We start from the raw sequence: 53,952 nt of genomic DNA on the forward strand, positions 1-53,952 counted from the left end.
CTAAAAAAGGTAAATCCTAGCACTTTGCCTTGCCATGGTAAGTGTGGCATGAAGACTATTATGGATGAGATATGGGAAGTGAGACGGGAGACGGCACAAGGATGGCCAGTTCTCTAGCAAGCATAAACTGCATGACTATAACTGTCATTATTTAAATGCAGCCGCTAGGAAATAGGTTTGGATATAACTACCATCAGTTTGAGGTACATTTGCGGACAATGAAGAATGGTAAGCGGGCAATTATAAATTGGTCTTTTCTATAGGAGGGAACTGAAACCCAAAGAAAGGAATTAGAGAAACAGGAGACTGGTTAGGTGCCGACAGCAAAGCATCATTTGAAAAGATGAAGACGCGAGAGTTGATAAATGAAGCTTTTTGGGGAAATGAGATTGGGAAGGATCACAAGTGACCAGATTGTTTCTAATGAGAAATCAAGAGCCCTTAGGGCTGGAACAAATGGAGGCATTTTTCTTTTTTTGGCCTCAGTCAACAATGCCAAAAGGTAGAAAGGGGAAAAGACGGCTCATTTCATCTGCGACCATTTCTAGGGCTAATCGAAGTCCTAGGAGAGTCATAGCTAATAGCAAAAACCCACGTTGATGGTGGAGAGTGCTTAAAGTTTGAAAGATCCTGAAAGGGCCAAAGTCCAAAAGAAAATGCAAACCGGAGAAGAGAAATTTTAAAAAATTAGCCTCAGCTCCGAAAGCCCCGCGGGCGGATCTGCGGAGGCAGCCTCGGCCCTTCTTGGGGCGTCGGAGGTTGGCGGTTGGGGAGGTTGGGGCCTGGGGGGGGCGCATGCGCGCGCCCTCTAGCGCTCGCTCCCTCCCGCCCTCCAGCGCGTGCTCAGTCGCTCCCCCGACCCTCGGGCCAGGCCCCGCCACCTGCCGCCCAATCAGTTCCGACTCCCTCCGGCCCCGTCCTTCAGATTTCGGAGTGCTCGCTCGAGCGTCCTAAAGCTTTCGGAGGAGCGCGCGGAGCTCCCGCGGGCCGCACGGTAGGAAGGAGGTCGGGCGGGGGGTTCAAAGCAACGGGGCGGCGGGGTGGTCACCTGGGCGCTGACGTCAGCGCGGGGCTGGGTACCGCCGAGGTTTCAACCTTCGGCCCGGGCTGCGCGCACGCGCTCCAGGGAAGAAGGCCTGGCACGCTTCAGCCAATGAGAGCGCGGTCTGCGGCCCGTCCCTCGCGGCGTCTCACCTCCTGGGGCCCGCCGCGCCAGGCGCCCGATGGCCGAAGCGAGCAGAGCGCTCCCCGCTGAGACTCTAGGGGCGGGGGCTCGGAGCGTGCTGCGGGTAGGAGCCTGTCAGAGCTGTGGTCTAGTGGGGCGGGGGCACGCGGGAGCACCGGGCCCTGCGGCGCGCGCTCGTGGGCCGGGCCGGAGCCCCGGTGCGCATGCGCCCGGGCCCAGCCGCGCGCGCGCCCCCGCACTGCCCACTGGTGCGAGGTGGGAGGTGAAACAGGTCGAAGATGGAACAGGTTGGAGGGAGCCCCCCGGGCGGACACTTGCCGGCACTGTAAGGAGCAGGAGGGGAGGGGCCCCGAGTGTGCCTTTTGGCTGCTCGGGGCAGAAAAGGGGGGTCGCGGTGGGCAGCGCGCAGTCACCTTAGCTCGACGCGCCAACTTTGGAACTGAGTGCCCGCATCGCATCTGTTTTACCTTGTCTTTTGCAATGAGAAACCAAAGACGATTTATTTAAGACTTCATTATTTTCGACTACACTATTTCTCCAGTCTTTGACTTATCATAGGAAATTGTGATGATTCAAAGCTCATAGCAAAAGATTTAGAAAAGGAAGCTAAAGACTCTAGATACTTTGCTACAATTGATTCATTTATCTAATAGGACTTACTGCTTTTACTTTGCTTTTTTTTTCCCCCTTCCCTGAGAAACGTTCAACTGAAAAGCAATGAAAAATTGCCCGCTATTATCCCTCCTTGATGGAACAAACTGCTTCTAAAAACCGAGCAAGGTAATTGCCAAAGGAAGTCACAGTTTAACTGAAAGCAGCCTGAGGAAAAATAACTTACTGTCAAATAAAAAGTTTGCCAAATGGACAAAGAACAATCTTAGGATCTCAATTTGGCAAGCGCGATACTGTTTCTCTCTCTCCCTCTCCCTCTCTCCCTTCCTCCCCCAAATCAATAAAAACAGACCCTCCAGTGAGGATTAAAAGTAATTTAAGCAAAATGAAACAGTTTTTTTTTTAAAAAAAAAACTACCCAAATTAAACCTTTCCACAAACTTAGGTATCTCTACCAAATTTGATTTCAAACTGAACAAAATATTTAATGCCTCACTTCACAGCACAGAATTTAGGTTAAAATCAGAAATGTTCATGTTATGAAATAGAAGCTAATATTAGTATTAAGTGAATTATAGCAGACATTTACGTTGTTTTCTAAATGACTTGTGTCCTTCCCCACCCTCCACCCTCCATCCAGAGAGGGTACCATCTCCTTGGAAAAGACCTTCCACAGCCCCCATTCCAAGTGTAGCCCTTGAGAGTTTCCCATAATACTCTGTGCATGGCTGTTATTTCATTTACTGCATTGCTTTATAATCATCTGCGTGTGTCTGTGTCCACACCCTCCCTCTCCTGGGGCTGTAAGTTGTCGGAGAGGCGGCATTGTCTTAATGTTTTTCTATTCCCAATACTTTGCACAGAACCTAGCACCTAAGGGTTTGGTAAATGCCTGTTGATGAATTGGTCGAATTAAGGTACCCAGAGCACCTTCCAAGTCTGATAAGATAGTGTAACCTCAGTTACTTTGTAGCATGCTTGAGGCTTTTCCCAGTGGGAGGATAGTGGGCCCCATGGAATACATACAGGAACCATCCATGTAATAATTTGTCTGAAGACAAGAACCCTGGGTGCCCTAGGGCCTAGGCTTTCAGACTATTTCTCACTAGCAAATGAGAGCTCCCAGCTTTACTCTGAAGCAGTGTATATTCAGTCTCCCAAGAGTAATTTTATTTTCTGTGTGGCTAATCCTTTAAGGGAGGAAAAAAAATCACAGATCTGAATCTTTTAGTCTTCTTAGCAATTCTATTTCTCATAGTAAATTAAAAAGTTGCCATTGTAGTTATCAGTCAGGTCCCTTATGGTTTTATTTTCCCAGGACCTGTTTATTTCTGGTGGAAGTGATAAAATTGGCTTCTTGGTCTTGCCAAGTCGAGGACTGACCCAAGATCTGTGCCACATGAAAAGACAGGCGGACAGGAAAGGAGAGAGGGAGAGAAACATTTATGTGAATCAAGCCCTCAACCTGGGCATGTGCCCTGATCCAGCAACAGAGCCTAAAACCTTTCAGTGCAGGGACGATATCCAACCAACTGAGCCACACCAGCCAGGGGCCGGTCTTAAATACTAAATGAATAATGCTCATTTTTGCTATATTCATTTTCTTCATTTAATTTATATGCTAAAGCATTTTTTTAACTTAAGAACATGTCACATGTTCTTTGTTAATAAACTAGGAAATAAAGAAAAAAATTAAAGCACTTAATATCCTACCACTAGCTAACTAGAGATAGCTAGCTATAGATTGCATATGTATATCCTTCTAGTCTCTTCTTTGCAAGCTTTGGGCTGTCTTAAATTAGTCTGGATTTGCATCTTTGAAGATTTTTTTGTCTATTTTGGGTAACGGTCCTTTTTCAGATCTGTATGTCTTTTACAAGTATTTTCTCCCAATCTGTGGCTTTTTTCCTCATCCTCTCTACATTGTCATTCAGAGAGCACACATTTTTAGTTTTAATGAAGTTCAGTGTATCAGTTCTTTCACCAGTATCATGCTGTCTTGACTCCTGTAGCTTTATAGTAAGTCTTGATGTTGGGTAATGTCAGTCCCCCAACTTTGTTCTTCTTTAGTATTGAGTTGGCTATTCTGTGTTGTTTGCCTTTCCATATAAACTTCAGTATGAGTTCGTCAATACCTGTAAAATAAGTTGCTGGGATTTTTATTGGAATTGCATTGAATCTATAGATCAAGTTGGGAAGAACTGACATCTTGACAACATTGACTCCTCCTATCCATGAACAAGGAATATCTTTCCATTTAGTTCTTTTTTTTTTTTTTTTTATGAGAACATTTATTTGGAAAATCACAGAGGTAGAAGAAAGAATTTGTAGAAGAAATGGGCTTAAGAAACAAGTTATAGAGGCAAAGAAAGGGCCCTTCCTACACACCTGAGACACGTGCCTGCTCCCTGGAAGAGCACCTGGTTCTTTTTTTACTTCTTTCATCGGAGTTTTATTTTCCTCATATACATCTTGTACATATTTTGTTAGCTTTATAGCTAAGTATTTCATTTTGGTGAGTGCTAATGTAAATGGTAATGTTTGTAACTTGTGTATTACTGGTATTAGGGGCAAAAATTGAATATTGGGGACTAGCTATAGTTATAAGAAATATTAATCATGCTTTGTTAACTGTGTTTGCCTTATTCTGATTAAAGAAAGGACTTTCTAACCTGGCTGGGAGTTGTATGCCAGCCCTCCCACCCCCATCCTGCCCCCAGGACCTGACAGTCAACCTTGGACCTGGGGATCAGGTCCATTCTCATTCAAGAACTGCCTATTAACAACCTTGGAAACATTAACAACCTTGTTGCCCAAACAATGGAGTCCCGCCCCAGCCCACCTTGCCTACTTCCCTACTTCCCTCTGTAATCTTTGTCCTATCCTATAGACGCAGCTGGTTTATGGGGGTGGCAGGAGAGGTTTTGGTGGATGACCTGCTGTCCTCCCATACTGCCAGCAGTATTGGAATAAACGCTCAGACTTGATTCAACTCTGTCTCTGCTTAATTGGCTCAAGTAGTGACAGGCAGTGCAGCCCTTGCTTGTCAGGTTACATATTCTGGCAACTCTGATAGGACACAAGCAGGAGAGTCCTCTTGGGTGAGTACCGGGGATCCTGCTTGCTGCCTGGACTGGGGGTTCCCAGGGCTGAGACCTGGACTCTTATTTTTATTTGCAGCGCTGCCAGGAATTTTCCTGATTTGAGTTCCAGCTGCAGCTTCAGCAGTTCCCATCTCTCTCTCTCTCTCTCTCTCTCTCTCTCTCTCTCTCACTCTCTCTCTCTCACACACACACACACACACACACACACACACACACACACACACACGAGTCGAGTGAGCCCGGCCAGCTCCTGGTTGCCTCAAGGTTCTTGCCTGGTCATTCTATCTGGCTGTGCGCTGTAAACTACAAACAGTTGTCTGTCTATTGTGTGCACTTATAAATATTGTATATTGGGCTGGTTTTATCTGGTGTAACTTTGCCTGTAATCTTGCTTAAATTGTTCAAGGATGGGTGCTGGTGGCTCTATTCCAAAAGTTACTCCATTGGGATGGATCTTGGGGGGTTGGGCTACTTACACTTACCCACCAGTGAACAAAAGGAAAAGAGTGTTTTACTGCAATACTGCTTGGTCTATGTATGCTCTAGATTCTGGGGAAAGGTGGCCATTAAATGAGTCTCTAAACTATTCTACTGTATTACAGTTAGAATTGTTTTATCTGAGGTTGGGGAAATGTTCGAGGCTTTATGTTTTTGCATAATTCTGACTCAAAAGAAAATCAGGAAGGGGATAAATGAATGGTTCAGAGAAAAGATGTGGCACCTGTAATGCAAAAAGGTAAAGAACAGGAGGAGAAGAGGGAGGAGAGGCTGCCTTGGGGGTCCATAGTTAGGAGACCTCTACCAAGTGCTCCAGGAGCTGGGAGCTCCCTCCTTTATCTGGACTGCTGGGCGCTGAAGATGAGCTTGAGACATCACCCCCATTCCCTCTACACTAGAATGAGGCAGGGAACTGAATTTGGAGGAATAGAGCTACTTCCCCATGGGGGCAATTCCCTGTCTGCCATATACCAGTGGGAGCCACTGAGAATGGGCACCCAGCAGGATATTATTGGGCCCATACTTGATTCTCCACCTCGGATTTGCTAAATTGGAAACATTCCCTCCTACCAGGATGAACCTGCTAAGATCACGGATTTGATTATTTCCATATTCGCCACTCATAACCCCAACTGGGCCAATATGGAGGCACTCTTAATCTTTTAATTGGGGGTGAGAGGTTAGTGTTTGGGAAAGCAGGGTGTGAAGCTCTTGTCTGGGTTGTGTGGGCCTGTAACTATTGTATAGAAGAGTCTGTTGATTATTGTTTTGTGTCTTTTGTTGTTTCATTTAATTTGTTTAAAGTTGGGGCATATCCCACTTTGCTGGGGGCCCCCAGCTGTTTGTGGCAGGCTGAACCCATGGCTGGGATTTCAGGGACTTTCCAGCAGCTAACAAGATTTCTTAATCTTGGGGACCCTCCCAGCTCTCCCTCTCAAGACATCTGCCACCCAAAATGCTTAGCTAGTGAGAGTTCTTGTCTGTCTGTGTGTAACTTTGGTTATTGATTGTCTTTGCTTGCTTTCTTCTGGGGACTTCTTTTACTCTTCACCTTATATAAACACAGGGAATCCTCTGTCTCTGCTATTTGGGCTTTGCCCTACTCAGAACCGAAGGTCCTTTGCTCTGCTGGGTTAGTGTGAGATAAGACTAACGTTCCCAGTCCATCCTTTTGAGTACTCATTTATTTACTTTGGGGTTTGTTTTTTGTTTCCGTTTTTAAGATCTCTTCTTATATGCAAGATTTCTTGTTGTTACACAGCCTCCTCAGAAAGAAAAATATGAGAAATAAACCTTCTAAACCCCTCTCCTCCTCCTCCCCTCCTCGCGCCCCCCCCCCCCGATTTTCTCCTAGGAGGGCCGGAGCTGCAGAAGAGGCCTCAAGGCAGGGGCCACTCCCGCTTTGTAGAAAAAAAAAAAATAGTGCCCAGCTAGTCTGGCTCAGTGGTTGAGTGTCATCCTGTGAAACAGGAGGTCTCCGTTCGCTTCCCGGTCAGGGCATAATGCCTGGTCTTCGGGCTCAATCTCCAGTTGTGGGCGTGCAGGAGGCAGCCAATCTATGATTCTCTCTCATCATCAATGTTTCTATCTCTCCCTCTCCCTTACTCTCTGAAATCAATAAAAAAAATATTTTTAAAAAAATAGTAAAGTCTTTGGTAACTTAAACTTAGGAATTCTACTGGGTTAAATAGTAAAAATTATTAAATATCTAGGTATTTTAAGAGAAATGTTGAAAGGAAGTTCTGTAAATGACACATGCCCGTAAGCCAGCACTAGTGGAATAGGGAAACGGAGAGTTAAACAGCAGTTTGGAGCCATCTGTAAATCCTATCTTCCCTAACCAAGGACACTTAGGAGTAAATGATTTGCAGTTTTCCTTTCTAGCCAGAGGGTAAATACCTTATGTCAATCTACTCAGGGAGACAAGATAGCAGAAATCCAATTAGTATTGTTTCTTGACATACCCAAGGGCAAAAAAAAAAAAGGTTAAGGGAATAAAAACCTCATTTTGGTATCAGCATAAAGCTGATGAATCTGTTGATCTTCACAAAATGGAAGGCCCAGCATGAGTTCTCCTGATTAATAAATTTAACTAAGTAAATAAATTTAATTAGATAAATGAATCTAAAGTAAGCTAATGCAGAATTTGTTAAGTCCTTTCCTAGTCTGTTAAAAGGAAAAAGTCTTTGCTGTTTTTGCCCAGGAAACAAAAGTTCTATAAATTATTGAAATGGTTATATATTTTGTTATTAATCAGGTACTTGATTATTTTTCAAAAAGCCATCTTAATCATGAGAACTGAAGTTTTGCTAGTCTATGCTTGTGTTTAATACCCTTTTGTCACTTTTTAGCAGTTAATGGATGCCTGGAAGTTGACATACATATATATTCAGAAATGTTATATTGCTTCTCGGCCTTTTGGCTAAGATCAAGCACAGACATGTTTTGCTTCCTAAGACCTGTGAGGAGGTAAGCTACATGGTCCAATCTATAATTAGTATGAGGGTGCTGTTATTTTTCAAATTCTAATGTTATTTTATATTATGGTGGAGGGCAAGAGCAAAAAAAAGAAAATGAAAATTCATATGAACAGCCAGGTCCTGCAAGAACCCATTCAGAGCAGGAGGTAAAAAGAATACCATCTTCCAGAATAGTTCAATGTGAAAAGCTTAAGAGGAAAAAAGATAAAGTTTGTCCTTAGCACAAACTTTATCTTTTTTATGATGTTGCCCTCAATTCTATTGTTGTCTTATGGAAAACCACTCTTGGCATTAAAATTGTGTACTACGGTCATGTGACTGCTATATTTGCTGTTTATGTGTGTATACCATAAATCCTAAGTAGAATCATTCCAACAAGACACAGGATTCCTCCTCTGGGTGACTTTGGTTCAAGGACTCCCCCTTGGCATGACTGAGCCCTTCTTGGAGCTGTGCTGCAGCCCCAGACTTCCTACTCAACACTCCTTTCCTCCTCCTCCTCCTCCACCCCTCCTCCTCCTCCTCCTCTTCCTCTCCCTCCCTCTCTCCCCCCCACCCCAGGTGTCAGACCTGAATCGTGGTCTGAAAGCTCTCCCTATCTTCTCCTTCCTTTCCCAGTAATTATCTTGCTCATCTAATCCTGTCTTGAACTCTGCTTTCAGCAGACCCAAACTAACACAGCAAACAACATATACATAAAACATATTTACTGCCTTCAAGAATACAGTGATAGTTGAGGGTGGGTAGGTGGAAGGAAAGAAGAACAAATGAAAATATGTCATTTATACATTATGGTATTATGTTCCAAATAGGTTGTGTGTGTGTGTGTGTGTGTGTGTGTGTGTGTGTGTGTGTGTTTTGAATTTACAAAAGGGAATGACTGTTTATAATGATTCAAAAGGGAAGGTTCTGAGGGAAATGGTACGGTGCCTCCTGGAATATAGTAGGTATGCAGAGTAGGTAATTGTTTAGTGAGTACAATTAAATAGATGGAAATGAGAGACAGGGAGGATGTTTTAGAGTTTAGACTTCCTGGAGAAGAGGATGATAAATGGACTCTGGGTCTGAGGGTCTCTGTAAGGAGTGGCTGGAGATCGAGTTTGAAAGATAGATTGGAAATTATTATAGAGAAATTTATATACTAGACTAAGGAGTGGATTTTATTCTGCAGGAGTTGAAAGACCATAAGAGGTGTTTTACTAGGGAATACAGTGATAGTGGGACTTTAGGAAAATTAACCTATATACAGTATGGTTAGGGAAAAGTAGACTGATTATGAGGCTCTGCAATTTTGTGGTGATAATTGGTAGCAGGAAAACGGAAGAATGGATGATTTCAAAGGGTATTATGAAAGGGAGAAGAAACAAGACTAACTTAAAATGGGGTGGTATGGTAAGCTAGTTTGGGCAGAAGTGAATCTGAGGTTTTGTGGTTTGGCAGCACTGAGAAATAATCCTGGATTGAACTAACTGCTGCCTTACCTTCTGTTTCCAGGCTGAGTGTAGAAGGACAATAATGACCTCTACTCCTTTTTTTAGACTTGTAAAACTTGAGTGGCTGGCAGGAGAGCTAAGAGTGTCAGACATTTGGAAATAAGAGCCAACATTCAGATGGAAAATGGAGTTGTCACTCACATTTACTTATGCTGCCTCGTATCGAGGACTTTCACACCTACCTCACTATTTCCTTCACTGTTCAAACTTCCGTTATATCCCTAATACGCAGCTTATATATTGAATTTATAAAAGGTTAGACTACATGCAAAAAACACAAACGGTAATCTGAAAATATGTTGGTGGTCTCTAGACTGTTAAAGATAATCTGCAGAAATGACTCTATAATCCTACCATTTTAAAACTAGAAAACTTTTCAAAAGACTCAATATACATAATGTATGAGACAAAAATGTGCCCAATATTTAGAGACTTATTTATATAAATGGAAAAGGTAAATTACAACATGCAAAAATAGTTGTCAGAGAAGTACTTCCCCAAAATTGCAAATAATTTCATTTAGAGTTAAAACTGTACATTAAAAAAACACTCTCAAAATAATATTACACTCTAGCAATGAGGAAATGAACGAAGAGACGTCTGAATCTTCTTTTTAAGCATTATAATTCTCAGAATATTTTTCAGTATAAAAAGATGACATTTGATACAAAAAATCGTCATTTGCAGTGAAGCCAGTTAACATTTCCAAGTGGGTTTTTTGAGAGGAAGTTGTATCATTAGTATTTAATATTATTTTTCATATTGTATCAGTAGAACTTATGTCATGTGGTTTTATAAATTATGATACTCACTGCTTGTTAAAACTTGCTAGATTTCTGAAAAACCACAAAATTTTGTATTTTGGTTTCTTGTCCTATGGCATATTCCATACATATTAATTTTTTTCATACATAGTAATTTTAATGTTGCCATTACTTTATACACTGGGGATTTGTGTGGACATCAGGGCCTCAACAAATAATAAATTCACATCTTGTTAAAAGGTTATGTCTGGGGAAGGTGTCTCCACGCTGGTTTTTCTGCTCAAGAGCATTCTCGGGGGCTGAAGCAGTCAATGCCTTGAGGCCGTTCTATTTTGCGGTGCATCCAGATTTCTTTGGACAGCACCCCAGAGAAAGGGTAAATGTTTATTATTTTTTAAATCTTAATCTATGTTCCTGTTTAGTTTATTTGCCGTAGTTACAGGATAATACAGAGTTCTCTGCATTCATATTGTTCTGTCATTGAACATATAATCAATGCTTTGAACTAATTTGAAATATAGATACTGCGATTGGAAAATATGTTGTTTTTTATGAAATCTGACATTTTTTATGCAGGCAATAAAGCTAGCATGTAGACTCTTTAGAGTATTAGTAATGGTGTTTTATGTGCCCTTTTTTGTGTGTTGTTTTTTGTGGGATTTTTTTTGTAATTAATAAATTGAATCAACAGAAAAATTTTACTTAGAAAAGACCTATTGATTATTGGGATGTAATTAAATATTTAATTTAATAATTTGAAGTTTTAAAATCTAACATGCATGGAAAATTAAGCCTATTAGTAGATAAATGTTTTCCCTCCTCTACCAATGTGATGAAATGCCAACATTTTTTAATAATGTAGTATTTAATACCCTCAAATGTGTTAAAAAAGGTGATGATATAATTTCTGTTATTTCCTTTTTCTAATTTGTGTGTAAATGCCACTTAATATTTTTTCCAGGAAGTCAATGAAAATTCTCTTCAGAGATTAAGTGTCTATTTAGAAAACCTTCAAAAACCAGGCTCCAAGTCTTTGAAACCAACTCAGCTCACCTTTTATGTAAGAGAAACAGACCAGAATTCCTCTGATGGCCAGGAACCCTTTAGTACTTTAGGTACGTTTTCTTATTTCTAGTTGGTCTTTTTGCAAGCTTCATGTTAAATAGGTTCATTCAGTCTGGCATTGCCAGAATACCTTTGGATTGAGTCTTTGAAAGGAGAGATAATGGCACGGTTGGTGGGAGTGTTGGTTGGAAAGTTATGTAGTTTAAGAACCACCCAGTAAAGGGGCTAAAAAAACAAACAGTGGATTTTCTGTTGATGACTTAACAAGTTAGATTACAAACCTTAGCCCAATAACTACCCAGTATCAAAATGAGATTGTCAAGCATAATTAAGCAGTTAGAAATTTTAAATCACTTCTGAAAATACTGAGTTACTAGCTAGTTGGGCAACTATGAGGACAGGACAGTCTCTTTCAATCACAGAGAAAATTCTAGATGAGTTTCTGTCACCACTGAGACTAGATTGTCTGGCTCCTCTTCTGACCCACTGTCACAGGGCAGCCCCCTCATATCTCCCCCGTCATCTTCGAAACCACCTTTGGTGGACACTTGCTTATAGGAGAGCTTTACCATCTCTTAGACCGTAGAGACCAGATTTATGGGCAGCATTGAAAATATTCTGAGCCCTAGCCAGTTTGGCTCAGTGGATAGAGGGTTGGTCTGCTGACTGAAGAGTCCCGGGTTTGATACCTCAGTTGCAGGCTTAATTCCTGGCCCTGGTCAGGGCCCATGTGGGAGGCAACCAATCCATGTGTCTCTCTCACATCGATGTTTCTTTCTGTGTGTCTCTCCTCCTCCCTTCCACTCTCTCTAAAAATCAGTGGGAAAATACCTCTGGTGAGGATTAACCAAAAAATAAAAAATATTCTGAGTCCCCTTCTTGGGCTGGGTGGGTTTGGTCACTGGTGCCAAACTAGAAAAGGAACTGACAATTAGAGGAATTCTTGACGGTAGACAGTATTGGTATAGATTTGGAGAAAGGCAGCAGTGTGCCATTGAGAGATGATTTGCCAGTAGGGTGAATTTTAATCGGTAATGGGCTCTTTTAAAAGATTTTTATTTTATAAATTCTGTATGACAAAATTTTAAATGAAGCAAATAATCACCTGTCTTTATTGTTTGGGGGAATTATATTCTCTAGGATTTCGAGCAGTCAAATTTACTTTGCACACCAGAGATCTGCTAAGCACAGTATTATATATTCTCAACTCCTGCAGTTTATCAGTTGAACATGTCCAAAGCTTGAACAGCAATGTGCGTCCCCAGCCTCCCAAAGAGGCGAAGAGGATGCCTGACAGGCCCATCAAATGGGACAAGTCTTACTACTCCTTTACTGGATTCAAAGACCCAGATGAAGACCTCGAGCATGTCTCGAAAATGGAAACAACCCTAACGTACGTAAAAGTTTCTATTTAACTAAACCTTTTTGTAGTTTGCCTTTAAAATTAAAGTCTAATTTTCTAGGAAAAGAAATCCTATCAGTACAGTTAACTCAATAACCATTATGAAAAAAATATTTCATGTTTCTTAGTTGCCAGAATACTTCCAACTGTATTAGATTTTTTTATCTTTTCATCCCAGACACATACAGGAAGTTATTTAAGTTTTTAAAACTCTCTTCAAGTTACCCCTTATCTGAAGAAAGGATATAACTAAATCTTTTTTTTTTTTAATATGCTTCGTGTGTATTTTCAGTTTCTCTGGAGAGATCAGTAGTAAGTCCTTTAATGTAATGACCCATACATAATAAGAATACTTGGAGACAATGTTTAAAAATGTCATGAGGACTGGCTAGTGTGGCTCAGTGGTTGAATGTCAACCTGTGAACCAGGAGGTCACAGTTTGATTCTCGGTCAGGGCACATGCCTGGATTGCAGGCTCAGTCCCCAGTAGGGGACATGCAGGAGGCAGCCACACAATGAATCATCATGGATTTCTCCCTCTCCCTCTCCTTCTCCCTCTCCCTTCCTCTTTGAAATCAATAAAAATATTTTTTAAGCCCTGGCTGGTTTGCTCAGTGGCTCGTGCAGGAGGCAACCAGTTGATGTGTATCTATCACACCGATGTTTCTCTCTGTCTTTCCCTCTCTCTTCTAATCTCTAAAAATCAATGGAAAAATATCCTTGGGTGAGGATTAAAAATAATAATATTTTTTAAAATAAATAAATTTCATTCACCCGATCAGAATTTGTTCTTGAAGAGCATGTTAAGATATTTCTAATATTTCAGGGCATAACAAGAGAAAATATAACAACAGTATTATTTAGTATAGACTTTTAATTTTGAAAATAATTTTGTTTTTATTGAGAAGTACAGGCTGAAATAGTTTCTTACTGTTGTGAAATAAAACACAAAAAATTTGAAAATCAGTTGGGTTTTATCAAACACAAAATAGAAGAGCTAACGGGTCATAAAGCTCCATTTAATCTATCTTCCTATTATATCTAGTAATTAGATTCCGATCTACATTTTTGGACATACTGTGTAATGTTTAATGTTCCGGCGCTCCTTTCCAGTCCCATTGCTTCCCGCCCACCAAGTGCCCTGTTGAAGTCTCATCTCAACTACTTCAGTCTACACTCACCTCCCCTCCTTTATTTTTTTATAATTTGGTCAAGGTTTAATTGGAGTTTTTAACATTGGCACTACTATAAAGCAATGCATATGTGTTTTAATAATAGGCATGTTTGTGTTGTAGTTAAAATGTGTATGTCTTTTTCTTTCTAGATCCTGGTTAGATAACAATGGGAAACGTGCTATTAAAAAGCTGGAGAATAGTTTGCCACTTAGAAAAGAACTAGATCGTTTAAAAGATGAACTGTCTCATCAGTTGCAGCTCTCAGATATCAGGTAATAGAGAGAACTAATCTGGAGATTGGAATAAACATGGATTCCCAATTGGTGAAGTTTTCCAGCAGTGAAATATTTGCATCTTTTACTTTAATTATTTGGATAACTAAATATTCTTCAATTATCTTTTTATGAAAGTAATCAAATGTTCATTTGCTTAAGAAAACTATAATTTCTTGTTTAAAATAATGAAATAAGGCCCTAACCAAGTAGCTCAGTTGTTTGGAGCATCATCCTGTACACCAAATGGTGGCAGGTTCGATTCCGGGTCAGGGCACATACTTGGTTGTGTGTTGCAGGAGGCAAACTATGGATGTTCCTCTCTCTAAATCATTCATACATAGTGAAATAAGGTTTACATAGTGATATATTTGTAGCTAGTTGAACTTTTTTACATAGTGAGTTTATAAGAAAAATATCCTTTTCATATACACATAACATATAAAAAATAATCATTCCTTCATATAAGGTTGGTATTCGAGTTTAAAAAGAGGAAAAGAGAAAATGGGTGTTGTCTTGGTTCTATGTACATGAAAATAACTTTTTCTAGTATAAGCTTTAAAAGATCTGTCAAAGCAGACTGGCATTAGTAAAAAAGGAAATAAGCTTGATTTTACAGTATTGTGGAGAAATCCCTCAGCTTTAATTCTTACTACCGTAAATATCAATAGGTGTAACCCATATAAACAAAGGCTCTCTGGGGCCCTCAGTGTTTGAGAGTGCAACAGGGTTCAGGTGGCATGGACATGACTGCTTTCAACAAATGGAAACATTGTGACTAATGACATTGTGACTGATTCTAAACAGCCTATAAAAGACTATCCTATATAATAAAAGGGTAATATGCAAATTGACCCTAACGGCCAAACGACCGGGAACGACCTATCGCTATGACACACACTGACCACTAGGGGGCAGGCACTCAATGCAGGAGCTGCCCCCTGGTGGTCAGTGCACTCCCATAGGGGGAGCTCCACTCAGCCAGAAGCCAGGCTGATGGCTTCGAGCACAACGGCGGTGGTGGGAGGGCTCACAGGCTGCCAGAGGGATGTCTGACTGACAGCTTAGGCCTGGTCCCCCAGGGAGCGGGCCTAAGCCAGAAGGTGGACATCCCCTGAGGGGTCCTGGACTGCGAGAGGGTGCAGGCCAGGCTGAGGGAGCCCCCGCCCCCTCCCCCCTCAGTTCACTAATTTTCGTGCACCGGGCCTCTAGTTTATTAATAAAGAACAGCATTTAGTAGCTTGATCACAGTTAATTCTTTAAAATTGTATCTCAGTTTTTCAATTGTGGATTAAAGGGAACAGTTTTTAAGCCAATTTCATTTTATCAGAAATGGCATTCATCAGAATCAGTGTTCAGATAGATGAGGAAGAACCTAAGGTTTCCCATAGCTTTTCATATACTCTCCTTTGATTTAGACTGCCAGGCAGTAGGAAAGGTCCGCACTCTGCATGTGTGAAAGAGAAACCTTAGAAAGGCCAGAAGCAGCTTGTTCAGGGTCACAGAGGTAGTAAATCCCAGAATTAGAATTCAGAGGTGGGTTATTTCATCCTCTAATTTTAAAATAGAAATAACATAACATAGTGTCTTTGCTAGTTTTAAATCTTTGGATACCTGAACATTAGTAGTAATGTTTTTACCCTCTGGTCAACAATTCATTTTCCATTTGGTTGCTTCTTGAAAAATGAGCTAGTTTAGAAACATGTTGGGTGCGTACTTGAGCCCTGGGGTGAATGCATGCTCCTCCCCCAGGGGAGCCGGTGTTAATGTGCCTGTGCTCTCTGTTGGACCAGGTGGCAGCGGAGCTGGGGCCTCGCCCATCGCTGCAGCCAGCTGCATAGCTTAGGCCGCTTAGCGCAGCAGAACTTGGAAACACTTAAAAATGCAAAAGGTAAATAATTTCCATGTTCTTTAAAATACTACTTACTGCTATCCACATCTGTAAAGTGTAGAAGAAAAGAGTTAAAAGTCCTTGCAGATGTGATTTTATCATAGCTGAATTTTCAAATCTGTTCTTTTGAGTAAATCAGAGACATAAAATTAGCCTTTACACTTCTGCATTTAATCCTGAATTTATACACTAAATGTAAGTAATTATTTGCACAGTGCTGAAAGGATGAAGCATCTCTGTACAGTGACCAGAGGGTTTGTTTTGTCATCAGGATGTACAGTAATATTTACAGACCGTTCCGGGATCAGTGCAGTGGGCCACGTGATGCTGGGAACAATGGATGTCCATCATCACTGGACGAAGGTAAGAAAAAGCTGAAATGCAAAAAAATCTCTGATTTGTCATCAACATAATTTTGTTTCAAACTATGCTATTATGTCAATAAACTTTAAAAAATTTAATTGTAGCTACAGCTCTTTTCAGATCAGATGTTTAACGTCATGTAGTTTAAAATATTTAGAAGACTGATTTTTAATTCAGATTTTATTTGGAAATTTTAGTCTTTTCTGAAGTATTGCCTAAAGGCTTGTATTCTGTTGTTTTGTTTTAACTTTAACAGATTTACTGGCATAATTGACATAAAACAAACTGTATTTTTAGTGTGTATAATCTGATGAGAATTGATATATGTGAATACCCGTGAAACCATTACCACATTCAAGATAGTGAACATAGTTGCCACCCACAAAAGTATGTCCCTTTGTCAACCCTCTCCTCATCCCAGCACCCCCTCCCAGCCAGTCATTGGTGTAGATTAGCTTATATTTCTAGAGTTTTATAAATTGGAATCACAGAGTACATACTTTTGGGCGTGGGAGGGGTATCTGATTTCTTTCACTTAACTATTTTGAGATTCATCCATGCTGTTGTATGTATCAAGGAAATTATTCCTTTTTATTGCCATTATTCCTATTTCATCCTATGGGTATACCACAGCTCTTTTATTGACGGACATTGTGTTATCAGTTTTTGGCTATTAGAAATGAAGCTTATAAACATTATCTACAAATGTTTTTATGGACACATATTTCCTTTTCTCTTAGTAAAATACCTAAAAGTGGATAGCTGAATATGTTAGGGCATTTATTTTAAGACTTGCTGTGGTTTTCTAATAAGTGTGCAGTACTAGCTTGTAGTAGGTTTAATTTGCATTTCGCATCTTTTTCATGTGTTTATTTGCTATCCACATATCTTCATTGGTGACGTATTGGTTCAGGTCAATATTTGGTAGAAAATATTTGCAAACCACATATCTAACAGTCTTTATGTCTAAATATATAAAGAACTCTCAAACCTAACAGTAAAAAATACAAATAATCCAACTAGATAATGGGCAAAAGACATGAACAGACATGTCACAAGCACATATACAGATGACAAATAACCACATACAAAGATGTTCCACGTGACTAGCCCTAGCAAAACTCAAATTAAAACTACAATGAGATATCACTACATACCTATCAGAATGGATATCCAGTTTGTTTATGTCAAAGAACTCAAGCCAGTGCTGACGCTGGACGAGTACTGCTCTCTTCTCGATGTGAAAAATAATGGCACCATCAAGTGCTGGCGAAGATGCAGATCACTCATTCTTTGCTGTAAAATGGCGCAGGCCTGGAAAAGAGTAGGGAAGTTCCTTATAGCATTCAGCATGTGGTCCAGCAGTGGCACTCTTGGGCATTTATGCTAGAGAAAGGAAAAAGTATGTTGCCATAGAAATCTGTACACAAATGTTCATAGAAGCCCAAAACGAGAAAAACCCTAATGCCCTTCAGTGTCTGAGTGGTTAAAGGGTGGCTCATCCGTGCAACAGAGCACCACTCAGCAAGGCCGAATGAGCTGCCCAGGCCTGCAGCAGCGTGGTGGGTCTCAAGGGCGTTGTGCTGCGTGAGAAAAGTCCACCTCAGAAGATCGCATACTGTATGATTCCACTTCTGTAACATTCCTGAAGTAATAAGGTTACAGAAAGAACAGGTTAGTGGTCACCAAGTTTGAGGAGGGGAGCAGAGGGTCTGGCTGTGAAAGTGGAGCGCAGCGGGTCCTTGTGCAGGACTCTTGGCCATGGTTGTGTCACATGAATCTACACATGTGATCAAATCACACACAGCGATCGAGAGTAAAACTGATGAAATCTCATCAGGTTTGTGGATTGGGTGAATCTCAGTATCCTGGTTGTGACATACACTCTCGCTCTCCAAGATGTCACCATTGGAAACAGGGTGAATGATCTATGAATCTCAATTACCTAACTCCTTAATGTAGCACTCCTGACCTGGCCCCGCCCATCTCTTCAGCCTCTGCTCCTGCACCCTGGCTGTGGGCCCTGGCCAAGAGGGACAAATTCTTGTAATCCGTTCACTCCAGGGGCCCAATGTAGTGTTTAAGTACATGGGAGGTTAGTGTTGATTGCATTTAATTTAATGTAGATGAATTAAAGTAAATTCTATTAGACTTGACATACGTACACATACTTTATTTCTAAAACCCTTCTTTACCATTTAATCATTCTAAACTAAGTCGAGATTCTTACCTAAATATCTCACTATTAGTACTTAGGACTATTTCTTTCCTTTTTTAAAAATCCTGTAGCTTTTTGAAAGGTTACCAAGTTACTTTGACCTTCAGAGGAGGCTAATGCTCCTAGAAGACCAAATAAGCCACCTTCTGGGGGACATCCAGGTGGTTTATATTGAAGAGCTCCAGCCAGTGCTGACGCTGGACGAGTATTACTCTCTTCTCGACGTGTTCTATAAGAGGCTGTTGAAAAACAGAGTTCCTTTCCACCCACAAAGTCTGCGTGGCTTACAGATGATCCTCAACAGGTAAACACATAAAGCAAGAACGACCCTTCTTTATTCGCACAGATTGTTTTGTATCTCAGTGTGTGGTTCTGCATCTGCTAGCAACACTCTTTACACACGAAAAAGCAAGCGTGAGAGAACTGAAGGGTTGAACCTCTGCACGCTCTGTAACCAGCGCCACGGACAGGGTGCAGTCGGTCCTACGGAAAACTTGCAGGATTGAACTAATGTTAAGTCAGTAGCCAACATTTCTCGTGCATATACTACATACACTGTTTTCCATGCTCTGTGCTTGGAGCTTAAAGGCATTAGCTCTTCGCCATGAAATGGTTACTATCCCCATTTTACAGATGGGGAAGGTCCCAGGGCCAGGAAGTGTGTGGTCATCCTGATAGTGAGCCTCTTGGGACACAGCAGAACTTGAAGTCAATTGGGATATACTTTCAGGGTGGATTTCCTTGATGAATTCCTTTTCTGTTAATCAGACTCATAAAATGTTTTCTTCGGGGTGGAGTGGGGGATGGAGGGGATCGATGGTTTTGCTTTCATGTGTGTCATTACAGTGACAGATACGCTCCAAGTTTGCATGAACTCGGGCATTTTAACATCCCTACGCTCTGCGACCCAGTCAACCTGCAGTGGTTCATTCTCACCAGAGCCCAGCAGGCGAGAGAGAACATGAGGAGGAAAGACGAGTGAGTACTATCAGCCCCTGTAAGGTCTTATCGCTCAGTCTAACCTAAAAATTCAGGTATTCAGAACGCACAAGCGAGGCACATTCACACTGTGCTTAACTTAGGAGTTGACTGATTGGAGGATGTTCCATATTTATTTCTTTCTGTCTTGTTCTGCCATGGATTGGCTGTGGCTGTTTTCTAATAACCTAGATTACATTACCATCACGATAGAAATGTACAACAATAAAAGAATGGTTAAGTAATCTCTATACTTGCATACAGTAGAAACAACCATTTAAAAGAATGTTCATTTATTCAACTAATGTTTGTTGAGAACCTTGGAGCCCAGCGGGCACTGTGAAAGTCCCAGCAGAGTACGGTGAAAATAGATACACCTGTGGCATCACATTCAGATGTCAGCGGCAGAAAGGTTAAACTTCGTGTTAAAAAAAAAATAGACACAATTTTTGTCAGAGAGAAGGGTCATTCCCCTGGGAAATGTTGAGCCCATTTCTTAGTGTTAGAAGAAAAGAGAGAGAACGCCCCACCAGCCACACGCACCATGTCACGGTGCTTCCCTGTTGGTGCTGTGCCTCCCTTGTTCCTCCTGTTTTCTTTAGGTAGGAGTATAACCAAGCAGAAATTACAAGGAGAGGCAAAAAACAATTTTTAAAATAATTTAAGTTAATTTGCTACAGACAGTAGAACCAACCACCAGCACAGCCCTAGAGAAACCTCATCTAGGGCTGCCCTCTCGGGCTTGATGCCCCTCCAAGACTGTACCCTCGAGACTGATGGGCCCTCCTGATCACCAAGGTGTGGCTCCAGGATCAGGGCGACCCTGGCACGGGACCAGAGGCTTCTCGTGGGAGCCTTGGGAATGCAGGGCCTGCCTAAATGTGTGCAGGGGTGTTGTTGAAACTCACAGCACCTCGGCCATACTGCACGGCTTTTCACTTCCAAGCCAGACTGTTCGAATGTCTTTTTTAGAGCAAGTGAGAAAAGCCCTTTACAGAAGAAGTTTGTCATCCCCTGCCATCGATGGTACCTGGGAGTTCCTCCTTCCGATCCTGCGCAGAGTAGGAATCCTCAACCCTAACCCGCCCACTTCTTGCCTCTCTAAGCAGCCAGGTCTAGGAGGAGGAACCTCACAGAGAAAACAAACAGCACGTGGGAAGGGACCCTGGATGTTGTTGCAGAAAGGGATTCAGTCAGGACAGACCACCAACTACAGCAGCCACTTTTGTTTCCAAGACTCTCCTAGTTTATGGGTGCTTTACCTACTTGCTCTTCCCTTTGTGCAGTTGAAGCTTGGGTAGAAGAGGATAGTTCATGTTTGGAACTAGCACAATAGATAGTTCAGGAGCCCTGACCACAGCCGTGTGGCTCTCATCTTCTCCGTGGGCTTCCCAAGTGATGTTCACCCGGAAGCCGTGACCATTTGGGGATTGATCGCTTACTACATTTGGTCCCTAAACCCTTGCCCTGAGCTGTTTACTTTCTAGATCTTAACTCAAGCCCTTGAAGTAAGACACACTGTGGCCTCAGGCAAAGGGGAGGGAGAGCTGGCCTAGAAGAGTGAGAGTGAAGAGGGCATGGCCTCAGGGGCCTGCCATTGTTGTGAGCTTGCTTTTTTTTTTTAATTCTTTATTGTTGAAACTATTACATACATCCCCTTTTTTCCCCCTTTGACCCCCTCACCGCCCTGAGTCTGCTTTTCATTTGGGAATCTTTAGAAATCATTGCTTACCACCCAAGGGTCAAACCCAAGGTGTCTACACGCTCAGCTTTCTGCTTCCTTCAGTTGCTACTAGTTCTGGGTGAAGCAGGATAAGAGCTTTCTAAGGTGTGTATTACTTTTACCCCATTCCTGCTACAAAGATTTAACAGATACTTTTAGAGATACGTGTGGAAATAACAGGTATTGCATGACAGCCACTGGTGTATATTCTAAGCATACAATTTGTCTTTGGTGGATACCATTTTCAGTGTTGTGAGTAGAAAGGTATAGCCCCGTATCTAAAAATATATTTATATTTTATGTTCTTTTATTTGCTTGTGGCAATATTTTTTATTTTTGATATAACAGGTTAAAGGTTATTGAAGATGAATTGATACAGGCTTCAACAAAGAAATTTTCCCTGGAAAAGTTCTATAAGGAGCCCAGCGTTTCTAGTAAGCAGATGGTGGATTGCTGTAAGAGACTTCTGGGGCAGTCGCTGCCTTACCTGCAAGGGATGCACCTCTGCGTTTCACATTTTTACTCCGTTATGCAAGACGGAGACCTCTGTATTCCTTGGAATTGGAAAAATGGAGACACTATTAAGTGACACAAATCTGTATTATTTTTTAAAGAACTAAGAAAGAAGCTGTTAAATTAAACTTATTTAAGTCCACAATTTGCTATAACAGTATTATTTACCTACTACAAGAACAAAGTTTCTGATTGCTGCTTTGAGCGTAGACTTATTTTTAAAAATTAATTTCTGCTGGGAAACTTGTATGTAAAAAGGTTTTCACTCCCCATCTTATGGTGTTTCTTATCTGATTGGCAAGACTAGGTAAAAAGCTGTTGGGATGAATGAACATATTTGTGGTATGTAAGTGTTAAAGATACATATTTTTATATGAGTGAATGCGGGTAAATATGTAACCCAATTCAACATGCATCTTCACAGTCACATCCCATGTATCAGTACACACATGTATTTTGCAACCAGTGTGGACAGTTGATGTCCAAAACACAAGATTGATGGGTAGCAAAAGCTAGATAATGAAACTTGGCCAAACAGAAAGAATGGAAGGGGAAAGCCATTGAATGAATATATGGTATTGAACATCTTCAGTGACAGAGAATTTAGTTTTAAACCTGTAAGTTTTCCTTCCCATTGAAATAGTGTACTTGTAGCATGAAACCAACAGACTGAATTTTTCTGAATCATTTAATGAGCTGACTCATTCGTGGCCGTGGAAAACACTACCCAGAAAAATTCTTGTTTTCTGAAGATTCCCAGCAAGTAGGGTCAAGGGTAACATGGTCCCAGTCAGGCGGGATTCTGTCACCCCTTGTTGTTCCCACCAGTGTTCGGAGCCACCCCTGGTCCCCAGCTATGTGGACGTCCCCGTGGTGACAACCAGCCCTGCCCCAAGGGGCATGGTGTGGCCACTCTAGACACAGGGCTTCTCTCTCTGCAGCTACTTCTCTTAGGGTATTTTTAACCAGTTCCAAAGCCTCTTCATTGTTTCTCAAGAGGACAAAGTGAATTCTATTTGGTTCACCATTTTTGTGGCTCTTACTGCAGAAGAAATGAGAGGAATTTTTTTTTGCACAGTGCATTATAAGGAAAAGGTGTTTAAAACCATTCTTGAAGTATGTTTTAAATTAATCTAAAACACTGGTTATTTAAACTTAAAATTCAAATGTGTATTCAAAAGAAATACTGTTTTGTAATTATTCCAGGGTATGTGTGTCATCCCTTTTAACCTGTGCCTAAGAGCTGTACTTAATTTTTTTTCTAATGTAACAAATGTTTCCAAAGCCAAATGATGGGAGGTTACGTAAGAAAATTTATTGGAAAAATGGGTTTGGATTATACCTTTTGTAAAAACAGTAATATGTTTTGAATTGGACTTTGTCTTGAAATTAATTGTTACATAATAAATGTATACTAATCACACCATTGTTTTCTTTTTTTATTTGGTTATTAATAGTTTTATAACTATTTCAACATAATAGGAAAGTAGAAGAAATTGATGGCCTGTGCATGCCTGTTTTTTTCCTCCCAGTGTAATGAAGAGAAAATTCTGTCCCAGCTCTGAGGACTGGCGCAGGATCAGACCCTCTCACTGCAGAGCCTCAGGTCAGAAAGGATCCGGGGAGACTTGAGCTCCACCCCACCCTTCAGAGGGCTCTGACCCAAGAACCCTTTATCTAGAGTGAGCGAGATGGTACGCTTTCCCAGTAGATGGCGCTAGAGGGGAGCTGCTCTGTTGGTCAGAAGCATGGGGTGATAGGTAGCCTCGGTGGAAGCCTGCCCCAGCTGTGGGCTCAGAATGCATGCCCTCGACCCACTGCGAGCTTGGGTCTTCTGTTCACACTGACACCCTCACCTCTGCTGGTCCATCAGCTGGCTTGCCTGTACCTGGCTGGTGCCCCAGAGGGTTGCCTCCTGCTTACCCAGTGACGAGATCTAGGGCCCGGGCAACCCAGCCAACTTCACTGCCATCCAGGGGCCACAGCCACACCTTTCCCAATGAGGACTGGAGAGGGGACCCCCTTCCAAGCCTTTTCTTCTTTGGGGGCTTCCCCCAGCCCTAGAGTACCATGTAGTTTTATTACATCTTATAGTCACTGACCTCCTAAAATCCTTGGAATTTCCTAGGTAATGGGAGCCTAAAAGGTATCTTCTGTCATGTTAGTGAGGTGACTTTTGGGACCCCCCTCCTAAGAATGGGGGCTGGTTGACAGAGGAACAAACCATGTGATTAGAGGGTTGGAACTCCCAGTCCCATCCGAGACCCCGGGGGACCAGAGAGGGGCAGGAGGTTGAAACAATCGCCAATGAACAATGATCTCATGAACCCCCATAAGAACCCAAAACAGAGCCTCCGGGCTGGTGAATGGGGTGGTGCTAGTGGAGTGCTCACACGGAAGCCCGAGCTCTTCCCCCTTACCTGCCCCTGTGCACCTGGCTGCTCCTGCCCGAGTCACATCCTCTTATACAAACCAGTGATCTAAGCAAAAGGTTTCTGAGTTCTGTTAGCTGTTCTAGAAAATGAATCGAACCCAAGGAGGCAGCCTGGGAACTTCTGATCTGTTGCGGGAGGGGGGGGGGGGGACGGTCAGAAGCTCAGGGAACAGCCTGGGCTTGGACCTGTTCCAGTCTCAGCCAAAGAGGCCTCCTTCTGGCTCCAGCTGGGAACTAATCATATTGCTGTGACGCCAACATCAGAGCCGAATTGTTGAACCCCAAAGAGTTCAGAGTAAAACACCAAATTGGCTTGGGAGGTAAAGGAAGTCTATAAAACGTTGTGTCAAAATCGCAGTTCAATTTATATGGAGTTTGAAAGCATTTGGCACATTCGCATAAGAATTTGGCAGTCCTGTGTGCCTGCCTCCAGGGGAGGCCAGGGGTCCACGCAGGCCTGCAGGTGTGCAGGGAGGCGGCAGGCTGCTCTGGCCACGGATGGCTCCGTAAGGTGCTTCAGGGGCGTGGCCAGGCAAACACTCTCAAGTTCAGAAGGAAAACCGGTTATTCCCAGTGAGGACATTTTTCAGCTTGCAGGTGTAGGCCCAGAGGACAGAAGGGCAGGAAGGAAAGGCGGAGGCTGGTGGAGGAGGGGCTGGCCCAAGGGGGTGGAATAGGGGCGGAGCGCCCCCTGGTGGTAAGAGAGGAGTCGCTGAGAACCGCGAGGGGCTCCTGGCTCCAGCTTTTACCAGTTGGTGGGTCAGTGTCGATGGCAGGGTGTATCTAGAGCCTCTGTATCTGAGTGAAGCCATAGGAGGGGATGGAGAGTCCGCCTTCCACGCAGGCGAGCTGGCCCGGCCCTGGGCACCGGGAGGAGCCCCCTGCGCGCTCCCTCGCTGGCACTCGGGGGTCTCCTGGGGCTTCTCAAGAGGAGCTGCAGGCACATCCGCCTTCAGTGGGGGGTAGGTGACTTCTCCGGTTATCTCGTTTACCCAGAAAAACGTATCGAGAGGTTTCTTCCTCTGTTCAAAGTGGCTCGTAGACATAGCTGCAGGGGAGAGCAGGACGCACAGGTGTGCCTTCAGTGGTCCACGTGGAGTGCGGGGAGGGCTCCACCCACGCAACCCAGGGCAGGGAGCCTCCCCCTGGGCTTCTGTGAGCCACCGGTGCTCCGCCTGTCAGGGAGACCCTCCCAGGGGCTCCAGAAATTTCCCAGGACCAACCAGGCGCACGCCTAACTGGAGGCTCCAGATGAATTCTTTTTAAATCTTAACCAAGTACACGTAAGACGTACACTGTACATCTGGGCCTAGTTCAGATGTATGTGCGTGTGTGTGCACTAGCAATTTCATGGAACATAAATGATTATGTGCAACATTCTCTATGCGATTTTTCCATGCAATGCAATTCGGCTATATCCCTTAAGAAAAAGCTGGCCGAAACCGGTTTGGCTCAGTGGATAGAGCATCGGTCTGCGGACTGGAAGGTCCCCGGTTGGATTCTGGTCGAGGGTATGTACCTTGGTTGTGGGCACATCCCCGATAGGGGGCGTGCAGGAGGCAGCTGGTCGATGTTTCTCTCTCATGGATGTTTCTAGCTCTCTATCCCTCTCCCTTCCTCTCTGTGAAAAATCAATAAAATATATTTTTAAAAAAAAAAAAAAAAAGCTGGTCGCCACTCCTTAAACTCATTTTGTAAAGGAAGCGACAATGATTAGTGAACTATAGCTGGGGGAAAAAACAAAACAAAAAACCTTTCTTAGATTAAGAGGAGAATGGAGAATGCTAGATCATCTTACACAAAAAAAAATCACTTGTAAATTTTACAGAAACATAATCAATCATGTGTGGTCTGCAGAATGGTCCCCCAAAAGTGGCCGTGCCCTAATCCTTGGAACCTGTGAATGTGTTTCATTACATGACAAAGGGACTTGGCAGATATAATTAAAACCACAGATCTTACACGAGGGACATTACTCTGTATGATCCAGGTGCCCCAATCTGACCACTTGAGCCCTGGGAAACAGAGAGCCTTCCCTGGCTGGGGTCCGAGAGACACAGCCCAAGGAGTGAGAGGGAGTCTAAGCATGAGGAGGCCTCGCCTGCTATTGCTGGCTCGGTGATGGCGGAGGCCGAGAGCAAGCCATGAGAAGGAAAATTCTGTCAACAAAACCAATGAGCCTGGCTGGGGCTGGGTTTTCCCCCCGAGTCTCTGGATAAGCGCTCAGAGTGGACAAAATGCTCGCTTGACGTGTGTGAGACCCTCAGCAGAGTCCCACGCCTCGCTCGAGAGACTCAGGACCTACAACTCTGGGAGATACGGGGCTCTTGTTCCAAGCAGCTACATCTGTGATCCTGAGTCACAGCAGCAACAGGAAACTCACCCGGCACGTGAACACTTTCCCGGGACCAGTGCCAGACAGGGCTGCAAAGCTGCAGCTTCCTGAGCTCAGGGGAAGCCCACCTTGGTGTGGGCCGAATGGCAGGTCTGGGGGACTCGTCCTACTTTCTGTCATGCTTGGTACTTCACCTTCTTTACAACGGACAGTGACTGTCCCCCCCTGAGAAATGTCAAGACACACTACCTAGACGATCGACTAGGTCAACCAGTCTTCAAGGTCCTGACACCTGCAGCCCACGAGAAGCTCCGATTTGCCCCAGGCAGAGAGGGTCTGCCCACTCTCCCCTGCTGGTCCCCAAGGCCATGGGCAAGTCAGCATATCCTTCCGGGATGCCCAGAATCGCGTGGCTGATAGCCAGGGCACAGTGGGCTCAGCAGATGGCCAGGACTTGGGGGTCTGGAAAGGAAGGTATGAAGTGTTTGAAGCTCACCTGTCTGAAAGGTCTGGAGTGGAGGATTCATTGGAGGGAGCTTCAGACAGGAGGGGGAGCCTTAGAAGACTGGGGGCTCCTAGCAACCTGATCTTTATTGTGTCAGGCGCTTCCCAGCCTATCCCAGCCTAGGTTCTGCCCACTGTAGAAGAAGCAGCGCCGGCTCTACGCATGGGGGTTAGCCACGCAGCATGCCAGAGTGTGGGAAATGCCCTTGGCTCAACGTGGCCAGGGCGAACCGGGTTTTCCAAAATTCCATTCTTTGTGTTGTTTCCGATATTTACGTTCTGTACGTTTTAAAGGGCCACGAGACATTCTCATGAGATTTGTTGGCTCCTATGGTAACTCTGTTTAACATTTGGAGGACTGCCAGAATATTTTCCCAAGTGGCTATCTGGAGTCTTAGATAATTCTCAGACTCTTCTTGGGGCTTTTAAGTCTGAGTTCATTGCAGCAAAATAAGGACGCGTTCAACAGCTATTCATTACCAGGTCAATGGGTAAAATCAACTGCTTCTGGCAGAACTTACACCTTTACGTGACCAGTTGTCCATAATTTAACACACATGATTCCCTGAATATATATAATTGGTCTCAAAGTTTTAAGTCAAACATCCTAGGAAATTTTTAAATAAAATGATTCAGAAAAGTGGTGCCAGTTTATTAACTGATCGGTTTCACATCCACCCTTCTACAGATGCCTAGGGGTGGGAACTCTCTGATCCACACCTCTGCTTTGCCAGCTGGCTCCCTGGCCATCAGAGGGAGTATAAGGAGGCGGCAGTGCCGGAGGAGTGGAATGATCAATTTGGTGTGTCAACTTGCCTGGCCAGGGTATGGAGGAGAGACTGAGAGCTGCTGGACCTGGGCCATCAAGAGGTTTGTTTGACCGAAACCGGTTTGGCTCAGTGGATAGAGCGTCAGCCTGCAGACTGGAGGGTCCCAGGGTTCGATTCTGGTCAAGGGCATGTGCCTTGGTTGCGGGCACATCCCCAGTGGGAGGTGTGCAGGAGGCAGCTGATCGATGTTTCTCTCTCATCGATGTTTCTAATTCTCTAACCCTCTCCCTTCCTCTCTGTGGGAAATCAATAAAATAAAAAAAATAAATAAAAAGAGGTTTGTTTGCATCCCAGCCTCCTCCCCGCCCCCAGGGACTGCCTGATGTCTGCCTGACATTAACCAGCACCCCTCCCCTGCCTCCTGGAATGTGCTGCGTCTAGAAAACATTCCAGTTGTCCTGACCTGGTCAAGCATGTAAGGCAATTTCCTGCAGCTGGAAACAGTCACATACCCGTTTATGTGACTATTCCCTGCTGCCTCCCCTTCCCCTCCTCTCCCCGTTATTTTTGCTCCTTTTAGTTCTCTGGCGCCAACTGTGCAGTTCGGGGACTCGTTCCATCTTGCAACTGCCCGAGAAATGCTTCAAATCCGTTTCCCTTAATAATAAACCTTTACCAGCAGTTACCCTGGAGGGCCTTGCCTCTTGATTTGGTCTCTCCCCGCCCTCTACTTACAGAGAGAGATTTTCAGTCTCAGGGCCTTTCCCTGGCTCTGCGTGTCCTAACGCATGGGGTGCCCAGCTGTTTGATCTGTTATTCTGGGTTTTTCGGTGAGGGTGTTTTTGGATGAGATTAACATTAAAATTGATGGACTGTGAGTAGAGCGGATCATTCTCCATAATGTGGGTGGGCCTCAGCCAATCAGCTGAAGGCTTGAACAAAACAAAAAGACTGGCCTTCCCAGGCAAGAAAGAACGCTCAGGCAGCCAGCTGTCGGATTTCACCCGCATCTCCGGCTCTTCCTGGGAACCCAGCAGCCAGCCATCGGACTGGAACGGGAGCCCGCGCTCCATAACCACAAGCCAATTGCTCATCATAAACCTCTTTCTACAGATACACATACATCCCGTTGAGGTTTCTCTGGAGAATCCCAATACAAGGAGGATTTTCCTTCCTGTTTTGTGGGCATCACTTCCTGTTCCCAAGGCCCGCACCCCAGCAGCACAGCCTCTCTGGGAGGCAGCAGTGCAGTCCAGGTCCAGACTGGCCAACGTGGGGCGCTTCTTGAGTGCAGACGCCAGCCCCAGCCCCAGTGCTCGCCGCCTCGTAGGTCGGGGTTCAGCTCACAGGGGTTCTCTTCCAATGTCTCACCTTTGAACAACTCTAACCACTCTTCTTTGTTCCTGCTTTGTAGCTTGCACTGTAGAGGTGGGACCGCTACTATATCACCACCCGAACTGGTTCAGATGTCCAGACTAATGACATCACACACATCAACAGGTTACAGAAAAGTGTATTCCTCACATAATGAGGCTCCCTGGGGAGAGGACAGACACTTATGCCAGCTAGTTTGCCTTGATAGAAAGGAGGGGTGAGCTGCTCTGTTTTTGTGGACTAGAGGCCAGGTGCACGGGTTCATGCACTGGTGGGGTCCCTCAGCCTGTCCTGCACCCTCTCACAATCCAGGACCCCTGTGGAGACGTCACACTGCCGGTTTCAGCCCGATCCCCACAGGCCAGGCGAGGGACCCCACCGATGCATGAATCCATGCATGGGCCTCTAGTATGTATATGTTTGGTTAATCTCTTCCCATCCCTCCCTCCTTCCCTCTGAGATTCATCAGTCTGTTCCATGTTTCCATGCCTGTGCATTAAGTATTAAGTGTCTGCCTCCTGATGTCAGTGCACATCATAGCTGCCAGTCGAATGGTCGCTTAAGCTTTTATATATATAGATGGGGTGAGGGTTCCAGTGCAATGAAAAATGCCCGTTTCCTCTCTGGAGCTGAGGAGTGTTTGGGCTTTCAGATCAGCCTGCCCAGATGTGAGAAAGAGGGCTTGAAAGTTCAGGTTATCGGTGGTCAAACATCTAAAAGAGGGTCAGTCCCATATTACAGCTCACGCAGTCCTGCAGGGGGTGTGGTGAGGGGGGAGTTAGCTGCTCCTCACTTACCACCTCCATGATGCCTCCCCATTTTCTTTCTGCCTTTTTACTTAGATATATGTATGAACAATTCTTTTTATATAAATTTATTTAAATCCTCACCTGAGGCTATTTTTCCATTTATTTTTAGAGAGAGTGGAAGACAGCAGGAAAGACAGAAACATCCATGTGAAAAAAACACCTCAATTGGTTGCCTCCTGCAGGCACCCTGACCAGGGCCTGGACCAGGGAAGAACCTGTAACCGAGGTTCGGGCCCTTGACCAGAAATGAACCCAGGACCCTTCAGTCAGCAGGCTGACGTTCTATCCACTGAGCCAAACCGGCCAGGGCTAGTGAACAATTCTTTATAACGTTCCTGTTAAAACAATCGGCGTGGTTTCTGGCCCCGGACTAGAACCTGGCTGATGCAAAACCCTTCCTCTTGGCAGGGTCAGCATGAACTTAAAAAGCTGTGGTGGCTGGTATGTGAGCGCTTATGACCCTCACCTACCTAAAAAGTGGGATGAATGACTAAGCACCTCCGTCCACAGATCCCATTTCATCTTTAAACTTGAGTCTACAGCTTCTGACTTGACTTGTTCTTACTGGGCAAGGAGGAGCTAAAGGAAACGGAGCCTGTAATTTCCTGGAAACCGCACGTCTTGGAGATCACGTGTCAACACGTGGAGAACACCCTCACCTGTAGCTGTTGCTGGGTGTTCCGTCCCGAAGAGCAGAGCTGTTCACCACTCCTTTCCTAGGGGCCGTCTGTGCTGCTCCCGATTTCGCAGGTGAGGAACCTGAAACCTGGAGCGATTAAGGGATGCATTCTAAGTACTACCCCATAAAGGGCAGAGCCAGGATTTCTGTAAATCAGAAAACGTCAGAGCCCATGCTTAAAAACTTTTTATTTTTAAGGATTTTAAGCAGACAGTTAAAAAAGAACCCACTGCACTATGCTATTAAATCCACATGCTGACCACATGTACATCGATTTTAAAAAGAAAGAAAACACGAGTGAAGCCTCCAGGTACCAACTTCATCAGCAACTCCTGCCCTGGGAGGGCCGAGCAGGACTCTCACACACCGTTCCAATTCATGATTTTATACTCCGGTTTCATATAATTTGCATCCACAGGAAATACATTGTGCAAAACAGTAACAACACGGTTTACTATATGCCAGCAATGCTCACACGCCAGCCGCTGTTCTAACCACTTTACTTACATCATTTCATTAGCCACCCCCAACCCCAGTCACCCTGTGAGGCTGGCACAAATATTTCATTTTACAGAAAAAGTGAAACACAGAGAGGTTTAAGTAACGGACCCACAGACAGTGTTGAACTTTACAGAAACGGTACTTGTCTGTACCTTCACCAGTTTCTCAGCGCCATGTTTTATTTATCTGTGAAAGATGCAACTCCAGCTCTTTCATATTCACTTCCCAAAGTACCAAAACAACCCACTGATTTCTCTGTTCTTCTGCTGACGGGAATGTAGGCTTTTCCCAATCTTGCTATCTCAACAATACTGCAGTGAACACTATTGCAATGCCGTCTTGCACGCATCTCCTTTGTCACAAGTTGTTCTGTGGTTTATCCAGAGCAGATTTACTAGGTGACAGAGTACACACAACTTTACAAGCTTTTGCAAACTGCTTCACACAACAGTCATCACAGTTTCTGCTCCCACAGCAGTGAGTGCCAGGGGTCCACACACCCACATTAAAAATTTGCCAACTTGGTAAGTGTGAGATGGTCCGTATTCATTCACATTTCCCGTGCTTTCTTCTGACTCTATGGGCTGATGGTCTCGGTCAGCAAGGCTGGGCTGACACTGGACAGCTGACTGAAAGACCTTCTGATGCCCACCTGGCTCTCTTCAGCCTCAACTTCAGTTCTTGGGGAGTGAGAGAAGGCAGGGCAGGGTTGGAAAAGGGGTGTCCTCCGGGCCAGAGTGGGGTGCGAGATGAGTACTGTGGCTGGGGCAGTCGGAAACTGCTCACTGGTGCCTGTGGCTCGGAACCACGCAGAGCCGGGCTCCTAATTACAGGAGCGCACTTGTGGGTGGCCTCCAGTCAACGTTTCACTCAAGGACCCTTTCAAAAAACTCCAATCATGACTCAGCTAAACTAAATTCAGCTCTATCTTCCTCAACAGAGGCAACTTGGTGCAAAATCTCTGCGTGGCAAACAGATAAGCAAGCACTCAGCCCTGGCCTCAGACTGGCTGTGGTGGTGGGCATAACTTCTGCAAATCCAGACAACACCTAACACAGCACGATACAGGGACCGGGAGAGGCGGGGCAGGGGAGAGGGCTTCAAGGGACGAGGGTCAGGGAAAGCTGGGCCTGGAAGGGTGAGGTCCTGAGCCAGCATGGACAGGTGTGACACTGCAGGTGAAGGGAGACAGCACACAGCAGCGTGCAGAGGTCAGAGCTGCAATCACAATTGCTTACACGGGCTTCGAGCTACACGGGCTGCGAGCTGCCGGTCTTATAGAATATTCAGATACTTGATGGGGGCGGATAGGGAGGGGGGTGTCCACTCACAGAAACAGGCAGCAGGGATAACAGCATAAAAAATCTTCAGCTCCCACATTTTACTGAGTCCTTGGGTCTGTGGTTAACTCTTGTAAAATGTAATGCACATTCAGACCACTTCACTTCTAAACTCAAATCATCCAAAAGCACTCGACAGGTGTGGCTCCGTGGTTGAGCGTTGTCCCATGCACCTAGAGGTCACTGATTCCCTGTCAGGGCACACGCCTGGGTTGCGGCTTGATCCCCGGTGGGGGGCATGCAGGAGGCAGCCGATCGATGATGCTTTTCTCTCATCGATGTTTCTATCTCTCTCTCCCTCTCCCTTCCTCTCTCTCTCTCTAAAATATAATTTTTATATATAATTTTTTTTTAATTGTCCAGGCCCAGTGAGGCCCCTGACACCCCGCGGCTTGCCCACCACCTCTCTTCCTCTGGCTCACTCCACTCTAGCCCAGGGGCCTCCTGGTACTCCCTGACACACCAGACAAGAGCCCACCTCCTGTGCGTGGCTCCAGAGACCGATAGGGCCCACGCCCTGACTCCTTTAGGTCTTTGCTCAAATTTCACCTTCTCAGCTGAGGCCCTTCATGACCAGCCTGTTTAAAACCACAACCCACCTCCCAACCCGGCATGCCCTCTGACTCTTCTCCGATGCATGCTGCCCACCACACACACACCAACCCAGATGTTTATGGATCTCGTATGTTTATCTGTAAAGATCCAAGACGGCACTGTTCAGGTCACTGCTGTGTCTCTGGCATACCCAACAGTGTCTGGAACATGGAAGGAGCTCAGCACATTTCTGTTTAACAGATGGAGCTGCATACCTGGGGATGGGGATGGGGATGAGGATAGGGCTGGGGATGGGGATGAGGATAAGGCTGGGGATGGGGATGGGGATGGGGATGGGGATGGGGATGGGGATGGGGATGAGGATAAGGCTGGGGATGGGGATGGGGATGGGGATGGGGATGGGGATGGGGATGGGGATGAGGATGAGGATAGGGCTGGGGATGGGGACAGGGACAGCGACGGCACGGGAGCGCTCCACGCTCCAGTGAGGGACCCGGCACCTGCTCTCCTCCACTTGGCGCCCACAGCAGAGATCCAAGCCAGCTGTGAAGGCTGAAACCACAGCCAGAGCTCCCCAGGAGGCATATGGGGCAACTCGGAGGAGTTCCTGCAGCTGCTGTTGCTTATAAGGTCAAACAGAATAGGGCCCAAACTCCGAGGAAAACCTCAGATCCGGCGGGCCCCTTCCCAGCAGCCACAGCCCACCTCGGCATACCAGAAGGGCACTGGCCTGCGTCTCCCTTTAGTTATGGGAAAAAAAACACTTGGCTGGGACCTGCAGGCCACGGCACAAAGGCCACTCCTGAGGGCCTGAGTCTCCGGAAGGTCCCCAAAGAGCATCTCATTTCCCAGCAGGTACAACGAGAGGCATCTGAGTTTTTTAATCCTCAGGATTCTCTGCGACTAGCTTCCAAAATAATAAGGGCTGGGCCTTCTGGGAACACTTTCCCGCAGCGCCTCCCTTTAAGGTCCTCCGGGAACCATCTCTTCCCTCCGTCAGGTTCCATGCTAATCACCAACGTGCCCTTTCATGTGCCGAGCCAGATTGGAAGCCCACCGGAAGGTCTTCCCACACTTGGTGCACTTGAAGGGCCTCTCGCGAGTGTGGAACCTCCTGTGGCTGATGAGCTGCGAGGTCTTGCTGAACACTTTCCCACACGTGCTGCATTTGTGACACTTTTTCGCCACGGACAAGTCCTGAGGTCCGCTGGGCCTGGAGCCCGGCTCACCGCCCTCCATGGGCTTCTCCCCACTCCACCTTAATTCCTGCAAACTCACCCCCCTGTCCTGAGAGGGAGACGACCCGGCCGGGCTGCTTTCGGACAGCGCCAGGCGGGTGTGCTTTCTCTGATGCATGCAGAGGGTGTGCTTTGCGATGAAGTCCTTCCCACACCACTGGCATTTGAAAGGCTTCTCTTTCGTGTGGGTTCTCTGGTGGTTCACCAGGCGGTACTTGCGATCATAAGATTTCTCACACAGGTTACATTTGTAGCGCTTCTCTCCACTGTGGATCCCCTTATGATCCAAGAGGCTTCTTTTACGGGTAAAGCTCTTCCCACATTCTTGGCACCAGAAGGCTTTCCTCTCGGCCTCGAGGGTTTGGGACTGCGCCTCTGAAGTGTCCCCGCTCTCGTGGTACGTGAACCGTTTTCCCAAAGAGTGGCTCCTCTGGTGCCGCGAGAGGTTGGAGCTCCACCGGAAGGCTTTCCCACAATCCCTGCACTGATAGGGCTTCTCCCGGGTGTGGACCCGCTGGTGGATGAAGAGGAAGGAGTGGTTCTGGAAGCCTTTCCCACAGTGGCTGCACGTGAAGGGCTTCTCCGCGGCCGGGCTGCTCTGAGGAGCCTGGAGCGCTCTGTCCTGGCTGCGGGAGGGCGGGTCCTCAGGGCTTCTGCTCAGGGCCCGCTGCTTCCTACGCACGATCGATTGCGACCGGTGCGTGAACTCCTTCACACCCTCCCCGCACGGGTACGGCTCCTCGCCCGTGTGGGTTCTCTGATGGTTCAGGAGAGCTTTCCTCCCGGTGAAGGTCTTCCCACACGGCTGGCACAGGAAAGCTTCCTCCGCGGGGGGCTCACTCGGGGGCTGACTGCAGCCGGGGGCCTCCCTCGAGTCTTCGCTACACCCGTCGTCTGCGTTGTAGAACTTTTCTTCCTGGTGCATCCTTTGGTGCCGAGAGAAGTTGGACCTCCACCGGAAGGTTTTCCTGCATTTGGTACATTTATAGGGCTTCTCCTGGGTGTGGATCCTCTGATGTTGGAGGATATACGATTTGCAGTGGAACGATTTCCTGCACTGGCTGCAGTCAAAGAGCTTCTCCCCGCTTCGGTCTTGCAAATGATGATCCAGCCAGGGGCCATAGGCGAGCGCTTCCTGACACCGCCTAGCTTTGAGATACAGCTGATTGGCATGGGACTCCTGGTGCAGGTGGTAGGCATACAGGCGTTGGAAAGCTTTGCCACATAAACTGCATTTATAAGGTTTCAGTCCAGTGTGAATTCTCTCGTGTCGCGCACGGTTTGAGCTCCACCTGAAGGCTCTCCCACACACTCGGCATTTAAACGGCTTCTCCTGAGTGTGAAGTCTCCGATGGCATTCGAGGTAGGAGCTACGACTGAAGTTCCTCCCACACTCAGCGCACTTATAGCAAGTCCCCGCCATGTGAAGGTTCCGTTGGTGATGCGAGCTGAGGCTGAAGTCCTTCCCGTGCGCATCCTTGGAGGGGGCTTTCAGTCCAGCGTGAATTCTCTGATGTAGGTTAAACCCGCTGATCATGAGCCTGAGGCCTTTCCCGTACTCCTTGTAGTCATAGTGGTATGAGCTCCCTCTGAAGTGTCGGCCACAGCCATGCTTCTTTTTTCTTCTGGGAACTCGGAAATATACAACATGTCTGAGACTGACACTATTACCGCCTCCTGAGTCTTCTGATTCCTCTCCTGTCCTGCGACTGAAACTAGCCTCTTTTTTCTTAGCACTCACTTGTGTGGGATTTCCACTTCCCTCCTGTAATGGGCTCTTCTGTTCCACAGGTTCTCGGGGCCCCGTTTCCTCAGAAACACTCATCACACGACATCCTGATGACACAGCTAAGGCCTGAGCTTCTTCCAAAGGTTTGGAATTTAAGATGAGCTTGCTGGATTTAATCTGGAGCTCCCCTCCTGACACAAAATAAAACACAAGAGAATGCATTCTTTACCCATACTTGGAAAAGCACAAAGGGACAAAAAGGTGCCACACACTTGGGTGGTGTGGCTTGTGCCTGACCGCCAATACGTCTACAAAATAGTCACACACAGCAAGGCAAAGTGGAAGGGCATCCCAGATGACAGGGAAGGGAGGAGAAGCAAGATGCGCACAGGAGCTAGCCGTGCGCAGAACTCGCATCCAGTAAAAAAAGGAAAGGGTTGAGAGGCAAGTGTTAATGGCAAAAGAGGGGAGAGGTCCCATAGCACAAGACAGAGCCGAGGGTGGGGTTCGGAGGAGAGCCGGCTAAAAGGTCTGGAGAGCAAGCCTACCACAGGGGAGGACGGAGCAGAGAGGAGGAGCAGGAGTGGAACGAGGGCTCCTCAGAGCAGGAAGGGGCAGGCACTGGGATTCAACGGGAGTGCAGCATCAATGAACGGAAATGAGAAGGAACGTGAAACCCTCCGGTGGGCAATAATGATCCTGAAAGGGCTTCTGGGAAAGGGGCACGACCAGAAATGAATGTCTCATAGGCCAGTCTGGAGGGAAGAAGCCCAGGGCCCGGCACCCCTTAGCAACAGCACTAAGGATTTTCCTTCTAGCAAACAATGGAGTCATGCTCCCCATGACTGACTTGGTGTGAAAGATCGTAAGAAAGAGAACAGATGCTGGAGGAGCAGGATCTGGTAGGTTCTCTGGAACTCACCTGCTGGGGCAGCACCTGGCTTCGCCTTAGGCTGGGCTCTCTGGACATTCAGGCCCCACGGCTCCCTTGCCTCCAACCAAGAGATCAGAGCAGGTTTGGTGAGTGGCCCCACTGCAGAGGAGAAGGGGAGGGGACGGGATGGAAGGTAGATGAGTCACACAGAACTAGTCTCAAGGACCCTCGCAGGCCTGGTGTTGTGGGAGGCGGGAGGGAGAGGCCAGAGAGGCAGGTGGAGGAAGCTAAGGCAGGAGACCCAGCCAGCCATCTCTAACGGCCCTGAGCAGGGAAAAGGGAGGCTGAGAGAAATCACAGGCAAAAGGATCACTAGGATTCTCTGGAGGTGGGAACCACAGGACAATTCAATCCGTTAAATCAGCTAACATATTTCAGATGCCTAAATGGATTAGGAACTTGACAATATCTTTAATCTTTACAATAACCCAGCATACCAGGCATTGTTATCCTGTTTTTCCAGAGGACAGACTGGATGACAGATTCAGTGACTTGGTTAGCAGTTACAGAGCTGTGACATACACCCAGGTCAAGCCCCTTCGGATGCACCATAATGAAAACTCAGAAGGCAGCAGTCAAGGTGGGCAGAGCATGGGGACAGCAATGCCTTACCCAGAGAAGCCAAGTTCCCATAGTTCTCCAGCATCACATCCCTGTAGAGGTTCCTCTGGGCAGGGGTCAGCCATGCCCACTCATCCTGGGAGAAGGTCACCTCCACGTCCTTGAAAGTCAGAGCCTCCTAAGAAACAGAACTGTACCTCAGAGCCAGTCCACGGACCCCGGCTTTCAGGGAGAGGCAGGGGAACGGGCTGGCTCTGAGTGAGAACAGGATGGACTGGTCAGGGAGAAAGAGAAGACCATCACCCAGCAGAAGAGCCCTGGGCTCGAGCGGGAGAGTCTGGTCTCTGGGACGTGGGTCTCTGGATGTGCGGTCACTGGACAGAGACGCAAGACAAGGGGGAGCCGCAGCTACCCTGTCAGGCAGCAACACCGGGACGTCACGAAGGACAGCGGTCCTGTGGCTCACCTGAGGCTGATCTCCTGGGCAGCCCTCTTCCTGGGGAAGGGCAGGCACCTGGGCAGCAGGAGGATCTGAAGAAGAAAGAGCCATGAGACAGGGCAGCCCGCCCTTCCCCCCACGAGCAGGCACAGACTGTTGTAACCCATTTCACCTTTCCCCAGTGTTTGCCGGAGGCCAGGGAATGACAAGTGAGGGCAGGGCATACAATGGGAGGAGGAGCCGGGCTAACGTGGGTCACAGGAGAGGTAGAAAAGACACAGAGCTAACGAATAAGAAACAAACAAAACAACACCAATAAAACAAAGAAGAAAAAAGAAAGGAGAGGAAAAAAGAAAAGCCACACAGCTAAGGGCCAGGATAGAAAGGGAATGTCGTGAGAGGACAGATGGTGAAAAGATGACACTACAGGAAATGTGGGAAGTGTGGCTTCAGGCTAGGAGGGGTCTTAGTGCCAGGCAGTGAGTACCGGATTGCCCAGCCAGGAAGTCACGCACGCCTATTTCATAGGGAGGCTCCAGGTGGTCCCCCAGAGCAGAGCCGCTCCTGGGAGGTGAAGCAGAGGGCCATTTCTGTGCGGCTCGCAGGGCTCCTGTACCCATCCATTGTACATCTGGGCTCTGGGCAGGGGCTGGGTCCTGGCAAGAAGAAAATGGGAGAGGATCCCCATGGGAATTAGAAAGCAACTCAGAGAGGAAGCCACTCGGCCAATCTCAGAGACCAGGGAAGGGTGAGCTGGGCCCTTTCCTACCTACAGGCAGAGGGAAAGGAGGGGAAAGCCCGGGAGGACCCCTCACCCCTCAGCCTCCCTGGGCTCCAGTGTGGGCCAGGGGGTGACAGGTGGAGCCAGAAAGCAGCAGGTTGGGGGGAATTAAGGGGGAGGGATATCTGTAATACTCTCAACAATAAAGGTATAAAAAAGGGGAAGAAAGTAGCGGGCAAGTCAGTAACAGCACTGTGGTCAGGCCTCAGGTGCCGCAGAACACCCTCCCCACGAGCCCTCAGCCCCCACCCCTGGCCTGGAACTCAGAAACGAAAGACACGTATCCCTGAGAGTTGAACTGATGATTCACAGGAGAGATGCAGGTGCATATGGCTACCAAGTATAGGGCGCTGCTCTAGGCGCTTATATGCAAAGGGGCCCCCAAGAGGCGGACAGCTCCCAGCCTGGAAACCCGAGGAAGTAGTAACAATGAGAGAGGCAAAGCTAACTGTGAGGGGCAGCCATGGAACCACAGAAAAGTCACGGGTGCAAACCATGACAGTGCCCACCCAAGTAGAATGAGGCAGCCTTTGCCTTGGGCTTCAAGTAGCTCTGGTGTCTGAGGCAAGGCTGTCCCTGGTGTAAAAATGAGAACAGAAAACCACAGCCAGGGAGCCTCCAGTTTTCGGGTCCTGTGGCCAACACATTCTCTACACGGACATGGACGGGACTTGAGCTGAGGCCGTTAAACATCTGATACTGATCTACAGACTAAAGATGATCAACTCATCACAGTAATTTATCTCCTTTTCCTCCAAAACCCCTCCAAGGGAGGATAAAGAAACTGGAAGACTATGGAAGCACAGCCAAACGAGTTTGAGGATAAACTACTGCAGCCCCCATCCCCCACCGCCCCCCCTCACCCTAGGTTTCTCACATTTGGGTCATTTGGATGAACCCCACGGTGGCACTGCATCGTGAGCATTTCTGTTATTTTTCAGAATCTGAGAGGCTTTCTCCCCATGTTTTATGTTTTCTAATTTCTAACTGCTTTTGACCAGGTAGGCCCTTTCTGCTCATTGGCAATGTTTTCATGGGTTGTAAAACCTCACATCCACACCTAAATGAGTTGAATACAACCAAGCCACAATTTTATACCTGCTGTGTACCTTATTTGCTCTAATCACTTTTTAGATCCTTTTGATCTCATTATTTTAGTAAAAAGAATAGCTGCTCTTTTAGATTTTTTAAAAATAGGACCCAATATTGAGCAAAGAGGTTTTCTTTTTTAATAGTCACACCTTGTGTTGCTGTATTGCCATTTACGGCTGTTAGACCATGTTCAGATGTGTTAGTTGACTGGTTTAACTTTATTTTTTTTAAATATGTTTTATTGATGGTTTACAGAGAGGAAGGGTGAAGGAGAGAGAGTTAGAAACATTGATGAGAGAGAAACATCAATCAGCTGCCTCCTGCACACCCCCCACTGGGGATGTGCCTGCAACCAAGCTACATGCCCTTGACTGGAATCGAACCCGGGACCCTTGAGTCCACAGGCCAATGCTCTATCCACTGAGCCAAACCTGCCAGGGCTTTCTCTTTTTTATTTTATTTTTAAATATGTTTTATGGTTTAACTTTATATTAAATTTGGGGGAGAAGTATGTCAAATATATGTCAGAAATCTTGAAAGTAACTTTTATTTATGCATAAAACATATATTTTTTAGAAATAACATATTTTTATAGAAATAACTATTTCAGCCGAAACCGGTTTGGCTCAGTGGATAGAGCGTCGGCCTGCAGACTCAAGGGTCCCAGGTTCGATTCCGGTCAAGGGCATGTACCTTGGTTGCGGGCACATCCCCAGTAGGGGGTGTGCAAGAGGCAGCTGATCGATGTTTCTCTCTCATCGATGTTTCTAACTCTCTATCCCTCTCTCTTCCTCTCTGTAAAAAATCAATAAAATATATTAAAAAAAAAAAAAAAGAAATAACTATTTCAAAGAAGCCTACAAAAATGATAAATGCTATTTTAAAAGCATCCAAAGACGTAGGAAGCGCTGAGAGGCAGAGTGATTTTGAACTGACCTGCGGCTCTGGCACTGGGACTGGGACTGGGACTGACAGCCCCACGTCCAGCACCAACGTCAGGGACAAGCACATGATAGGCACTCAAATACAAACCGAGCCCTAACCGGTTTGACTCAGTGGATAGAGCATCAGCCTGCGACTGAAGGGTCCCAGGTTCGATTCCGGTCAAGGGCATGTACCTTGGTTGCGGGCACATACCCAGTAGGGGGTGTGCAGGATGCAGCTGATCAATGTTTCTCTCTCATCGATGTTTCTAACTCTCTATCCCTCTCCCTTCCTCTCTGTAAAAATCAATAAAATATATTTTTAAAAATACATACCGAGGAGCAATTTCTCACTGTTAGATCAGTTTTGCATTTCTTTTCAATAAACTGGAGCTCTGAAAGGAACAACAATTTGGGCAAGAACACTGAGGTTGTGGGATGCCTCCTCCCTGCAGAACCAACCCTCACAGGCTTATTGAGCAAAGAGCAGCATGGCACATGCAGGCTGCTCTTCTAGGCTTAACATGTCCTCAGAGGCCACGAGTCCAGACCCTACTCCTCTCCTTACAAGCAAGAGACATCACCCCCACTTCACAGGTTAGCATCAAGACCAATGAGACAACAGGCGGAGATGGACTCTGTATACTAAGTCATTGTGTCCAAAAATATGTTACTGTTTTATGGATACTCTTCCTGCAGCTGATCGTCCTCGGGAAGGCGGGAAGGGCTGCCTGCTATAAGGTCCTTGGCTTAGGGTCTAGTTCTCAGCCGCTCACGTGCCACGGGAATGAGAAGGGAAGACTTCCCCTGCATTCCGCAAGGCTGAAGGTTCAGAGGCCAACCCTACCCCCAAACAAGCTGGCTCCCTGGCAGGCAGAGTTCCCTGGGCACTGCACACGTGCTCAACTCACCGTCCATGGGGCCCCATCGAGGTCTCTCTGCAGCTCTTCCAGCAGGGCCGCAGCCTTCCCGCCACTCTCAGGGTGGTGCAGCTGCACCCAGGTCCGGAGCTCACTGGGCAGGATGCTCAGGAACTGCTCCAGCACCAGCAGCTCCAGGATCTGGGCCTTGGAGAGAACGTCGGGCCGCAGCCACCAGCGGCAGAGCTCCCGGAGCCGGCTCAGAGTCTCAAGGGGCCCAGAAGACTCGTGGTAGCGAAGCTGTCTGAAGAGCTGGCGGAACAGCTCCTGGCCAGGGAGGTTGAGTGTCTGGGGCCTAGGAGCCTGCACTGCAGTGTAGCCTTCATCCTCTTCTTCCTTCTTCACCAGCTGAAGGCGTTCTCGCTCCCTTGAAGCCTGGGCCTGTGCTGGATGGACAGCATACCACCTGCCTGGAGGCATCACTCCTGCTGTGTGCACAGCAGAGTGCAAACCAAGCCTATGTTAGCCGTGCCGCTGCTGGGACGTTGGGAGTATCTTTTCAGCACCGTAGGAGACAATGCCATTTGCTGGGACATCAGACGTCACTGGCAAGAGACTGAAATAACCAGGATTAGTGTCCAGGAGGAATGTGAGGAGGACGGTGGAGCTTGATCCTGTTCATTCGGATCACCTTGGATGTATGAGAAGAGGGCATGTGAGCATCTGCGCAGTGGTGCCTGCAAGTGTCAAGTACGGCTGGATTGTCACACTTTGGGGTAAACTGAGAAAATATCCCAGAATACAGTAAAATATGTACAGGGCCTTATCATATATATACACACATTAAGAAAGATCTCAACTCAATAACCTAACTTTCCACCTTAAGACACTGGAAAAAGAACAAACTAAACCTAAAGCAAGCAGAAGAAATGAAATAATCCAAGAATAGAGCGGAAATTAATGAAACAGAGATTAGGAAAAATCAATCAAATTAAAAGTTGGTTCATTGAAAAGATCAACAAAATTGATAAAGCATAAGCTAGCCTGACAAAGAAAGAGAAGACTCAAATTACATAAATCAGAAATGAAAGAGGAAACATATTACTGACTTTACTAAAATAAAGACTTCAAAATGGTATTTTTGCAAACAAGTATTTTAGGTGAAATTGACAAATTGTTATAAAACACAAACTTATAAAATTGACTCGCGAAGAAACAGAAATTTTGACTCGATCTATAAGCAGTGAAGAGACTGAACTGGCAGTCAAAAACTCCCCACACAGAAAAGCCGAGGCCCAGAAGGCATCACTGCTGAAGTCTACCAAATATTTAAAGGAAAATAATCCCAATTCTTCACAAACTCTTCAAAAAACAGAACAGGAGAAAACATTTCCCAGTTCATTCTACAACAGTTAAAAAGTCCTAGACCCTAAGCATCAACATAATTGTTTTCTCTTCCCTAGATGGTCAGGCTGTGCGTCCAAGGTTAAAAAGCAGGCAAGTGTCACCCACGAAGAGACCAGACAATGATACTAAGTGGTTGAGAACAGAAAACAAACACCAGGCACAAGGGGTGTTTACTTACAGCCAGAAAGAAGAGAGCGAGCACACACGAGATTCAGCCCTTTGAAGTCCACTGGTCGCATATGATCCACTGTGAGTGGATCCCCTTCACTGCCAATGTGTGCGGGCCGTGTGGACACCAGCAGCACACCTCCTGCTGCAGCAGAGAGACCTCGACCCCTAGCAGGTGGGGTCTGAAACACAGAAAGCAGGGGTGGGCCTCAGGGCCACTGACACAGGGGTTACCGGAAGCACTGAACAGGGAAAGACAGTCCTCACAAGGCATGAGCCCAGCAAGGCCGGGGAGGGGGCGGGCTCTTCATCTCTTTGCAAGGAAATGTTCCCTGCTCCAGGTCACTCACTCTTTTTTTTTTTTTTTTTAAGAAGTGATATATTTTTATTATTTTTATTTTATTCTATTGTTTATGTTATTTTAATTAGTTAATCCTCACCCGAGGATATTTTTCTATTGATATTTTAGGGAGAGTGGGAGAGAGAGGGAAAGACAGAGAGAAACATCAATGTGAGAGAAACACATTGATTGGTTGCCTCTTGCACATGCCCAGACCAGGGCCCCAGGCTGGAGAGGAGCCTGCAACCAAGATACGTGCCCTTGACTGGAATTGAACCTGGAACCGTTTGGTCCACAGGCCGAAGCTTTATCCACTGAGCCAAAATGGATTGGGACAGGCCGCTCACTTTTGCACGCTGTGCAAAAGGGAAGCTGCAGCCCTAGCTGGTTTGGCTTAGTGGATAGAGCGTCGGCCTGCGGACTGAAGGGTCCCAGGTTCGATTCCGGTCAAGGGTGCATGCCTGGGTTGTGGGCTCGATCCCCAGCGGGGAGCGTGCAAGAGGCAGCTGATCAATGATTCTCTCTCATCATTGATGTTTCTATCTCTCTATCCCTCTCCCTTCCTCTCTGACACCAATAAAAATATATTAAAAAAAAGAAAGAGAAGCTGCACCTGACTGCCCCTCCCAACAGTAATAAAAACATATGCTAAGTTAAAAAGAACATCCTAGATATAATTGCAGAAAAAAAACTAAAATCACATATATGTGTATATAAGTGTGTATGTGTGTGAAAGTATGCATTAGTTCTCAAAGGAATTTAAAATGGCCTGGAAGGATTCACAAAAATCCCTGATTGTGGGGTGGAGATTGGGAATAGTAGTTAAAGGAAATTTTATTTTACTTGTAGTAATTTGATTTTTTTAAAATATTTTTATTGATTTTTTACAGAGAGGAAGGGAGAGGGATAGAGAGCTAGAAACATCGATGAGAGAGAAACATCAATCAGCTGCCTCTTGCACACTCTCTACTGGGGATGTGTCTGCAACCAAGGTACATGCCCTTGACCGGAATCGAACCTGGGACCCTTCAATCCCCAGGCCGACGCTCTATCAAGTGAGCCAAACCAGCTAGGGCATAATTTGATTTTTTAACACGAAATTTATGTACTAGGTCTCTTGTTCCTTTTTTTGTTGAAATGCACAAAGAAAATGCTAAGTGCAAATACACCAAAATGTTAGACGTAGTTACCCCTGTGTGTTATTTTTCTTTGTATTTTGTATTTTCACTAGAGGCCCGATGCACGAAATTTGCGCAAGAGTAAGCCTTCTGTCCCCCGGCTGCCAGCACCAGCTTCCCTCTGACACCCGGGACCTGGGCTTCCCTCACAGCCCCAGCTTCGTCAGGAAGGTGGTCTGGAAGGACATCTGGTCTAATTAGCATATTATGCTTTTATTATTATAGATATCATCATTTTCTTTAGATTTTTGTCATTTCCCAATTTCCTAAAATACAAATTAAGTTAAAAGGCAAGTTTTAGAAATTATAGTTATGGCCGAAACCGGTTTGGCTCAGTGGACAGAGCATCAGCCTGCAGACTGCAAGGTCCCAGGTTCGATTCCGGTCAAGGGCATGTACTTTGGTTGCGGGCACACCCCCAGTGGGGGGTGTGCAGGAGGCAGCTGATCGATGTTGCTCTCTCATCGATGTTTCTAACTATCTCTCTCCCTTCCTCTCTGTAAAAAATCAATAAAATATATTTTTTAAAAAAAAAAAAAGAAATTATAGTTATGATCTCATTTAGTCATGAGATGAATAAAACTAAAGCAGTTTGCAAAGAAGTTCCTAAGCCTCAGCACCAAAGAGTCCTCAGCCATTATCTCCTCAGGCGGGTGGGATGAGAGGGCTCTCCCCTCCTGTTTGTTTTTCTCCTGAGTTGTTAGGCATTACTCTTATAACAAGTAGTGATCAATAATTATAATCAATAATAATTCTGCTTAAAAAACAAAGCAACCAAGTAATACCTCCCGGGACTGAAGAGAAGGCCCTGAGGAAAAGTTCTTGAAGGGAACTTGTGTGCAAACAGTGGCTGTGCTCAGGTGACTGGAAAAAGAGAAAAAATCCAGGTGACCTTAGCTCTGTTTTAGCCACTCAGTCAGCAACCAAATCAGAGCAGGCTGGTTGAACAAAGAGAACAATGTAAGACAAAAACCGGGAAGTGAGGCAGAGAAAAAAAAGCAACATGCTGCCCCAAACCCAACACGCAAAAGAACAAACAAACTTAGGCAGATAACAGATTGGCGGTTACCAGAGAGGAGGGGAAGGAGGAGGGGGAACGAGTAAGGCCAGTCAATCCTTGGTGACGGACAGAAACTAGATTTCGGTGGTGAGCATGATGCACTACATACGGATGTCATTTTATAATGCCGCACACCTGAAACACAGTGTTATAAACCAATGCTACCTCAATACACATGAAATTTGTTAAGAAAGAAAGAAAAGAGCTAAAACAAAAATCTACAAAGAAGTTTGAGATGGAGAGCAGGCCTTGGCACCGGGAGCAAAGTGCACCAAGTCTCAGGTGATGGTGGACTCCCCTGAAAATGTGACACCCTCCATCCCTTACCACAGTTAGCAAATTTAAAGAAACCACTACCCACAGCAGCCAGTGGCAAGGACGCAGCCTCCTCTTCCAGGCTCACTTCTGTGAATTATGAAAATTATGAAAATCACTTCTGTTGTCCCCGCCCCCATTTTTTCCCTAAAAGGAAGGAAGGAAGGAAGGAAGGAAGGAAGGAAGGAAGGAAGGAAGGAAGGAAGGAACCACTACTTTCACCCATGATACTAAAACAAAAGCCTTCCTCTCCTACATTCATTATAAAACAACTAGAGGCCTGATGCACGAAAATTGGTGCAAGAGTAGGCCTTCCCTCCCCTGGCTGCCAGCACCAGCTTCCCTCCGGCAGCCCGGGTCCCTCCAGCACCCAGGACTCGGGCTGCTTCCCTCCTCTGGCCGCCTGCATGCACCCGGGATCCAGGCTGCTTCCCTCCTCTGGCTGCCCGCAAGCACCCAGGACCCAGGCTGGCTTCCCTCCAGCCCCGGCTTCGTCAGGAAGGACGTCCGGAATGACGTCCAGATGTCCAGTCTAATTAGCATATTACCCTTTATTATTAGAGATACCTGTTCACCATCTCCTGGACTCAGCAAGTGCTGCTGAGAAGGCAAATCTATCAGATAAACCCCCTTTCTGCTTGTACCACCATAACCATGCCTTGGCTTCTGTGATCTCGCTTGCTTCTTGAACCAGCCAACCGCCCAAACTGCAACAGGTATGGGAAGTCCCCAAATTACCCAGGAGCTGAGTATGTATAAAAAACGGGCAGAACCTGAAGGCAGTGCTCAGCCTCTGGAGGTGACTCCACTGGGCCAGCACTGATGCAGAATACAACGGATTTTTCTGATCCTCCGAGTGCGTGCCGTTTTTCTCTTCCCAGCTGACCGAATTTCTGCTGTAACACTGCTAGATCCACAAGAAATTACTGTAACTGAGACAGGAAGAACACTCACCCAGAAAGCATGCCATCATCCAGCTACTAGAAGAAATTCCAGCCCTGCTCCAGGGCAGGATTCAGGTAAAGAACTACATTAAGGGTCATGCGTGCTGAGGAGGCTGCTAAAGTTTCAGCAGAGAAGAAATGAAGCCTTGCTTTGGAAAAAGAGGGATGGGACAGGGTAAGAAGTATTTGGAGAAAACAAGAGAAAAACATTAATAACTGAAGGCCTAGAAAAGGAGACCTGAAGACACCATAGCAAAGGAAGGCAGCGAGGGAAGGGCGCTTCAGGAGCCAGAGGGCCAGGCTCCAGCCTTGCTGAGCTCCAGCAGCACAAACAGGAAGCAGAAACACTGCTCAGAGGGAGCTGGAGGTCAGAGAGAGGAGGAGAGTGGCTTTCCCAGCCAAACTAGCAGAACAGACTGGAGAGAGCAAGAAAACTGAAGAATGAAAACACCAAGAGTGAGGCTGAGGGTGAAGAGAAACCTGGCAGTGAGGCTAAAGACAATGAACTTGAGGCCAGACAAATATTTTGAAGAAATGCAACCAGTAGGAAATATACATGGTAATGACCTAACTCAGGGAATTGAGACCCACAGTGAAATGAGCACCAAAAATAAGCCTCCAAGCTGGCGTATTCTAAAGGAGCTGTGCACAAATGTCCGAAGAGATAGTGAAGTATTTGTAAAGAGCTGGTGAGAAAACTGACAAACAGGAAAGTGAGGGTGACTGCCTGATAATATGGCAAAGGATTCCAGGTCTTCAAGGAAAGGGGGTGGGGGGAGGGGGGGAGCAGTTTCCACAGCCATGAACTTGGATAAAGCTAAAGATAAAAGGCCCAAAAGGTTGGCAGATAGAGGCTACTCCCAGCCAGTGAGCTTTCCTTGCCATGTAAAAAGAGGAAAGGGGTGGGAAAAAAATCGACTTTCTGCATTTAACTACAAAAAAAGTTTATGTTTAGTTTGGTAGAGGTGTCATGTATAATGCTTTGTTAAAGAACCCCCTTTCCGTGCCACTGGTGAACAGGGATTGATGAATGGGAAGAACTGAATCAGACCAGTAAGCCCGTTCTGGGTTTGTTAAATATGTTCCCATGTAGGAGGTAAAAACTAATTTTGGAAGTGTCTGTGAGCTTCCATAAATGACTTTAATTTTAGCATAATGATGGCCTTGGATTGTCTGACCTCAGTAGCTATTAAGTAACATCAAGTAACATCTGTATCAGGCCCTACACAGAACATCCAGTTGAGTGGGAGTAAGCAAAATAAAAAGACAAATATGCCTGTTAATGTCTATGGGAGGAAAACAGGGATAAAAGCCTAAATAGGAACAACTTCACAGCATTGACGCTGGATACGCAAATGGTGATGGCAAAGGTTTAGAACACATTTTTTGCAAAGACTAAATCTAAAACCCAGAGTAAACATCTATGCTTAGAGTAAGCATAATTTGGAGCTATTCAGGAATTGCAGAGAAATGCACTTTCGCAGAAATCAAGATGTTATTTTTGTATACTATCTCACTTAGACAACTGTGTTTCATTTGATGTAATCAGTTTTTAAAAGTCAGATGGAAAAAGCAACTAAGTCTTAGAAAATAGAAATGTAATTTTAAACTATCCAATAAAGCTGGAGGAGGAAGGGGAGTTTGACTGAAAAATTAAATAAATAAATAAAAATAAAGATAAAAGGCCCAGGAGGGGGCCTTTCAAACTCTGAATGAAAGACCCAGAGCACAGGAAGCTTTGGGGGCCAGTGAACTGAACCAGCACAGTGAAATTCAGGTATCCTAATGCCACAGGATGACTCATGTCCCAACTAGCCTTTGAGGACAGCAGAAAAGCTCCATTCATCAACTTGTTAAAATTCTACCACAGATGTGAGCCCCCAGGGCCTAGGAAGTAACCTGAGCTGGATCAGGCCCCTTCTCAGCAGGAGTTATACCTTAACCCACACCATTCCCACAATGAAAATAAATGGCTTTGAAAAGAACAGGGAAAACCCCAAGCAATCATCTGGCCATTTTTCAGGGACACTTTCTTCTTTTTGTCATTTTGCTCCTTCAACTCATATGCAATGTAATTTTGTTTGTTTTCCTTTAAAAATCCTGATTAAGTAGTCTCTTACTCTCGAGTTTTTCTTACCCATATGAGAGTACATAGGTTTATTCTATACACGGACAATAAGTGTCATAGTAATAGTGATAATGATAGAAAATAAGTAGAGAGTGTTACAATGTTATAGCAATAGAAAATAATTAAAGAGTGTTACAGGAAATGTAGAAAAATACTGTGTGAAACTTAATATGATGTTTTGGAAAGTAATTAAACAGGCGTGCACCCCATAGATAAAGATTTGCTGTGGAAAGCACATGAGCAGGAGTGCACTCCATAGATAAGGACTGGTCAGAGAGACATGACATATGAACATGACTCTGGAAAGTCCAGAACTTGATTTGATTTAAAGTGTAATTTGGAAAAATGTTTTGTACCCTGATTATTAACACTTGCCCTGACTGATATGCACCTGTACCATTGACGTAATTGATTAACACTGATTGATAAGTACCTGGATTGCCGTGAGGTAAACAATCTGGCTATAATAACGGGTCCCAAACCTCAGACATCGATGGACATGATCCGAAGCTTCCCTGCTCCGTGCCAGACGGCAGAAGACGACTGCAACCCAACCGTGACCAAACTTCGCGAGATCTGGGGCGGTACAGCCGTGAACTCTGTCTTCTGACCCGACACTGCCAGCTGACAGAGGGCGCGCAGCTGCCTTCGGAGGAAGCCACACTTTGGGATCCCGTTAAGCCTGTACCCACGGCACCAGGAATTTGTGTGAGTAATAAAGTGCTGTGTGATTTGCAATTGCATATATTTGTGTGGTGTAATTCCTCTGGCAGTCTTGACTGTATTAATATAAGGTCAGATGATGATGCCTACCCTCGGTCCTGCTTGCTTAGTAGTCTCTTTGCTAGCAACGACTTAATGTCCAAACACCTGCACGGTTAAGTTTATCTCAAGGGACGCCTTGGATAAAACCCCATACACTCTACTCGGACAATAAGCAAACAAGTTTCTCAATAATCGCCACTAAAGAAAGCTTTCCCTCCCAGAACGTATTTAAAATGTTAAAATATACTTACAAATATCTCAATTAAGAAATGAGCTTGCCCTGGCCAAGTGGCTCTGTTGGAGCATTGTTCCATTCCAGATTGGGGTGTGTGCAGGAGGCAACCAATGGATCTCTATCTCTAAAAAAAAAATTAAAAAAAAATGAAAGCATATCTTCGGGCAAGGATTAAAAAAGAAATAACCTCGCCCTGGCTGGTTTGGCTCAATGGCCTGCGAATGGAAGGGTCCCAGGTTCGATTCCAGTCAAGGGCACATGCCCGGGTTGTGGGCTCGGAGATTCTCTCTCATCATTGATGTTTCTATCTCCCTATCCCTTCCTCTCTGAAATCAATAAAAATATATTTTTTAAAAAAAAGAGAAAAGAAATAACCTCAAACCTAGTGCCCAAAATTTGACATCTAAACACCGTTCGTTCTCTAATAAACAGAACCTGGGTCCTTGGGGAAGTGGTGGATTCCAGGCTGGAGGAGAGGAGAGACAAGATGCTAGGTGTAATGCCAGAAAGTCAGGCAAAGACACAGAAAAGGACGGGGCACCTCAAAGGGAAACACGCAACCTGAGAGAGCTCTCAATGGCCAAAGCGGGAATAGCTTAAGCAACACAATGAACAGCAGCACTGCATTACAAGCCAAAGAAGAAATTCCACTTCCGATATCACACACGGATATAACTAATTGAACAAATAAACAAAAGGGGGTGAAGGCACAAACCTTCTTCACAAAAAATTTCAGTTAAGAAATGTAGAAGGATCAGATTAATATCACCAGTAATAAGACACATCAATATCATTCTCAAAACAGGAGAAAACGTGGAACAAAACGAAATTGATGGTCATTCTAAAAATACAATTTCGAAATACTTCAAAAGTGTCAACATCATAAGAAGCAAGGAAAGACTGAGAAACTGCCACAAATTTCAAAAGAATAAGGATTCATAGTTACTAAATAAATGAGGGATTCTAGACTAAATCCTGGAAAACAAAGGCTTGCTAGTCAGAACCTGATGAACTCTGATTAAAGTCATCAGTTTCATTAATCAGATTGTCCACTGTAAATTTCTTAAGTTTGATAACTGTGCTATGGTTATGCAGAATATTAGTTTAAAGCAACTTGGGTAAGGAAACTCCTGTACAGTTCTGTAACCCTCTATAAGTCTATAATTACTCAAAATTAAAAGGTTTTAAATTGAAGATGTCTGAGTTGTTACCATTTTTTTCTGATTTATTTCTATCTTGGATAATTAGGATTAATTTAGCAATCAAGGGACATAAAATACAGTGATTTCTTATCTCCAACAGGGATTCGTTCAATTTAATAAATATTTAATGAGCAACTACTCTGTATTAAGCACTAAGGTCACAGCAGTGAATACAGCAGACAAAAAGCACTGCCCTGCCAAAACCGGTTTGGCTCAGTGGATAGAGCGTCGGCCTGCGGACTGGAGGGTCCCGGGTTCGATTCCGGTCAAGGGCATGTGCCTTGGTTGCGGGCACATCCCCAGTGGGGGGTATGCAGGAGGCAGCTGATCGATGTTTCTCTCTCATCGATGTTTCTAACTCTCTATCCCTCTCTCTTCCTCTCTGTGAAAAAATCAATAAAATATATTTAAAAAAAAAAAAAAGCACTGCCCTGAGGACCTTATGGGAAGACAGACAATGAAATTAATAAAACACATGGTATCTTAGACAGTGACAGGTGCTATGTTGTTGTATAATTAAAAAAGAGGAAGCACTTTCAGATCGTTTCTGATATAAAAATACTAGAAATTGCAAAATACGGTAAGTTATGTTTACTATACTTTATGCATTTTTACTCTCAAGCAACTCTCTGACATCACAGAATGCTTATACACTAATACCTCCTGGGTATTAGGAGCCACAGAAAACTTAAAAGGTGGAACAGTTAGTATTTCTTACGCTTTTGCCAGTTCCCTTTTAAGCACATATAGAAGTTTATCTCCAAAACATTCCCATCTTTTCAGCTTACAGGAAGGATTACTTTTTAAAAAAAATCCTCACCCAATGATATGATTATTCACTCTAGAGAGGAAGGAAGAGAGAGAGTAAAGGAGAGAGAGAGAGACATGACATGACATGGGAGAGAATCATCAATCAACTGTCTCCCATACCAGCCCCCTGACTGGGGATAGAGCCCCCAACCCAGGACTGTGCCCTGACCCGGAATTGAACCCACAACCAGTTTGGTGCACCAGCCACCTGGCAGAGGCAAGAATTACTTTTTAAACCAAAATTCGTGTGATATCTTTAGCATTAACATAACATGTAAGAGAGAGCAGCCTCATGGTCAGTCCCTCACAGATGTACTTTCGTGTATTAACAGATTGAAATCCTTACTCAAAAAAAAAAAAAAAAAAAACAAAACACTCCTTGTAAAATAACAGACTGATACTAATGAGTCTTCACTTTTGAACCGCAAACAGTTTGAAACAGGATGTTCTTTCCTGGCCACCCCTTTTAACTTAAAGGAGACCTTGACTTCCTAGGCCTATGCAAGTCAGAGGACAGAACCCCGGCCTTAGGTTAGAGATGCACCTCGTGCTTAACAAACTGCATTTTACATACAACTGTTCCATTCTGAAAACAATTCTAATAAAATGTTTCTCTTTACACCCTCGGGCACTGTGTACTATGGGGGGAAAACAAACAAAATGTTTTCTTTTAATTATACTTGGAAACATGTTTTAGTGAAGTATCATAATGCTAGCACCAAAATTAACAGTAGATGAACTGCATTACCCCAATGGAAGATACAATTTTCCAATAAGCAACAGTATGAATGTACTTAATGGCACCGATTATACACTTTTAAATGGTGAAAATAGTAAATGTTTATGTATCATTTGGTAAATGCTATGTATATTTCATCACAGCGTTGTTTTATAGAATCCGTTTTTAAAAGCAATAGTGTGATCTCATTTCGTAATGTTATGTATATGAGTTTGTGTAATAATGCGTAAAATTTTAAATACCAGGAAGCCTCCCGACGAGAACATTGCCAGATTGCAGTTACTTTCACTTTTCTGTCACTCACCCGCGTCACCTAGTCGTCGGTAACGAGCACGCATTGTTTGCACAATTAGGAGAGGAGAGAAAGCACGGAAATCATTCCTCCAGACTGTCCCCTCCGGGCGCCCCGGGCGGCGAAGCGCTCAGATCCGCCCTCGGCGCTGCGGGCACGGGGTCCGGGACCAGCCCACCGGCCCCGGGCGCAGCCTCCAGGCCCGGCCTCAGCCGCCGCCGACCCCCGCAGATCAGGCAAGCGCCCCCGCCAGTCCTCCCGCAACCCCGCGGCACAGCAGCCCCCGACGCGCCCCGCGCCCCGCCGGGTCACTCACCGTCCCCCGCGGCCTCGCAAGTCGGCCCTACGGCCGCTTCGCGCACCCAGTGCTGATCTCACCACCGACCTGGTCGCGCAAGCGCGTCACAGCCTTGGGCCTCGGCGGCCTCTCTAGGAATCCTGGGAGGGCCAACGTCTCGGCTTCTCCTCGGTTCCAGTACAGTGCTGGCCCTCCGCTGTCAAAGTCATGGGGGGGCTGGGGGGCGCGCTCATCCGCAACACACGCCACTACCCCGACCCCACGCCTGCCCTCCACTCTCCTATGCACATTCGGGCCCCACTGCTCTATCAGCCTTGGCCTGTGTTCCCACTCCCCTCCCTATGTATGTGCAGGGCTGCCCCCCGCCCCCCGCCCCAGGGAATAATAGAATCCAAAGCTAGGGGTCAAAATAGGGACCAGAGGAGATCTAGCTGACCGCTGACGGGTCTTGGCAGGAAGTAGTTAAGGAGTTAAGG

The 53,952-nt window shown here is 45.6% G+C and overlaps 2 protein-coding genes and 1 long non-coding RNA gene across 4 annotated transcripts; 1 reads left to right on the forward strand and 2 right to left on the reverse strand.

The window, feature by feature from the left end:
- Nucleotides 1–976: 976 nt before the first annotated feature.
- TCAIM (T cell activation inhibitor, mitochondrial) lies at nucleotides 977–23,158 on the forward strand. The gene is made up of 11 exons (XM_028134663.2): nucleotides 977–994; nucleotides 7,752–7,869; nucleotides 10,378–10,513; nucleotides 11,099–11,252; nucleotides 12,343–12,595; nucleotides 13,929–14,051; nucleotides 15,845–15,942; nucleotides 16,214–16,305; nucleotides 18,595–18,827; nucleotides 19,370–19,501; nucleotides 21,573–23,158. Exons 2-11 carry the CDS (start codon nucleotides 7,796–7,798, stop codon nucleotides 21,811–21,813), a joined length of 1,536 nt encoding a protein of 511 aa, XP_027990464.1. The 5' UTR covers nucleotides 977–994; nucleotides 7,752–7,795; the 3' UTR covers nucleotides 21,814–23,158.
- On the reverse strand, nucleotides 16,103–27,075 carry LOC114228547 (uncharacterized). 2 transcript variants are annotated; one of them, XR_003614699.2, is made up of 4 exons: nucleotides 27,003–27,043; nucleotides 21,712–21,778; nucleotides 17,463–17,619; nucleotides 16,103–16,316 (listed from the first exon to the last, which is right to left on the reverse strand). It is a non-coding gene; the product is annotated as an uncharacterized LOC114228547 (long non-coding RNA). The 2 variants fall into 2 exon arrangements; XR_003614698.2 differs by lacking the exon at nucleotides 21,712–21,778 and having other exon boundaries at nucleotides 27,003–27,075.
- A 6,949-nt stretch (nucleotides 27,076–34,024) lies between these two features.
- Nucleotides 34,025–53,550, reverse strand: ZNF445 (zinc finger protein 445). Its single transcript, XM_054729814.1, has 8 exons — nucleotides 53,495–53,550; nucleotides 43,181–43,352; nucleotides 41,647–42,332; nucleotides 38,427–38,595; nucleotides 37,967–38,031; nucleotides 37,552–37,678; nucleotides 36,928–37,038; nucleotides 34,025–36,196 (listed from the first exon to the last, which is right to left on the reverse strand). The coding sequence occupies exons 3-8, from the start codon at nucleotides 42,073–42,075 to the stop codon at nucleotides 34,047–34,049; spliced, it is 3,051 nt and encodes a 1,016-aa protein (XP_054585789.1). The 5' UTR covers nucleotides 42,076–42,332; nucleotides 43,181–43,352; nucleotides 53,495–53,550; the 3' UTR covers nucleotides 34,025–34,046.
- Between the last annotated feature and the right edge of the window lie 402 nt (nucleotides 53,551–53,952).

The sequence above is a fragment of the Eptesicus fuscus genome, chromosome 18 (genome assembly GCF_027574615.1).
Source record: "Eptesicus fuscus isolate TK198812 chromosome 18, DD_ASM_mEF_20220401, whole genome shotgun sequence".
NCBI classification, from domain to species: domain Eukaryota; kingdom Metazoa; phylum Chordata; class Mammalia; order Chiroptera; family Vespertilionidae; genus Eptesicus; species Eptesicus fuscus.

Coding starts and splice junctions, on each gene's coding strand:
- ZNF445 (XM_054729814.1), bottom strand. CDS start 42,075: ATGCCTCCAGGCAGGTGGTATGCTGTCCATCCAGCACAGGCCCAGGCT. Junction 38,596..41,646: donor TCGATGGGGCCCCATGGACG/GTGAGTTGAGCA, acceptor TCTTCTTGCCAG/GACCCAGCCCCTGCCCAGAG. Junction 38,032..38,426: donor CTTCCTGGCTGGGCAATCCG/GTACTCACTGCC, acceptor TTTCTTCTTCAG/ATCCTCCTGCTGCCCAGGTG.
- TCAIM (XM_028134663.2), top strand. CDS start 7,796: ATGTTATATTGCTTCTCGGCCTTTTGGCTAAGATCAAGCACAGACATG. Junction 14,052..15,844: donor TTGCAGCTCTCAGATATCAG/GTAATAGAGAGA, acceptor CTGTTGGACCAG/GTGGCAGCGGAGCTGGGGCC. Junction 16,306..18,594: donor TCCATCATCACTGGACGAAG/GTAAGAAAAAGC, acceptor AAAATCCTGTAG/CTTTTTGAAAGGTTACCAAG.